This window comes from Juglans regia, chromosome 4 (assembly GCF_001411555.2).
Source record: "Juglans regia cultivar Chandler chromosome 4, Walnut 2.0, whole genome shotgun sequence".
In the NCBI taxonomy this organism is placed as follows: Eukaryota; Viridiplantae; Streptophyta; class Magnoliopsida; order Fagales; family Juglandaceae; genus Juglans; species Juglans regia.
This window is the reverse complement of record NC_049904.1, coordinates 6,120,971-6,193,059: the sequence shown is the minus strand read 5'-3', so window position 1 is coordinate 6,193,059 and position 72,089 is coordinate 6,120,971. Positions and strand designations below refer to the sequence as shown.

The 72,089-nt window shown below is 33.8% G+C and overlaps 3 protein-coding genes across 4 annotated transcripts; 1 reads left to right on the top strand and 2 right to left on the bottom strand.

Annotated features, from left to right (window-relative positions):
• Positions 1-18,353: 18,353 nt before the first annotated feature.
• Positions 18,354-20,731, bottom strand: LOC108981562 (putative serine/threonine-protein kinase). The gene is made up of 6 exons (XM_035689064.1): positions 20,435-20,731; positions 20,184-20,299; positions 19,876-20,092; positions 19,503-19,740; positions 19,226-19,376; positions 18,354-19,096 (listed from the first exon to the last, which is right to left on the bottom strand). Exons 1-6 carry the CDS (start codon positions 20,493-20,495, stop codon positions 18,779-18,781), a joined length of 1,101 nt encoding a protein of 366 aa, XP_035544957.1. The 5' UTR covers positions 20,496-20,731; the 3' UTR covers positions 18,354-18,778.
• Positions 20,732-39,149: 18,418 nt separating this feature from the next.
• Positions 39,150-46,592, top strand: LOC108980563 (probable E3 ubiquitin-protein ligase LOG2). Of its 2 annotated transcripts, XM_035689909.1 has the most exons (4): positions 39,150-40,127; positions 40,389-40,442; positions 45,177-45,672; positions 46,268-46,592. In XM_035689909.1, exons 1-4 carry the CDS (start codon positions 39,634-39,636, stop codon positions 46,382-46,384), a joined length of 1,161 nt encoding a protein of 386 aa, XP_035545802.1. In that variant the 5' UTR covers positions 39,150-39,633; the 3' UTR covers positions 46,385-46,592. The 2 variants fall into 2 exon arrangements, with proteins under 2 accessions (XP_035545802.1, XP_035545803.1); XM_035689910.1 differs by lacking the exon at positions 40,389-40,442.
• Positions 46,593-48,088: 1,496 nt separating this feature from the next.
• LOC108981561 lies at positions 48,089-50,253 on the bottom strand. The gene is made up of 2 exons (XM_018952778.2): positions 49,957-50,253; positions 48,089-49,744 (listed from the first exon to the last, which is right to left on the bottom strand). Exons 1-2 carry the CDS (start codon positions 50,079-50,081, stop codon positions 48,388-48,390), a joined length of 1,482 nt encoding a protein of 493 aa, XP_018808323.2. The 5' UTR covers positions 50,082-50,253; the 3' UTR covers positions 48,089-48,387.
• Between the last annotated feature and the right edge of the window lie 21,836 nt (positions 50,254-72,089).

Below are 72,089 nucleotides of genomic sequence, written 5' to 3'. Positions count from 1 at the left end.
GAAGGCGTATCATTTTTTAACCAGGAGATTGAGTTTGGGTTCACATGCGCAAAGAAAGATTCACAGCTCATAGAATGACTAAGTTGCATCCTCGAGGAGATGGATCTTTTCAAATTCTTGAGAAAATTAATGACAATGCATATAAAGTGGACCTTCCAGGTGAGTATAATGTTTCTACTACTTTCAATGTTTCTGATCTTTCTCCTTTTGATGTAGGTGAAGATTCGAGATCGAATCCTTTTGAGGAGACAGAGAATGATGGGAACCAAAGTGGGCCTAGTTTTATAGATCCTTAGCAAGTTTTATATGGGCTAATCACAAGATCAAGAGTGAACAAGATCAATGAAGCAATGCAATGATTGATGCAATTCACTTGAGATGAAGCTAGTAAGAGCTTAACACCCAAGATGGGTTTGAAAGAATGATAACTAGTTTTGATCCACTTGATACAAGTTGTGAAAGACGTGACTCAAAGTTAATGTTTGGGCCTATTGTTATTGAAGGCTTTCAATTTGTTAAAGGATTTATTTTATTAGTTTAGAATAAGTAGGCTTGAGGATGTTTGGCCCACATATATCTTATTTCTTATGAACTAGGGCTTTTGGGAAGGCCTTGTATTTTGGCCAAGAGCTTATTTGAAAAGTTACTTTTTGGAAACTAAGGTTTCAAGAAGTTACTGTAGCTGTGTTACTGTAGCCGCGATACTATTCATCCAGGGGCATTTTGGGTAAAAGGGCCTTGTTTTGACCTAGGATTAATTGGGTTTAGATATTTAAATACTTGCAGTTGTCCAACACAAGACTTAGACAATATTGAATTTTCATTGTGAATTGAGTTTACTCATCTTATTCTTAATTGAACTTTTGAACTTATCAAAGGTAAATCACAACTTTTATGGCGTTTCTCCTTGTAATCTGGGTTCTTGAAATAGGTTCTTCAACGGGCCTAGATTTTAATATAATATAGGTTCTTAAAACAAGTTCTCAACAAGTCTAGATTCTCCATCCATTGACTTAATTTTTGACTTTTTTCAGTGAGTTTTGAATTTGATTGTTGGTTCAAGGGATTCCATTTCCACGGGTTCACATCATTAGCTAACATAACGAGTATATATATATATGTATATATACATAGGTGTATGTATATATTTATCAATATATGAATGAGCTTTAATCGAGTCAACATAACGAGTCGACTCGGGTATAAACAAGCAGGCCTGAAAGAGCTTTAACCGAGTCAAGTCGAGTTTTGTCGAATATATATCATTTACTAATCAAGTGGGTATCTACTTTCACGGGCGAACTTTTTTTTTCATGATTCGAGTTCAATTCAAGTTTAACCGAATGAGTACCGAGTGGGCTATCGAACAAACTGATTCATTTACACTCCTAATTTTCCCCACAGAAATAGTATGCATCCAAGAGAGATGGAGGCTAATATTGGAGAAGATTTCTTCAGTGACTTTTGCATCTTTGACTAAGTGGACCTGAATGCTTTTTTTTTTTAAGAGAAACTGTCATCATTCATTCATCAGAAAAACTTACATCCATGACGAGATTCATTCTTAGATATCCCCATATCAAATATGGCATCATAAATCAAATAATGCATTTGAAGCTCCACCAGTAAATTATTTTCTTTTGTGACTAGTCTGGTCTAAACTATTACTGATACTCTCTATAGACAAACATCCAAAAGACAACACTCTGTCTAAACAGAGACTCAACCTCATCCTTTATAGAAAAAGATGACTCAATCTTTACAGATAAATATTCGAGAGACGAATTCTTTTTTTATTTTAATTAACAATAAAAAAAAAAACAAAAAGGAAAGTAGTAAGATAGATGGAAAAGTGATGAATTACAGTTTTGACCAATTATGGTAGACTTCGGAATCTATGACGGCCCATGAAGGTAACACACTTGTCTCTTTTCAGCTACAAAGATCAAGTCTGAAAGGTCTGGAGATGGCAAGTCTGGTGATCTGGCGCGTGTGTCGAGAAGAGCTGCCGAAAGGAGTGGGGCACAAGGACCATGCATAGATGGGAGCGGCGCGTTAGAACCACAAGCGGTGATTTTCGTAAAACCACCACTTCCTTTTAACGGTTTTCGACTAGTGAATCTGTTTGTGTCGCATGTGTCTCTTGGGAGTGGTCAGAAAACTATAGATCTGTCATTTTGGTCCTTGAAGAATGTAAAATAAAACTAAACAAAAGAAGTCTTGATAGACAAAGTAGGTGAATGGAAGAAAGAGGGATAAAGAGGGAGGAGAAAGAGAAAGCCAAAGCCTCCTCCCCCTCTGACGAAAATCAGATCTGGAGCCCTTGACTTTTTACAAGAGAGAGAGAGGGTGGGGGGAAGGAGGCGCCTAGGGTTTCACCAAGGCTTTCAAAACCATGTAGCTATAGTACGTGTGATTTAGATCTTCTAAATTTCTATCCAAATACAAAAAGATGGATACATTTCCACAACGTGCATTAATCTTATTAGAACCCACTTTTAAGGGAAGAATGCAACTATAAATTGAGAAATATTTTTTCTGCACACAAGTTTTATACAAGAAAGTTTACACGGTAATGTGACTTAGTATAATTTATTAGATTATAAAGTTCTTTTTATTATAAAGTAGATCTAACGTATTATATTAAGTCACATTAATGTATAAACTTTCCTGTGCAAAATTTATGTGTAGACCAAATAATTCTCCTGGAAAAAAAATGATGTTAGATAAAGAGCCATTTTTATGGCAAACATGTGTGCTTGTAAGTAAAAAAATTGCAAGTTTAAAGCCTGCATTAAAACATAAACAATGAACATAGGAGGACGGAATATAAAGACAACAGAAATGCTAAACCCACATATGGAGCTCCCGACAGTGGTTTATTTTTTTATTTTTTATTTTTATTTAGTAATTAAGAAAATATTTTTTAATGATATTGTGATTTTTTTAAAAAATATATCTGCCTATTACTTAAAAGCGCCTATAACATTACTGTTCATCATGAACAGTAAATCTAAATCAGCCGTTTCTTTTTTTTACTGTTCATCGACAGTATGATGAACAGTAAATATTTTTAATACTAATTTTTTATCATTAAATAAATGATGAAATTTTACTGTACATTTTTAAGAGAAAAAAACTATCTAATTAAGTTGAATTTTTAATATAATTTAAATTTCATAATAAATGATGAACATAAATAAATAATAATTTTATTCTTATACATTAGACTATTTTAATATTTGAAATTACACTTTATTTTTTTCTTCAATTTGACAGATGTGGCAAACGTGCTTTTTTTTATCAATTAGAAAATTTTACGATATATAGGATTTTACACAAGTACCACTAATTTCAAAATAACCAAGCCATTTATAAAATACTAATATTTCATCATTAAATAAATAATGAAATTTTGTTAAATATTTTTAAAAAATTATAACTATATAAATAATTAGAGTTTTAACATAATTTAAATATGATAATATTCTTAATTAACTAAAGAGAACTGCTACAACTAATAAAAAAGTAACCTGAAAATATGTCATGAATGTGTATTTCATTTTTTTATTTTTCTTTTCTTTTTTTCATGTATTTTTTTAATCATCATAAACATTTTTAAAAAAATAAAAAATTTACAATATCATTGGGTCAGGAGTGAATTGACAATCTATCTCTTCCCCAACAAAATTATTGAGTTCGAGAAAGAGATTAATAGATTCATAGGTTTTCAGAAACTTTTATATATTTTTTAAAATATTATTTAAATATAAAATATTTTTTAATTTGTTAATCTAATCATTACAATTTTCTTAAATATAAATTTTTTAAATTTTAAAACAAAAACTACATTAAAAAATTATATTCCAATAATATTTTAACTTTTATAATATTTTTATTTTAACTTTTTTTCTCTCATTTTCTAAAATCAAATAAAACATCTTAATCCAAATAATTTTATATATTACTATTCACAAACCATGTCACTACTATTAATACATCGATCCAAATCATATCTAAGGATATGATGTCTACGTGTGTTATTTTTTGAAGGACGAAGCTGCTGCTGGTACATTAAAATTTTTAAGATTTAAATTCAACCCTTCATTTTACCACTTCTCATTTTTTTTCTTCGGTTAGATTGCTTTGATTTATGCAGTGAAGTACTATTACTATCATGAAAATTCTCCACATCTCTTTTCACTTGTTAGGTGCAGAAATTGAGTTCATAAAAAATTCTCTATATACTACTTATTTTACTTATGATTACATTTTTTTTTAATCCAAAACATATTTATATTTTACAAAATAAGTTATTTTTCAACCGGGCAAATGTGCCTCGCACATTGCCCAACCGCTAGTATTTATAAATGTATGTATGGTGAAGAAATAGATAGGATTTTTTTTATAGAGTAATACTACATATAATCGTGAAGTGTATAAGTACCGTACAATCGCTTTGAAAAAAAGTGAAATCTATTATTAAAAAATTAATTTCTTTTCATGTGAGTCTCGTATTTATTTATTTTTTTTAAAATGATTGTACGGTACTTACACACTCATGACTGTAAATATCTTTCCTATTTTTTATAAGATTAGGATTAGTTTGGATAAGAAATCACTTCACTTCATTTTATTTTATTTGATTTTATCTTATTTTTTTATTATAATTTTTAAAATTTTTACATAAAATTTAATAAATAATTTAATTTTTTTAAAATTTAAAATAATAATAATATTAAAAAATAATATTTTATTTAATTTATTTAAAAATATCTAATTTTATTTCACTATTCAAACAGAGCATAATCCTATAAACGACACGCATGGTAATGGAGAGTGGGGAAGAAAAAGCGAAGGAAAAGGCAATAAAATCTTATCTCGAAAAAAAATTCATGTCCGCATCCCAAAAGCAGCGGAACACACGGCACTCCCACGCTGTGGTCGTTCGTGGTGGTGTGCCCTCGTACGTGTTTCCGTACTATGTACTTTTGCTAAACGACAAATCATCGATTGACTGATATTACCGGCAGTATGTGTGCGTGGGCCTCCTTCCCATGGGAACCCTACCTCCCTCCCTCTGGGCGTGGGAGCCAGCTTGATTAGTTTGATTAACTTGAAGCACACTCATTTAATTAGTTGATTAGTTTGTCTCCAGGGAGGAGGTCGAAACAGAATCATGGCCCATTAATAGTGAAGCCCTAAATAAGCAATTGAAAATAATATGGCCCAGATTAGCTGTATTGGACATGGGCACATACCGATACTCCCTCCAATCAATGGAGAGAGAGAGAGAGAGAGAAGAGAGAGAGAGATTTGGATGGCTATTGTTTTTTTTTCCTCCTCTCAAGAAAAACATAGATTAAAATACGTGATTACAAAGATACAAAATTCTATGAGGGTAGAGTCCTCAACAATCGTCCTAAAACAAATAAAAATAACACCAGCAAATAAAAATAAAAATAAAAAGCGGGTTATCGAATCAAAAGATTGATTATAACTCATGTTCCGCAAATAGAATGACATGTAAAAACGATTACAATGTTTGATAAACAGACTAAAAAATTACAACTAAAAGTCGCAGTCGAAAGGAGCGTGCTGCATTTTGCTGATTTGGTCTGGCTGAGGAAGACTATCATCGACATTTTATCTTGATCAGTGGTTAGGGAAAATAGAAACATAGGGGAATAACAACCTGTAGATAAACTGATACATTGGTATAGGACCGCCACTGGCTGTGGTGGCGAGTGCAGATCACGCTACACGTGCCACACTAGGAAAAAGAAGAACAATCGGATCTGAGAGAGCTTAAGCCACTAACCCCGTCACTACCGCTCATGGTGGCTACGGACTCCACCTGGCAAGGCGGCGCCTAGAACCCATGCGCACTGTAGGTTGCACGTGAGACACGCGCCACTCGTTTGAACGATATTCTCTTACCGTCCGATAGATCAGCGACTTGGGAGTCCAATTGTAGAGCGCGTGGTAGCCTTGGAAGGCCGAAAAGCAACAAAGTAGGGTATCTAGGTGCTATCACTCATTCATTAATTAATGAGTGATCCGAGAGAAAATTTTCACATGGATATTAAAATTCCTGTAGTGCCATGTGAGTCTTGAGAGATTTATAGAGCTCTCTGTTTTCTTCCCCCTATTTTCACCCATTTATAAATTATATACCTCTAGATGCCTATCAAATGAAATAGCCAGCATCCTCAAATTATAGCATAGACTATTATAAGACTATGGAGCACTTTCAATAAACATGTGAAAGATTATTAATTATTTAAGGAAAAGCTTTTCGTGCGTGCACTTTTTTTTATTTGACTTCACATGCATCATGAACTTTTTAACCTTTTAATTTTATTGGAAATATAACCATAAATCTTGATCTTTTTTGTTTTTCCTTAGCATAATATAAGAAATTACTTGCATCCACTCGATATTATTAAACTTATGGAACATAGGGTGAGGCTTGCCAAATTTATACTAGGCCAGCAGACATAGGTCTGCTGAATTCATTAGCGGAGAAAACTTATAATATTTATACAATACCGATGAATTAAAAAGAATAAAAAAATTATTTAAAAATAATAATAAAAAAGAGCAAAGCAAGTAGTCCTCTATGATATTAGTTCTAGCTGCTGATAATCGGACAAACAATTATATAAAACAAATTCAAAGAATGTGTGCCAAATGTCCAAATAATACCATCATAATTCCACCCTCCTTTCTACATTTATTGAATAATATTGCGAAGATTAAGGGTGAAAAGTTAATTAAATCGATAAAAATGATCAATTGAATTTTTAATTTTTTAATTTTAATTTTAATTTTTTTTATTTAATGATTAAAGAAATGAATATTAGTGAATTCATATATTTTAAAAAAAATATTTAAAATTGTGTAAAAAATGATTTAAAATAAAAAGAAAAAAAATAAAAAGTGGATTTACACTCATCGATATACTTCATTTGGTTAAATATCGGTCCTAGTATATATATATATATATATATATATATATATGAAAAAAATAAAAAATAAATAAAAATTGCACTGTCAGGACTCAGAGTCAGAATCCCCCGTCGGGATCCCCATGCGTGGCTGTAGAGCCACTCTAAAGTAGGGGTGCTACCCGCATGGTGCGGGGCGGGGGCACCCCCTCCCCGCCCCCCGCCCCGCACCATGCGGGTGATGGGGGTTTTTCCCCCGCCCCCCGCCCAACTCATTAGAGTTAGATTTTTTATTGATTTGGCCTCCTAAGCCAATCTTTATATAGGAGGCCAAGGCAATATAATAGTCATCTTTAAGACGGTATCACTACCGACCCTTTTGGTCAGAAAGTAAAATTTCATTTTGCTTCTCGTTTTGAAATTGATACGGATAAAGGAAAGAAATCTTTGTTTTTAACAAAACAAAAACATTTGAATTTCCTCCAACAGGAAATCAAGTACAAAAGAATTTCTGAACAATTATCCTCTTCTCTTTTAATTTCAAAGATTGAAGATTTTAACAAACGTTTGATTTCAGATGTTTGTTCTGATTTACCCAATACTTTTTGGTATAGTAAGAAACATATAGTTTCTCTCCCATACATTAAAGGGTTTAATGAAGCCAATATTTCGACAAAAGCTAATTCTGTTCAGATGAATAGAAAGACGCTGGAATATTGTCAAAAGGAGATACTTGATCTTCAGAATAAAGGCATTATCAGGAATAACAAGTCACCTTGGTCTTGTTCTGCCTTTTATGTCCAGAAAAATGCAGAACTAGAACGTGGTACCCCTCGTCTAGTTATCAATTACAAACCCCTGAATAAAGTCTTAGAGTGGATCAGGTACCCTATTCCCAATAAACAAGACTTAATTCATAGGTTGAGTGATGCTGTGGTCTTCTCCAAATTTGACCTTAAATCCAGTTTTTGGCAAATCCAAATAGCCGAGTCAGATAGGTATAAGACTGCTTTTGTTACCCCTTTTGGTCATTTCGAGTGGAACGTCATGTCATTCGGCCTAAAAAACGCTCCCAGTGAATTCCAAAATATCATAAACGACATATTTTATTCGTTCTCTACTTTCACCATCGTTTATATCGACGATGTTCTTGTTTTTTCTAAATCTATTGATGAACACTGGAAACATTTAAATTCGTTCCTTGACATCATTAGATGCAATGGTCTTGTTGTTTCGGCAACAAAAATCAAATTGTTTCAAATCAAGATTAGATTCCTGGGCTATGACATCTCCGAAGGCAAAATCAGGCCAATCCAAAGAGCCATTGAATTTGCTGACAAATTCCCTGATGTCATTCTTGATAAAAAATAATTGCAGAGGTTCTTAGGATCTCTCAACTGTATTGCTGATTTCTACAAGGATATGAGGAAACAATGTCGTCCTTTGTTCAAACGACTTCTTTCCAATCCTCCTCCTTGGACAGAAATCCATACAAATTTAGTAAGGAAAATCAAAGCACATGTTAAAACTCTCCCGTGCCTTGGTATCCCTACTTCTGATTCTTTCAAAATCGTGCAAACAGATGCCTCATACATTGGTTATGGTGGTATTCTGAAACAATGTGTTTCACCAGGTTCATCCGAACAAATTGTTCGCTTCCATTCTGGAACCTGGAACCCTGCACAAGAAAAATATAGTACTATCAAAAAAGAAATTTTGGCTATAGTACTATGTATATCAAAATTTCAATCTGACCTTTTAAATCAAAAGTTTTTGGTCAGAATTGACTGCATGTCTGCAAAATTTGTTTTAGAAAAAGATGTTAAAAACATTGCATCAAAACATATTTTTGCACGATGGCAAGCTATTTTAAGTGTTTTTTATTTTGACATTGAATACATCAAAGGCACACAAAATTCAATTCCTGACTTTCTCACCCATGAATTTTGCAGAAAACCCATCATGGCCAGCAAAAAGAAAACTCAAGAGAGAGAGAAAAAGGTGAATCCACCACCACCAATGCCCAGTATAAACCTCATCAAGAATGAGGCTGGATCTGCTACCACTAGTGCCGTATCTACAGCACTAGACATTGCTAACAGGTTCCCACCACTTGGAAAACCTGTTTAACCGCAGACCTTCTCGTCTGCAGTAACTACTACTTTTGACCCATATGCGAAAGCAATTGAGTCAAAACCCATCCCTATTACTCCCCAGTTTTTCCTCCCAAAAGGAAAATCTGAATATTTGAGAAAGAACTTTGCTTCATATCTGTTTCATATCGAGCCTAACAGCACGATATATACAGATGTTTTCCAAATTTCTTCTTTCTATTTTCCCACTCTTTTTCACTGGATTCCTGAAGATTTCTCAAAAAATCTCCAATTCTATTCCAGTATTTTGATTCAAACAAATTCATTGGTTATCAAACCTATTTATGACAAGGTTGATACCAATAAATTAATTTTTCACATTGCCTATATTCACCGAGTTATCACCCAAGCAGAATGGGGATCCACCCCATCTACTTCCAAAAAACTCGCCCAAACAGACACTGCTTTTTCTTATTTTGATTATATTGATGCTTGGAAGCGCTTCATGTTCTTCCAAACTCCTGATATGAGCCACTCCTGGTTCATAAAATTTGATCAAAAATTTAAGGGAAATTTTCCTCTTTGGTTTACCCAATGGTGGAACCAATATGGATTAATTCCTGAAAATCTTCCTGGTGAGCTCTTCAAAGCTTACCAACATTTTTCAAAAATCGTTGATCCAACTTTGGATCAACACTCCAAAAAATTTCACCATACTCTACATTTCTGTAAAAGATATCACCTCCCGTGGATCTTCAAATGGAACTATGAGAGAAATGGTGATGTGATGACAAGAGTTTATTTCACCAAATGGTGGGATAAATTTGAACATAATCAAAAGATTGTTGATTTATTGATCAAAGATTTTCCTCAGACTGCACCTAACCTACAAAACAAAAAGGAATTTCCAAAGATCATGGCTGGACCATCCAAGGCTCCTGAATATCCATTAATTCAGGCCCCTGCTTCTCCAACAAAATCCGGGGGAGGAAAGGACAATTCATCCTCAAAATCCTCTAAGTCTAAAAAGAAAACTGATATCTTTGATGGACTTAATAAAAATGATTTAATCAACATCTTAAAAGAATTATTATCAAAGTCTCAAAGCAAATCTGAAGACGAAAATTCAGACACTGCATCAGAGGCTTCTTACAGCAATATCTTCGGTAATTCTGGGTTTTACACAGATGAAGAATAATTGCTATTTGCTACCAAACAGAAGATCCACTTCTGGCAAAACTACTACTTGAGTTCAAAGAAGACCTATGGACAGATCTACTGACCAGTCTCCTTTAAAGCATTGTCGTTTTGTGCCGAAAGCAGCATCCAGCCGCCAGACACAATGATGACACCCGTGGTTAAACAGTACTAACACTGTTCACCCACGGACTTACCTTTTGCTTTTCTTTTACCCGTGCCTAAACAGTAATGACAGCTGTTATTCACGGATTCTTCTTGTAACCAGGAACTCCTTCATCTATAAAAGGAGAACCTCATTTTCATTTTAGGCAGAGACAATTTTAGGAGAAACAACCTTGTAAGCTTTCTGCCTTCCTACTACTCTCAAATACCAAGAGCAAATCTGCTCTACCTTGTGCCATAAACTTTGTAATCTTTGTAAAGTTTATGAATATGTTTAATTTCATACTATCTAATTTATGTTCTTTATTTTGCATCGCATCCATGCATATGGTCGGTTATACCGCCTGCCTTTAATTGTGCATACTTATCTGCTTTGCTTTATTCTCTTCTTCTCCAATCTCCTTCTGCTTCATTCCGCTGTTTTGGTATCAGAGCCATTTGGTATATGATTGTTGCATATTATTCTTCTTTATTCTATCTTGTTTTGATCATCTTCTACCGGGTGCGGGAGTTTCTGCACTAGGTGGTCCAGTATCGTGTATGTGTTACTTTAGAACCTTTATAAGTCCCATTTTCTGCCGGGGTAGGCGTCCAGGGCATACTGGGTTAATAAGCAACCAGCCAAGGTAAAGTTCGCAGCCTCTTTGAGATGCAACCTTCCCTGTAGATTAGGATCAAAACCTGCTAGGATGAGGAGGAGTAATTCCTCAATTAGTTCCAAATCGACTTTGCCTCCTGATATAGTCAATGAAGAAGATTGCTCTTATGGAGAAGAGCTATCTCCTAATCTAGGATCGTGGAAGATCCCGGATATTAAACCATCTTCTATTTATAAAACCACTTGGTTGAAAAATACTTTTTTAAATACTTTGAATGTTCGAACAGTCGAACAAACCTATAGTATATCTAAATCCCAAGAAAAATGCTATCTCCTTAATGGTAAGGATATAGAAAAATACAAAAATGAGGGATTTAAATATATCCATATAGGTTCTGTGCAGATTGCTGCTAAGCCTTTAACAAGGTTAGGCATCAATGCTTCTGTTCTTTTTTGTTTAAGAGATGGCAGATTCCTCGGTTTTGAGGATAGCATTCTCGGAATGGTCCAGTCTTCTTTATCAGAAGGACCAGTCCATTTTGATTGTTTTCCAAACATTACTTTGTCCTTAACAGACAAACATATTTTGAAATGTTTAATTTTAAACATTTTAACTTCTGGATATCATATGATTGAAGGAAGTAAACCTCTTGCTTTAATTTTTAGGATTTATTATCGTCTTTTAAAAACGAATTTAGATCCAAAAGCCATTGCAAAACCTTCTGGAAAGCATACTCTTCTGATCCAGAGTAGCTCTTCAGATGTGGATATTAAAATTCCAAAAAGAATTTATTGGGATGACATTACTCTTCCTAATGAATGGATTTTGGAACAAGAAATGCCCATGCCTCCAAGAAATATTGCTACGGGTGCTGATGTTGACATCATCCAGCAATACCTTAATGGAGATGTTAAAATTTCATTTGATAAATCTGAAACCTCAAGCGGTAAAAGAAGAAATTCTTTTGCTGGTTCCAGATCTAGTTTTGTTGACCCTGTTCAGAATAATCCCAGAAAGGATATTAATTTCCATCAATTTCTGGAGGATTCAGTAAGAACAGCTCAACCTGTTGTTAAACCTGCTTTAAAGTTGAAAGGAATCTCTACTTCCTCTCAAGTTACTTCTGCTTTTTACACAGCACAAGGAGCAGCTGGTTCTTCCAAAGACCAGAACATAAATGAAGAAGCTAACAAAGAAGACACTTCTTCTATGTCTCCAACAGCTTCAGATATGCAAGCCCCTATTGCACCTGTTCATCACAGTTTAAATGTTTTGAACAAACCTTTTGAAATTGATTTAACTGCTTTACTAAAAGATTTTGCTACTCCTGAAAACAAATAAAGGCGAAAAGCCTATGTTGCAAAATTTTCAGATTTGGAAAAACAACGTGTTAAACGCAAATGGAAAGAAGAAATGAATAGACTTCAACAGCATATTTCTCTCCTAGATTTTGCAGAAAGCACATATGTTTCAAAAAATACTTTAAATGTTGTTAAAAACGATTTTGTCAAGGAAGAAGGAAGGACTGTAATCCAATCCAGTCATCCTCCTTTGGAGACAGTTGTTATTCCTTTTAAAGGATCGGAAGTTATTGCTTCCCCTTTCAAACTATCTGATACGGCTGTTTCAAAAGATCTAGAAAAGGATAAGATTCTGAAAGAAGCAAAAAAGATTATTTCCCAAAATAATTTTGCGAATCTTGCTCTTCGAACGATCGGAGATCAGTTAGATCGGATTGAGGAAAAGGTTGAAAAACCTATTTTTACTACTCCCCCTATTTTTAAAAATGATCATCCTTTGGTCTTCCCTAAAGATCAGCCAAAGAAAAAGATTGAAAAACCTTTGATCAGTCTTCCTGAAGAAAGGCCAAAAATAGATTTTAAAAATCCACAAGCCACAAATTTAGACAAAATTGATCAATTGTTAGCTGATTTAAAGAAAGAACAACCATCTACCAGTACTCTTAACAGTAATGGTGATGGATTTGTTCTTGAAGAACTTTCAGAAGAAACTTCTGACAAATGATCCTCTGAAGACAAAGATATTGATCTTATTGAAAAGAATTTTCAAAACCTGGAAATAGCCAGATTCTCTTCAAAAGGGCCCAAACCAATGAGTCTAACGAAGAACTGGTACTCCAGACCTACACCTCCTGATTTACAGTTTGAAGAAAAAGTTTTTCAAAGCCAATCTTCTTACTCTGCTGACAAAGTTTACGAATGGAATATTGATGGATTCTCTGAACAAGAAATCATCAATACCATAAGTAAAATGTCCATGGTGGCTAATGCTTATATCAACAATAACATTAGACAACCAGATATTGTTATGATTTTAACACAAGGTTTTACCGGTGTTTTAAGAAATTGGTGGGATAAGTATCTTACCAATGAAGCTAGGGAAACCATCCGACATGCAGTAAAATGCAATAAGGAAGGTTTACCTATTTTTGATGAAGCTATTGGGATGGCACATCCTGATGGTATTAATACTTTGATTTATACTATTTTGAAACACTTTATTGGAACACCATCTAATATAACTAGTCGTGTGAGCGATCAGTTGAATAATCTCAAATGTCATCAGATGTCAGATTACAGATGGTACCAAGATGTTTTTATTTCTCGAGTAATGCTTCGTGACGACAGTCAAAAGCCTTACTGGAAGGAAAAATTTATTGATGGATTACCTCGACTATTTGCTTATAAAGTCAAGGAAGAACTTACTAGTACTGATGGATTACTTAACTATGAGGATTACACCTACGGTGATATCTTCAGTGTTGTTAAGAAACTTGGTATTAGTATGTGTCATGATCAAAGAATGCTTCGTGAACAGATGAGAAATAGTAAGAAGGCCAAATACGAAATGGGCACTTTCTGTGAACAATTCGGTCTTCCTAGTATTGCTCCCTCTAAACGAAAGCACAAAACTACTAAACCTCATTGTGGTTTAGGGAGAAAACCCCGTGATGAATTTTATAAGAAAACTTACAAAAAACCCTCTAAACCATTTTTCAAGAAAAAGAATTTCAAAAATTCCAAAAGTAGTTCTTCTGAAAAATGTTATAAATGTGGCAAGGTTGGACATTTTGCTAATAAATGTCCCGAAAAAGTCAAAGTTTTTAAAAAGAAGCTCAGCCAGATGGTTATCAATCCCCATGATAAAGAAGAACTGTTTCGACTCCTAGAAACAGATTCATCCTCATCATCGGAGATTCTGGAGTATAGTTCTAGTGATTCAGATTATCACTCTGAACCTACAACTCCTGATCCCTCTGACTTAAAGCTAGGTTGCAATTGTAATTCCACTTGTTGTAAGCCTCCTAGTAAGACAATCAATGTCTTAACTAAGGCTGAAGAACAGGAAAATCTTTTGCTAACCTTGATTTCCCAAATTACTAATCCTGAGCTTAAAGAAGAATATCTTCTAAAGCTAAAGAAGGTAATGGTTCGTAAGGATCCAGAACCCTCTAATCAAAGGGTTAATTTTCAAGAAACCTTGGAAAGATTTTCAAAGAAAAAACCCAAGGATATTTCTGTTTCAGATTTACAATTTGAAATAAATTCTGTCAAAAAAGAAATTCTAGATCTCAGATCTGAAATAAACAACCTCAAGTCTGAGAACGAAGTTTTAAGACAAGAATTTTTATTAATCAAGATTGACAAACAACTTGATCAAGACATTCCATCTGACAATGAGCAGACCGAGGCTGGTTCTAGTCAACAGGATTTACCTGCCGACAACCAGATCTGTTTAATTCGTCATACCATCCCTCCCAAATGGTTTTCTCGAGTTAATATTATTGTTGCTCATGATTTCCAATTTTCTGTTGTTGCTATGATTGATTCCGGATCAGACTTGAATTGCATTCAAGAAGGACTCATTCCTAGCAAGTATTTTGAAAAATCAACCGAAAGGTTATTCTCAGCAAATGGCTCAAAGATGACCATTAATTATGAGCTCAATAATGCTCATGTTTGCCAGGATAATATTTGTTTTCGGATTCCCTCTGTTTTAGTCAAAAACATGTCTGACAAAGTGATTTTGGGAATCCCTTTTATCTCTTCTTTATATCCTTGTAAATCTCACATTGCTTAAAGATGACTATTGTATTGCCTTGGCCTCCTATATAAAGATTGGCCTAGGAGGCCAAAGCAATCCAATGACTTGAATATAATTTTAAGTCTTTTATAAATTGTGTATATCTATATACAATATATTTATTTAATATATATAAATAAAAAAAATTTTAATGTGGGGCGGGGGCGGGGGCGGGGGCGGGGCAGGTCCCCGCTGGGGTCATCCCGCCCCCCGCCCCCGCTATGCCCTCTCTATGCGGGGCGGGGCGGAAGCCGGGCGGGGCAGCGGGGGCGGGGCCCCGCTGCCCACCCCTACTCTAAAGACAAAAGCACACTGGATGTTTGTGAAAAAGTCTCACTCACCGACGACCATAGTTGTAAAGTTAGCATGGTTGCTTTGGTAGCCGTTGAGTGTGATTCGGTTGCATTTATGTGCAGCACTTATAATTATGCATAATGGATACAAAAATGCTACATCCACTGAATGTTGGGTCACGTCTCTACATTAATGGCGTCTCCAGAAACAAATGCTCTTCCTCTTGTTTCTCCCTCCATAGTCACAGCAGCAACACATTCCGTGACATTAAAACTTGCCATTGAAAATTACCTTCTAGGAAGGCACAAATCGTTCCCTTCTTAAGAGGTCACCAACTGTTTGGATATGTAGATGGCACCTTGCCCATACCTCCAGCTACCCTTGATGATAAAACTTTGCATTCTAACTGTTTGTGAAAACGTTTTACAGAAAACAGAGAGCAACAATTACTGGAAATCCTTCTTCATTTCATTGTATATTTACAATCAGAATATACCTTTTTTTTTTATTGACAAGTAATAACAAACTCTGAATATTCCTTCTAATCATACTATGACACCTGTCCACAAGTTGTTACAAAACAATGTCCTAGAATTCTACAGAATCATTCTGCTGAGCTGTGCTCCTCTCCACTATCGTTTGAGGAGCAAGCTGTGCAAAAGCTGTCGGCCATGTGGCAAAACAGAGATCAGCACTTTTGTGAATACGTGAGCTTTATATTAATGTCAAAAGCCTTTATTGACAAAGTCCATAATTTAGATATTTGGTACAACTACAAACTGAGATTGGCTTTGTTTTGATTACATAAAATAAAATTATCTTATCTTATTTTATATCATTATTATAATTTTTTTAAATTTTTATACAAAATATAATAAATAATTCTATATTTTCAAATTTCAAAATAAAAATTATATTAGAATAATATTTTATTCAACTTTCAATAAAATATCTTATCTCATCTCGTTTGAACTGCATAACCAAACACGTTTAATTACTTCTGAGTTCTACAGGGAAGACCAGTTCCACCATCTAAACTGGGAGAAGGGAAAGTGGTTTTAGAAATAGAGTTATTATATTCTCAAGTAGGTGTGTAGAGTTATTATATTCTCAAGTAGTTGAGTAGAGAATATAATTTTCATTATTTAAATGATAAAATTTGATTTGTAATATTCAATTTTTAAAACTTCACTTCTAAATTAAATTATATCTTATAAACACTTTATTAAATAAGTTATCTATACTGACTTATAAATAAAATTTTCATCAGATATATAGAAATTTTGGTGAGATACCCTTGTGTTATAGTCTATTTTGATATAACATTTTACGCATTTATTAGAAATAGGATTATCTGCCCATTTTCTGTTCATCACAGGTAACAGAAACTACGTAGACCAATAATAATAATAATAAAACAAGAGATGATATATAGATTGGCCTATCAAGATATTGCAAAGAAGTCATCCATTTTTGTATTCATATTAAAGGTCAAAATTGGACAATGGTGCAATGTGTAAATTTAGTGTAGTTGAAGGGTGCAATATGCTAATTTCAGTAGTTTGTGGGGTAAAAAGAAAAAAAAAAGGGGAAAATTTGAGAGGGTAATTGAAGAGGAAAGACAGTTAGTTGTATAAAATTGAAGATCTTTGACCATGGTGAAAGACACAAACATGGTACTAGATCTACCAAATCGTTAATATCTTTCCTATAAAGGAAAGGAACACTTAAAACAAGGTCCACCTACAACCTGAATTAGGTATCCAATGGCTCCTGTGGTTGGATTGATGTGCATTATATTATTGTGTGGATCCAGAAATGGTCGGGCATGCATTTTTTGACCTTTGAAGCTTGAAGGATCCTTTTGAGTAATCGATGAGGATTCAACATTAATATTATTTATAACACTCATCATTCTATAAAACCTTATAAACATGTTACACATTTTTCATATCAAATCAAAATTGTCACGACGGCTAGCCGACACAGAAACTCTTGAGTTGGCGTGAACGGCGATGGTAAAATGGCAACAGTGTGATATTGACCGTATCAATACACGTCAGTTTATAAAGGTTAATCTTCGCTAAAACATGTTTATGAACTCAATGGTTTCCTCAGTAAATTCAAACTACCCGTGCCCACAGGCTCCCAAGAGTGATGAAACTTCTTTATCTCAATTAAAATTAAAGAAATTCTCCTAATTTCATTTGAAATATACAATATTTTCTCAATATTATTATCTTATTATCTTGTTTTCATTGTTGTTATTATTATTACCGAGATAAAGGAATGTGCAGCTTATAATTTATAGAAGAATCAATAGCCCATCCTTCTTAATTAATATAAAAAGAAGAGTTACAGACTCTATCACGTTTATTCCCTGTTGCTTTCCAAATTACGAAGATCTACATATAATATATATTTATATATATATATATATATACTTGACTTTGACGGTCAAGACAATGAAATTTAGTTCAGGATTGGCCGATTGTGGTTTTTTTTTTTTTTTTTTTCAATTATGTCGGCAACCTTCCCAAGACAGTCCCTCCGAATCCACCACTGCAAAATGAATACACCCCTGCAAAATAAATCTCGATCTCTCACATCACCCTCAAAAATTTTTCTACGTAAAATTGATTAAATCGTTAACTTTTCGTAGAAAGATATGATTCCAAATGATTATTTATACTCAAAGTGTTGAATCTTGGATCAAAAGAGTAATACCCCAAGACTAAAGCCTTCACTACTTGAACCTACTCCTTATTTATATATATATATATATATATATATATAAAAAGAAATAGTACTTACAGTTATAAGTGTTCAAGATCGCTTCCAATTCTCTAAAGTAATTTAATTTGTAGCTATTGATTAATCACTATTACTAATATCAAACCCATTTAGATTATGAATAGTAATTCGTGCAGAAATCAAATTAATCTGTTCTATTTCATTCAAGAATGACTGCTCTGTACTTATCCAGAAAAAAGAAAAAAGAAAAAGGACTGCTCTGTAATCATATTAGAAGAAAAAAATTCAATCGAATATAAATGAAATGACTACTTACATAGTTCACAAGATCATTATCTCCAGAAGATCAAGGTCAAGAAAACAATTTTGCTGCAGAAATCTCAGCTCCAATTGTAAAGGCCTCTTCAAACACAGCCATTGTTGGTCTTATCTAAACAAAACAACACACGAAAACTGCTTTTGGGACAAGTTGCCTGGTGCTTGATGTGGCTAAAACCCCGGTCCCCAGTGGAAAGTGTAATCTCTGATTGGAGTTTGAACAATTAAGCTTCTAGCGCAAAAAGACACATTCCCATTTTCTTGTTCCTCATTAAATGCTCCAATTTGCAAGGATTTTGCTGCTTCATCGGCCAACATTGGCTGAGCTCCCCATGGTTGTCCCAAAAGAGGAACTTGAGCGCTCAGATAAAGGGGTTTGGCGCATTCTGATATTCATGAAATCAGCAATAAGTCCAGGTTCCGAAATCTTGACATTTTTCATGTCCATTTCATTGTTCAACATCTTAACAACCATTGACATTCGTGGCCGGTGCTTTACGGTTTCCTGAGCACAAAGTAGGCCAACCTTGAAGAATCGGACAGCTTCTTCCTCCGGGAAATTCATCTTAAGGGTCGGATCCACCAAGTTTACAAGCTCTTTAGCCTTGTAGGATTCCCATACCTGCAAATTCTCACACACAAAATAGCTTCATGTGAACCGTATGATAGCAGCCGTTTGAAAAAGGATTCTCCTGAGGATAAATATACAGTTTGAAAATGATGTATCAACAACTCTGATTTGATTTGTTACCTTCTGAACTAGGAACTGTTCCCCATAGCCCAGGCCAAAATCCACGACTGGCCGCCCGCTGACAATTTCCAAGAGCAGCACCCCGAAGCTGTAGACATCTGATTTTCGAGTCAAATGTCCGCTGATGGCATATTCTGGAGCCAGATAGCCTCTTTTGCATTTGTGAAAGCAAGAAAACCCCACATTAGTTTTCCCATTTCAACAAAGATAAATCCAAAGAGATTTCACATGAGGGTTGGTACTGCTGTGTAGAATTAGATGATCAGATTTCACTTACAATGTTCCGGCAACACGAGTACTAACATGGGTATTGCTGTCGGAAAGCAGCTTTGCGAGCCCGAAATCTGAAACTTTTGGGGTAAAATTTCTGTCAAGAAGTATGTTGCTGGCCTTGATATCTCTATGGATAATGCGGGGTTGAACCTCCTCAAGGAGAAAGGCAAGTGCACGAGCCACTCCTAAAGCAACATCCCGCCTTGCTTCCCAACTAAATCTCAACCTGTTCTGCTCTCCGCCTATCAATCAAGAACACGAAACAATAACATATACAGTTTGTCTACAAGGAATTTCTGATAACACCCAAAAAAATTCCGTCCATGATAAGAGCTGTATCAGTGGCGGATAAAGGAACAACAAAGATGTGCTCTCACCAAGAAAGGTGTGGGCAAGGCTGTTGTTTTCCATGTAATCGTAGACTACGTATCTATTAGCTCCATCAACACAACAGCCTCGAAGGGTAACAAGATTCTCGTGTCTGATGTCGGAAAGTGACGCTATTTCAGCTATAAACTCTCTCTCGCCTCGCATCGAGTCGAGTTCGATGGACAGAACTTTTACAGCCACAAGGGAGCCATCTCGCAGCCGGCCCTTTAAAGTCAAACCAAACAGCCTTAGGCTCTGTACTAAAGTTTTATGCCCATTTCTTCGGTAATTTTGAGAAGAAAACGATACTACTAACCTTGTAGACAGATCCAAAGCCGCCTTCTCCAATCTTGGTCGAGGGATGGAAGCCATTGGTGGCAGATTTAAGTTCGTTGCAATTGAACACGCGGAAATTCTCTAGACTTTGTTCATCTAGATTTGTTGGGTATGAGCAGAAAGCAATTTAGAACTCAATCAAAGAGAAAAACAAATGGATAAAAGAAAGGCAATCAAAAAACATGTTTGGTTGTTATCAAAGGAAAAGAAAACATGTCCGATTGTTCATACCGTGTCTGCTGTTGTCCGTTGCTGATACTAAAGAGAAGCAATTTATGCAAGGGATCTTCATGCTGTAGTAATTCAACAAAATTCTTCTTTTAAGTCTTGAAAGATGGTCTAATCTGCAAGCATTCGGAGCGCTCAAAAAGAATAAGCAAATTGGAGGAAAGTAAAACCCAGATTGGAGACGCCAGAACACACCATGGCTGTATATACTATATTTTAAGATCCGGATATGACCTCTCCCTGTCCCCTTCTGCCTCTCTATCTGAACAAGTTCCTGTGCATTGGACTTTGAAACTTTCTATTTTTTTTCTTTCTTTCTTTCCGAGTTTTTAATTAGCCAACTTGACTAATGATCCTTTTATTGTTATTATTGGCACCAAAAAAAGTTTAACATTAAATTACAAACATGATAGTACGGACTATGGAGTATGAATAACTTGGTGGATTTAGAATAGTACGTATGTACTGTCAATTAATTTTAACTAATCTCAATTTATTATTATAATTTTTTTAAATTTTAATATAAAATATAATAAATAATTTAATTTTTTAATCTCAATTTATCTTATTTAATTATTATAATTTTTTCATCTCAACTAACTATTCAAACCTCATCGTAAATCAACGTAATATCATTTTTCTTTCTCTTACTTCGGTCTGATTTGAATAATAAAATTATCTAAATTCATATCATTTAATTTCTAAACTTTTAAACAAAATATAATAAATAATTTAACTTTTTCAAATCTTAAAATAAAAATAATATTAAAAAATAATATTTAATTCAATTTTCATCTCATCTCAACTCACTATCCAAACTAAACTTTAACATACTCAACTCAACTAATTTCATGCGATTATTTTGATTTATTTTATAAAAAAATTAATTTTATAATATCATATATTACATCAAATTACATTAGCTTATAAATTTTATAAATTCTTTATAATCATTGTTTTAAAATAGAAGCTATCTTTTGACTAAAACATTTTTCTTTCATAAAGCCTATAAATCAATCTACCACCTATTTCCCTGAAAAGTTTATCATAAAATATTCAAAAGAAAAATTTTATTTTTCATTTTCATACACAACATATTACATTTTTTTTTTCTTTTACCAAATATATGATAGATGAATGATGAGTAGAAAAATTTAATTAGTTTAAAAAGAATAAAAATAAAAAAGTTTTTAAAAAATTAAAAATAAAAAAAATATAATATATAGTATATAGAGATGATGAATAGTAAAATTTATTATAAAATATATTTTATTGTAAAGTTAATATATAATGAATAGCAAAGCTTGTTAAAGAATATTTGTTTTATAAATAAATTTATTAAAATATTTATAAATTAATGAAATTTGATATAATATATCATTTTATAAAATATATTTTGTTATAAAGTAAATTTGGCATTTTACATTATTAGGTCAATTTGAAATACTAAAGATAAATCAAACTGACTTCTGGTCGGTCCAAAAATAATAACAAAATTCATTTTATTCCATAGAAATAAATTTACAAATTGTACGATTTCATATGATATTTTATATTTATTTTATAATAAAAGTAGTTTTATAATTTAACATATTAAATTAAATTACATCAATTTATAAATTTATTTTTATAAGATTTTATAATTAAAACATTTATTATTGAGGGGAATTATAATATTAATAGGTTGGAATTGACCAAATAAATAAATAAAAAAAGCACATATTAAAATAAGAGAATATATATTGATTTGTGTTGGCGGTGGATTCAGGCAAAAAATCAAGAGGCAAGTTGAATTAATTGGCCAAAGATTGTTTATACAACTGATCATTGCTATGTTGTTCCCGCCGCGTGAGTTCTCCAAAAGGGAAAACCACGTCAAATGTCTGATAAAATTAAATTATATTAAATTAAATTAAAAAAAGAAAAAAGGACTGTTTGCCGATGATCAAGTCAATATTTCAGACTTTCGGCTCAGGTATTCATAATAGAAGAAGTTGCGGGGATTTCCTCTGATTATGAAAGACGGCATAAGGACAAGGTCTGCTTCGTTCATACAACAAACAAAACAAATAGTCTATTTGTCTATGAATATTTTCACCATATCCTATTATATCTGTTAATCTGTATCATTAATTTTGCCTATTTAATATGACGTTATGAGGTGCATGTGAATTATTAAAAAAAAAATTAAAATCACAAACATAAAAGGGTCGGGGGAATTTAGCATCGTTTGGTTATGCAGTTCAAATAGATGAGATGAGATGAGATGTTTTGTTGAAAGTTGAATAAAATATTGTTATAATATTATTTTTATTTTAGAATTAAAAAAAATTGAATTATTTATTATATTTTGTATGCAAGTTTGAGAAAATTGTAATGATTATATGAGATGAGATAGTTTGACTTTAGGAAATGTTTGGAAAAAGTTTTTCATCTCATCCAATCTCATTGCATCTCATCTTATTTTATTCTCAAATATAATTTAAATACAAAAGTTTTCAAACTAATTATTACAACTTTTTCAAACTTTTAAATAAAAATAAAAAATAATTCAATTTTTTTAAATTTTAAAATTAAAATAATATTTTAACTTTATAATATTTTTCATTCAATTTTTTCTCTCTAATTTTCTAAAATCTAATAAATATTCAATTCAAACTATCTCATTATTATTCACAAATAATTTTATTACTATTCATAAAATTCTCATATCATTTCATCTTATTTTCTAAACTTTTCTAGTCTTTCTCTTTTTGTGTTTTTAGGTGTCATTTTGTTTGAAATATATATTTTTAAAACTCTTTAATAAGCTATGTGTAGTTTCAAGTTAAAAGAAAAAATAAATGGTATAAATTAAAGAGCATTACTCCTAGAATATATATATATATGCTTCATAAGCCCTTTGATCTTCTCTCTTATGACTTTGTAAATAGGTTACAATCTTTTATTTATGAATAATACTATTATACCGTCCTATTTTATCTATATATTTTAATTGTTTATGTAAAATATATTAAAAAAATAAAAAAATAAAATTTATATTAATGGGACGCCGGCACTACGCTTTATTTATAAGTTGGTATAAAAGAGTCAAAGACACGTCTTTTACGGAATTGATGACTCGATGAGATAGAATTTGATTTGTAACGTAGATTTAGAATTCAATTACAAATCAAATCAAATCAAATCGTGGGCCCGTGGCAATAGATTAAGGTCCTCTTTCCCTCCATTTCCGGTGCTTTTACTTTAGTCGAGGTGTGACAGTGCAATACGACTACAACTATGATTTGCTTGTTAGAAGAATTCTCTAGATTTCTTAATCCATTGTTGGCAGAAAATTTTACTATTATTTTCAAATTGAATGGTATATATTTTACACCACCGCATTTAATTACATATTATGATTCCTTTTAAAAAAAAAAATACGTTTTATGGTATAGTTCAAAATTAAAAGCCTTTTCAATATCTAAGGACCTTAGACTAAGGTTTGCAGGGGCTGTTGTTGATTGAATAGGACTGATACAATTATGATTGGCGGTCTAGATATCACAACATTAATAAATTTGATGTGGACCGTCACTTAATAGTTAATAGACTTTCAAAAGACTTTAATACATCTTTACATTTAAATTATAAGTCTTTTCCACCTTATACTCTACGATTTAGAGTGGAAATATGTAACTAGCAGTCTGCTCGGAATGTTCAAGGAGCGTAACGCCCTATCTTTGAGAATCTTTGTGGTCGTAGAAATATTTCATCCATGACTAGTTTAGAGGGTTGGGAGGCACACCCGATGTTTTCTGAAATCGTTGTCTTGTTTTTGGTTTAAATTAAATGACGTCGTTTTGAGATTAGGTTTAACCATTTAACTTAAAGCTAACCCTCCCTCCCCATCCCCTCACCCTACGCCATCTTTTTCTTTCTTTTTCCTCTCTTTTCTCACTAGCTCTCTCAATCTCTCTCCCAACCCCTCCCCCCATCAATGTCTCACTCCCTTTCACCAACGTGGGGGGACACTTGTCCTTTTCTTCTTGGTTCTTCTTCCACTTTTTCTTCTCCTCCTTCTTGAAGTACGGGTGGCCATGGATTTATAAAATGAACCCACTTGTGACTGTGAGTTTGTGTAGAGATCCACGACTATTCGTGACCATTTTTTATTTTTTAGATCTATTGTGTTTTTTTTTATTTGTTATTGATGGATGTGGATTTGTTGTTATTTTCTGAATTTTTTTTGGTATTTTTCGGTTGTCTTTCGCCATGGGTGGGTGAGGTGGAAGTGATGGTGGTGGGGGCTATTTTGCCCCTTGGCATCCAGACAAGGCTCTGGCCCACCGGGGGCGGTGTAGGGGTACGGTGGTCCTCCCCCCCATCTGGGGAGTGGGTAATGCCTTAAAGAAGAATAACACTGTTATTGGAAGAATTCTGAACTCAAATTTTATTGATGTACAAGGTAAGTATTTTATACATGAATTTTGACCATTCTATCTATGGAAGGTAGTAACATAAATCTACAGCATTTACAAGTAAATAATTGCAGAAAATTAAAGCATTACAACCAAATCAGAAATTGATGCTAGAATCATGTGCGCACAGATCTTGCTGATTGACTCTAAGTTGTTTGTGAGTTGTCTTCCTTAATACGCCCCCGCAAGAACGGGCTACCATCAGCAAGTCTGATCTTGTTTTTGAGTTGATCTTTTTTTGACGCGAGAGTGGTTTTGTTAACAAGTCTGCTAGCTGATCATTTGTATGGACATGCCGAACTTGAAGAACATTTTTTTGAACCAAATCTCTCACAAAATGAAGATCTATTTGAATATGTTTCATTCTTGAATGGTGAACCGGATTGAAGCTTAGGTGTGTTGCACCTAAATTATCACAAAGCAGTAGAGGAGACTTTTCAAGAGTAAGCTTCAGTTCTTGGAAAAGTGAAAGAATCCACATTAATTCAGATGCTGCAGTGGCCAGCGCTTGATATTCGGCTTCCGTGGATGACCTTGCAATGGCTCTTTGTTTCTTGGAGCTCCACGAAATTGGATTCGTGCCAAGTAAAATAAGATATGCTAAAGTAGAGCTTCTATTATCTAAATTTCCTGCCCAATCCGCATTAGTAAAGCATGTGAGCTCAGGACATATGTTTTTATGAATGGTTATTCCATTAAAAATGGTGTTTTTCAAGTATCGAAGCAATTTTTTTGTGGCTGTCCAGTGAGTCATTGTGGGCCGATGCATGAACTGAGATAACTTATTGACAGCAAAGCTAATGTCGGGTCTAGTTAGAGAAAGATACTGTAATGCTCCAATGACACGACGATATTCTGTAGAATCCACAGTGGGGGTTCCATCATCTAATTTCAAAGAAACCGAAGTGGAGAGGGGAGTGGTAACATCCTTAGCTCCATCCATGTTTTTGTTTTGCCAAAAGATCGCGGATGTACTTGTATTGAGTTAAGAACAAACCATGAGGAGTAGGAATAACCTCAATGCCGAGGAAGAAGTGCAGGGGTCCCATGTCCTTGATGGAGAATTGTTGTCCAAGTTGAGTGATAATGCTTTCCACAAATTTTGAATCATTCTCTATGACAACCAAGTTATCAACATATACCAAGCAGTAGACTATTATGAAACCAGCACTATATACAAACAAGGAGCATTTACAAAACCAAACGCAACCAGTGCTTGTTTAAGAGTTGAATACCAAGCACGTGGTGCTTGTTTAAGACCATATGTAGCCTTCTTAAGACAACAAACATGGTTTGATTTTTCTGGATCTCGAAATCCGGCTGGCTGTTTTAGGTAGACTGTTTCTGTAAGATATCCATGCAAAAATGCCTTATTCACGTCCAATTGTCTCATTGACCAGCCCTGCATAACAACAAGAGACAACACAGTGTGAATGGTAACAGGTTTCACTATTGGACTAAAAGTCTCTTTGTAGTCCAGACCCGGTCTTTGATTGAACCATTTCGCAACTAACCGTGCTTTATACTTATCTATAGATCCATCAACCAATCTTTTGATCCAAAAAACCTATTTGCACCCAATAATGTTACATCCTTTTGGAGTGAGTGCTAACTGTCATGTACCATGGCGCATGAGAGTTGTTAGCTCTGAGGACATAGCATCTCGCCAACACGGATCAGAGAGAGCTTCACTCACAGTGTTGGGTTCCAGGGACAGTGGAAGCGAATGCTTTGTGACAAGAAATGATTTTTTTGATCTACAGATATTATTCATTGACCAAGTCACCATAGTATGCGATCGTGGCACAAGGGAATCAGAATTTAAGGGCACATTTGGAAGAGAGACTTCATTCAAAACCGAAGAGGATGGTTGAGAAACACATACCTGGTGAGGAATCGGTGGAGGAGAAGTCTCCATCAATGGTGCCAAAGAAGAAGGAGTACCCAATGCTGGAGAGACAACTGCTGGCACGGACTGAGCTTGGGGTGTCAGCAGAGTGAGTTGCATGAGTGGTTCAATGGGAGAAGAAGAAATAGGACCTGGGATCGCACTCGGTTTAGGGCTCAATTTAGAAAAAGGAAATTTCCCTTCATCAAACAAAACATACCTTACTAGTTAAACCATGAAAATGAAAGGGTTGACAAAGAACTTTATTTTGAGAACGTGCATTGCATAAAGCATTATTGTCAGTTTTATTGGTAGGTAATGAAAAAGCATGAATTAAATGATTGACAATTTTAGAAGATGGATGACCAAGTCTTTTGTGCCATCCATCTTTGGAGATACGTTCATGAACATAAGCAACGACATTTTTGGAAGCCATAGCTAACTTCTCCGGTAAAGGGTATACACCATCTTCACATGCGCCTTTGAGGAGCGTCGCCCCCGTGATTCGATCATTCACCAAAAAATAAGATGAATGAAATTCAAGATAAATATCATTTTGCTTAGTGAAATGATGAGCAGAGATCAATTTTTTTTTTATTGTTGGAACACATAAGGTATCTTTAAGATGAAAGATACGATTAGAGGATTTAAAAGATAATAAACCAACATGAGATACAGGCAAACTTGATCCATCTCCAATTACCACTTCATCAATATCATCATATTCAGAGTGTATTGAAAGATTGGAAAGATCAATCATCATGTTATGAGATGCTGCTGAATCAACTGGCCATTTTTTATCACTATTTTTAGAGGACGCTGCACAATTGACAGTAAATTCACTGGACCCAAGTTTGAAGCAACTTTTTGCTGTGTTGCCCACCTGGTCGCATAGTTGGCATTTAGGCTTGAATTTGCAAGGCCCAGAATTGGAAGTCCACTTCTTTTTGTTGTAACGGGTTTTGCTAGAAGAGTTTGAAGAACACTGATTGTCATTGTTGTTCAGTCCCCCATGCCGATGCGAATAATTTCCAGTAGCAACTAAGTGTTGGGCAGAGTTGGTTTCCATTCTCCGAAGATAGTTTTCATGGCCAACAAGCAAATCATGTAATTCCTCAAAATTTTAATGAAGTTTCTCAAGCATGGATTGGAGCAGCTATCTCTCGAAATTCTGTTCCCAACCCATTTAAGATGTACAGGGTCAAATCGTCATCCGAGATAGAATGATCGATTAGTGCAAGTTCATCTGCAATTATCTTAATTGCATGGAGGAACTCAGTAACTGAACGGCTGCCGCGAGTTTGCAACGTGAGGTCCTCTTTGAGTTGCATTGCACGCATTCAAGATTTTCCCGCATAGAGTTAGGTGAGTGCTGTCCAAGCTTGGTGAGATGTTTTGCAGGATGCAAGAAGAGGTGTAATGGTAGTGGAAGTCGAGGCAAAGAGAGCATGAAGAATTGGGCTCTCCATTGGGGAAAGGTGGATGGAGTAAGTTTTTCGTTGATGGTAGTGGAAGCATTGATGCTGATAATCGGATGAGTAGAGGACTCAAGAATTGCAGCCATTTTTTCAAAAAAAAAAATAAATAAATAAATCTCATTAGAGACCGGCTCTTGATACCATAAAGAAGAATAACACTATTGTTGAAAGAATTTTGAACTCAAATTTTATTGATGTACAAGATAATTAGTATTTTATACATGAATTTTGAGCATTCTTTCTATGGAAGGTAGTAACGTAAATCTACAGCATTTACAAGTAAATAATTGTAGAAAATTAAAACATTACAACCAAATCAGAAACTGATGCTAGAATCATGTGCGCACAGATCTTGCTGATTGACTCTTTGTGAGTTGTCTTCCTTAATACACCCCCTACTAGGTGGTTATGGAGTAATTGGCTTGGTCCAAATGAGACTCGCACTAGCTAGTTGTAGAGCCTGCTGGTTCATTTTCAAAATATATTCGCTCTACGAAGTTATGAAGCATGCCAGCTCATTCTTAAAAGACACACGCACTAAGTAGTTGCCGAACGTACCCGGAAGCCCTTTCCTTGAGTTAACCCATTCTAGGTGGTGATTGTAGAGTCCATCAACTTGTTCTTCACGGACACCTGGACTTGGCAGTTGTAAAGACTTGATGCTCACTCTCAGAGAAAAGTTGCAGCCTTGCAGGAGGCTCTAGACTCGACACTTTTTCATGCCCCAGGCCCCCAAGGGGGGGCCTCAGGGGGCCACACCCTTGGTGAGAGTTGAGGATCCCGCGCTGCCACATCTATGCTACTGGCTTTAGCCATAAAGTATTACAAGCCCGGACAATGGGTCTCATATTAATGATGTATTTAATAATAAAAAATTGATTATTAGAGGTAATCTAAGCATCTTTCAAAGTCTCGTTTGTATTCATAATTCATCTCAACACATCTCAACGTATCTCATCTGATCATTATAATTTTTTTAAATTTTCCTATAAAATATAATAAACAATTCAACTTTTTCAAATTTTAAAATAATTTTTTTAAATTTTCATATAAAATATAATAAATAATTTAACTTTTATTCTACTATTTACAAACCATCTCAATCCATCTCAACTCATCTATGAATCCAAACGGCTCCTGTTCTTCAATACTTTATTCATGTGGTCAAAGCCCCTATTCTATTTTCAATATTCGGCAGACTTTTTGCTTACATGTAAAAAATGAATGACCAACATCAAATTAGTGGAAGTTTCTACAAACTTAATATTCCTTTTTTTTTTTTTCGATCGAGGTCTGTTTCTCTCTATAATAACTTATATATATATATATATATATATATATATATATATATATACACACACTCACACACAATACGTATTTATTTTATTTTAATTGAAGTTGTCATAAATATTGCGATTATGAGAAATTAAAAATCTTACACTATACACATCTACTTAGTTAATATATGATTTGTCATTTATATTTTTCTATCTTTATATTTAACTATGTGCGTTTAAATAGAAAAATAAAAATGACAAATTATATATTAGTAAGTGAATGTGTGTAGTGTAAGATTTGATTTGATATTTTTTTTATGATCAATATCAATATAATATATATATATATATATCTTTTTACATATATAAAGTATCTATCAAACGGATAAGAGATAGAAATTCTTATTTTAACATTTTTTTTTTTTCGTTAAAGTTAATGGTAACAATCCCGCCTTTTGTTCCTCTCTCTCTCCAACTTTTTTTGTGTGTGTGCACATAATGGCCTTGCAGGAAAAAAATAGAAAAGAATATAAAAAATATAATTTTATTAAAAAAAATGATAATCCCAAGATTTTTAATTAATACTGTTTTGAAGATCATTTGGTTAAAACACTGCAATAAAATATTTTGATATCAATATTATTTTGATATAGCTTACATATAAATAAATAAATTATATATGTATAAATTATATTTCAAAATAATGCCAATGCAAGTCTTGAAAAATTAAAACACATATTTATAAAACTCAATAATACTTCTAAATTCTCAATCAAATTATTAAAAAAAAAAAAATCAGTTATTTTCATCACGAAAATGAGAGTAGGGTTTAATTTTTAATTCTCTAGAAAATATAATTAAAAAAAAGTTAAGAAAATAGTTTTAAGATGTGAAAAATAGAGTGAAAATATAATACAGAGCCAAAATATATAGAAAAAATGAGAAATAAATCTCATTTGGCCCAAAACACGCCATTAAATACCATCAATGCAAATTCAATCATCTTATTAAAGAATTGATTGTAGTAATTAATTTGTTTGTTAAAATTCATTTGTAATATTCTATTAATTATATTATTTGTATAAAAGTTGAAACAATATCTTCTAAATTATATATGTCATCAACTATTTTTACAAATTTTATAAATAAATATATTATTTTTATAAAATAATTATTTAATCTAATTAGATAAACGTGTTTTGCACGTTACTTTGATGTACTATATATATTTATATATATATCAAGCACTAAAGTGGTGAGATTGCAGCGCAATTAAGGCCATGAATTCATGTACTCGATATTCCAGCTAGCAGCACTACACATGATGTCCATTAATATTTAGATCATATTTATAATTTATTAGCTTTATATATATATATATATATATATATATATATATAGCTCAACACCGTACAACGTCTATCCAAAATAGTTCATCGATCCCCACTATAGACGTTTCACCTTTTATTTCTTTGGCTCGGTGCATGACACCACTTACGTACGTTGCCACGATGCATGCTCGTCATGTGAATGATTTTAACATCTCTATGCAATTATAATGGATTCCGACGAGTCAGGATATCGGTTTGGTCGCTTAGTTACTATTATTCTGTCGGAAATAGAGATGTATATGACAGATCTTTTAGACTTAACTATTTAAAAATTTATCGTCTGAACTAGACCATATCAATTACGAAAGTGTACTGAGAAACTATTAACATTTGTAACTGATTTGTTTTAAGTCAAATTTATATGCCCTATATTATGAATGAAATGCGATCCTTCATTATAAAAAAATAATAATAATAATGGATTCCGACAACTAATCTATGCATCTTCGAAAATAATAAAAAAAAAATACAATGTTTGGGACAAAAAATGGTTTCGAAAACAAATGAATTTTGAAGTGATATTTTCGGAATAAAAGGGTTGATTAACTGAAATAAATCTAGAACATAATAGCTGGAAGATGTAACTCACAGCAAGCACAAAAAATCACCAAGAAAACGAGTGAAGCTCAAGGCTTTTATGGGCAAAACAGGGCACAACAAAAAAAGGTAAAACATAGCAATGAAAGACCAAACAAAAGGGAATGCAATGGGAAGAGATCTGCACGGTTTTACGAATCACAAGTATGAACCACGAAATTAAGAGAAAATACAACAATGGAGACTCACGGACAGACCTGCAAATAGAGAGAACAATAGATGAAAAATAAATGCTAAAGAGGAAGAGATTTGCACGGTTTTATAGTAAAAGAGAAACCAAAAGTTAAAGAGATGGAAATAAAACCATTACCAGTCGAAAATAGAGAAATGAGTGGTGGTGTTCGCTGACTTATAGAGGGTAAGAACCGAAAATAAGATGGAGAGGAAGAAGGAATGCAGCTGACGACATCCCAATGAAAAAAAGAGGAAAGAAACAACATAAAATGAACTAGGAGAAGCAGCAACCACACGAATTTAAGAAGGGGATGAAAACTGAAACAGAAAGGAGGTGGAGAAGCAACGGCGCATAGGAGAAGAAAAGAAGAGATGAAGAAGGGCCTAAGGGCTGGACCAAACGACACTGTTTGGGGGGATTTAGTGGGCTGGGTTGAAGGCTCACGAGTTGGGTTGCTGACCGAATGGGCTGGGCCCAAAAGAAAAATAAAACATACTCAAATAGGCCCACTCCGGAAAAAGAGGAGTCCAACAAAAGAAAAATGCACAATAAAAATAACTAAGAGCCAAATAAAAACACTATAACTCAATATTAATAAAATAAAATAAAATAATTAAAGTCCAACAATAAAATAAATTAAAGCAAAGAGCAATTTAAATGCAAACAATAATTCATATAAAAAAAGCACATCAAAATAAATTTTACAATTTAAAAATCATAAAATAAATCTAACGAGAAATCTGATAAATTTAAAACAAGACAACTAATATTTAAAATAATTAAAATAATCATTCAATTAAAATATTCTAAAAAACGAGATATCACACATACATTATGCATCAAATACCCAATTGATTAACTATCTTATATCATAATATATCGTTTATATTGCCAAGGTCCTTTACAAATAGGAGAATAAGGTTCGAACCCCTCACTCCTTATATAAAAAGATAATAATATAGTTTTTATATATTTTAAAAATTCATATACACATAGATTCATATTTACAAAAATACTAGTAAAATAAATTCTATTGATAAGAAGAAAATTTATTCTAATCATTTGAAACTCACAAGGTGTTATCATTATAAAGTTTAAAATAATTCTATAAAATTAATAAATATAAAGCTTATATATTTATAAAAACATATTCGAGTCAAACATCTTCAATAAATAAGCCAGGAAATGAAGTTTTATGTATTTTTACAAAAATTATAGGTTTCACTTGAATATGTTTAGATAGAAAATTTGTAGGTTTGGATAGTTGGGTCCTTATGTGGCCATCTCATAGTGGCTAGGCCATGGGATGGCAACCTGTTAGAATTCTCTTGTGTTGTTGATGAAATAGCCAGGGGTACAATGGTTGATGAATAGCTATGTTGTAATAAAGTGTGAATACAGGATGACAAGTGTTTGTGAAAAGGCTCATAAGAGTCACACTGTATTGATAAGGAATTTCTTCGAGAGAAATTCAACCTCCATACAATTCTAAGCTTTTCAAAAATTTCTAGATTCCTCCCCCTCTCAGTATGTTCCTCCCCTTCTGGTTGTTCCTTTTCGTAACAAACTCTCTTGAGAAATGATAAATTGACTCACAAATTGCCAAAGGAAATTAAAGTAGACCAAAACGCAGAGTTTGATGTCTTTAATCCCAACGTTGTGTATTACAAACTCACTAAACTACAGACTCATTAAAACAATATGTTCCTACACTACACTAAACTACAGACCACTTCTTCAGCAAAATGATCCGTTTTATTCAAGCTTTCATTACCCTTCAATAAGGCAAACAACACCGTTCCCAGTTTCCCTTCTTCACTTCCCTTTGCACGGTCTCATTTTAGTTCCCTTCACTTCAAACTTCATCTTCTTCCTTAGGTTTACTTCCAGCACTGACAAGTCCCTAACAATTTTCCTCCCTTCAAAGCACCTTGCTCACAAGGGTTTTGAGCCCTCAAAGAAGTTCCTAGCTGCTCTCCTCTTTTGGTTGCCCAACCCATTTTACAAATAATTCGGTAACGGCGCGATCTCCTTGCCTTTTCATATGGTGTTCTCGGATCTGTTCCAGCTTGGGTTGTGTCTCTCCTTGCTGATCTGTGGTAGGTAAAGTTGGAAACACTTGAATCTGGGTTTCCAACTTACGCTTGAGACAAGAAACGTGAAATGTCACATGGTTCCGGGAGGACTCAGGCAGCCTTAGGCGATACGCTACCGAACCTATCTTCTCTTCAATCTGGAATGACCCATAGTACCTGGAGGCCAACTTCATGTTATGCCTCAAAGCTAGGACTTTTTGTCGATAAAGTTGGAGCTTCAGGTAAACCCAATCTCCCTCATCAAACTCTCTTTATGTCCTTTGATTGTATGCGAAATGTTTCCTACGATGTTGGGCTTCTATTAGGTTCTGCTTTAACAAATTGATTACTTGATCTCTGCTACGTAATAGTAGGCCAACTGCTCCATTAGAGATGGTACCAGGAATGTAGGAAAGGAGGGTTGGGGGTGGGTAACCGTAAGTAGCTTCGAAGGGTGTCATCTTAGTAGCTATGTGGTAGGTCACGTTATACCACCACTTAGCTATAGTCAGCCACTGTGACCAAAGTTTGGGCTTAACCCCAACATAACACCTTTGATAACCTTTGATGCACTTGTTCACAGCTTCTGTTTAACCATCCATCTACGGGTGGTATGATGTATTGTAGTCTAATGAGGACTCGTGAGACTGGAATAAGGCCCTCCAAAATGAACTCAAAAAAATAGAATCCCTATCTAACACCACAAACCTAAGAAATTCATGGAGTTTGAACACCTGTTCCATAAACTTCTCAGCCACCACTTGGGCAATGTAGGGGTGAGCTAATGCCATGAAATGGGCATACTTAATGAAACGGTCCACAACCACAAAAATAACACTTAACCCTTTTGACAAAGGTAGTCCTTCAATGAAATCGAATGAAATGTCAAACCAGGGTTATTGTGGAATTTGTAGGGGTTGGAGGAGCCATGCGAGGTGTGAGATCTCATACTTCATAGATTGACAAATGTCACACTTCTTCACTAATTTTTTTATATCCCCTTTCATATCTCTCCAGTAAAAGTCCCGCTTAGCCCTATCATATGTCTTCAAATAACCTGAACGACCTGCCTGGGGATTATGGTGCACATATTGCAAAATCTTCTTTTTAAATTTCGAGTCAGGAGCCACAACAATTCTCCCCTTTTTTTATAATTAAACCCTGCTGTAATGAGAAGCCCTTAGGAACATTCTGGTTGGACTGTAGTTGTTGCAAGATTTCAATTAATTCAATGAACTCTTGGTAACTCTTTTTTTAACTCTTCAATTCATAATGGGGTGGGAAATGAAATTACGGTGTAAATGGAGGACTCCTCTAGCTCTTCTTCCCTTCTAGAAAGGGCATCGACCACCCTATTTTCCTTCCCCTTGAAGGGCATTCTTGGATGTGGCATAAGAACCTTCCTCTTAAAATGTCCATCAATATGTGGAAAGTTTGGAATATGGTCTTGAGTGTGAATCATCATCTTCGCCGTATTGGCATTCCTATTATTTCTCGTTGTGATTGTTGTGCTAAGGGTCACTATGAAGATCATAATCATGTTTTGTTTGCAGGTGATATTGCCAATGCGGTTTGGCGTTATTTTGGAGCTATCTTTGGTATTTCGATTGGCCGCAATTAGAAAGACACGGTGCAGACTTGGTTTCACTGTGCCAAAGCATTGTCTCAAGTTGGCATATTTGTGGGGATTATTCCGACTGTCCTTACTTGGAGAATCTGACATAGGTATTGTTTGGCGCGCATGGAGGGACGCTTTGAATCTGCCTCTGATAGTATTCATTTTGTTCGTCGGTGGATTAGCCTTATTTGACGTGATATGCATAATAGTTCTCACATTTCTTGTTTTGATTTACGGGTACTAGAGAGATTGAATGTCTAGCCTAAGCTCCCTCCCATATGACGATGCAAAGCTATTGCTTGGCAACGTCCACCAGCTGGTTGGGTTAAACTAAACACAGATGGTAGTAGTTTGGGTAACCCGGCACCTCAGGTGTGGGTGGGATTATTCGAAATGATCATGGTACTTTAATACATGCATTTTCTTCTTTCATTGGCACAGGTTCTAATAACCAGGCAGAGATTTTAGCTCTCTCCTTCACGGGCTCCAGGTTTGTAAATCTTTATCTATCAATTATGTGGAAATTGAACTTGATTCTATGACTGTCATTTCTTGGAGGAGAAGTAAAAGATGTGGGGTATGGTACCTAGATGATTTTTGGGAGGAAATTCTTGACATTATGAGTACCATGAATTATTCGGTTCATCATTTTTTCGTGAGGGAAATAAAGTTGCAGATCGGTTGGCGAAGCAAGAGGCTTCTGGTGTTGATTCGGTTTTTTTGCATTTGACGGAGACTCCCAGAGTGCTGCGAGGGTTTATTGGCATGGACTACTCTGGGATGCCTTCGCTTCGTTTTAGTTAGGTTCGGTTTTTTTATTTTGTTGTTTGTGTTTTATTGCTTTTGTTTTTACTTTGGTTTGGCCTTTTTTGCATGTTGGGCTTCTTTTTTGTAATTACCAAATGCTTGATTTGTAACCACGGTTTTTCTTCGTCACAAGTGAGAGTTATTAATAAAATTGAGGAAGGGTCGCTCTTGGACAGATGACCATAACTCTTTCTAAAAAATAAAAATAAATAACCCATTAATTTCGCCACCCATTTCTACTGTTTTTCTGTCTCCACCCATTGCTCAAGCAAGAATTTCAAAGCTTGTTGGTAAGTTTTAACTTCGAAAGACTGCCCAAGGAGAAAGGGTCTCCACTTTTGCACAGCCGTCACAAGAGCTAGCAACTCTTTTTCGTAGGTAGATAACAATAAGGCCTTCTCCTTAAGCACTCAACTCAAATATGCAATACGCTGTCCAGATTGCATCAACACGGCACCAAACCCTCTACCACATGCATCACACTTAATAGTGAATGGCTATCTGGCAGCCTTAACATTGGTGGTTGAGATACTGCCTTTTTTAGATCCTCAAACGCCTTTTTGGCCTCTAAATTCTATGAAAAGGAATTCTTTCTAAGCAATAAAGTGAAAGGGGCATCAATAAGACCATAGCTTCTTATGAACTTCCGATAATACCTCGTGAGCCCTAGGAATCCCCTAAGAGATTTCACATTCTTAGGCTCCAGCCATTTCAACATAGTAGCAATTTTAGAAATATCTGCCCTTATACCTTAAGCACTGATTACGTGACACAAACAATCAATTTCCCTTAATGTGAATCGACATTTGGACCTCTTAGCATACAAACAGTGTTGCTGCAGCATAGATAAAACCTGCCTTAGGTGTCCCACGTGCTCATCCCATGACCTGCTGTATACTAAAATGTCATAAAAAAATACGAGTACAAACTTTCGTAGATATGGTTTAAAAATGTCTTTCATCAACCCTTGGAAGATGGTCGGGGCATTGGTTAGGCCAAAAGGTATAACCAAAAACTCATAATGCCCTTCATGAGTCAGAAAGGTCATCTTGGGTATGTCCTTAGATACTACCTTGACTTGGTGATAATCCAACCTTAAATCAAGTTTGGAAAAAATCATTGAGCCAAATAATTCATCCAGCAATTCATTGATCACTGGAATAGGAAATTTCGCCTTCACATTTTCTTTATTTAATGCCCTGTAATCAACACAAAGCCTCCAACTTCCACCAGCCTTACAAACCAACAAAATCAAAGAAGAGAAAAGGCTGGAAGTGGGCCTTATCACTCCTGATTTCAGTAACATAGCCACTATTTTTTCAATATCTGTTTTTTGGTAATAGGAGTATCTACAGGGGTCTATTAGTGATGGGTTTGGTGCCTTCCTTAAGGGTTATTTGATGGTTGTGATTACGGGGTGGGGGCAACCCTTGTGGCTCATTAACAACTCCATGAAACTCTTCCAGCAACTATGTTACATCACCCTCTAGAATTTCTCACCCTTGCCCATCCTCTTCAACAGACATAATCTATAACAAAATTTCATTCCTCTTAGACACAGTAGCCTTGAACATCTTGTGGCTATCCTCCACCACCGATGCTTTTAACCTTAACCCTTGTAATTCAATCAACTTCCCATCATGCATAAAACTCATCAACTTAGAAAAATCCCAAGTCATGGGGCCCAATGTCTCTAACCATTGAACTCCAAGCCCAACATCACAACCAGCTAGATCAAGTAAATAAAGAGAGGGTTGAAACGAGGTACCTTTCACCATTAACTTTACATCATTGCACACTCCACCACTCCTCAAACATTGCCTATTAGTGACCTTAACTTTCAAGGTAACAGAAGGATCTACTGGCAGCTTCAGTTTTGGAACAAAAAATGAATCTATGAAGTTATTTGAGCTGCTTGAATCCACCAAAATCAACAGTTGTTCCCCCTTAACATTGCCCACTAGTCTCATTGTAATAATTTTGGTGTGCCAAAAACTGCAGTAAAAGGATATCTCGAGTTCCTCAACCTAATCTCCAATTTGTTTTCTTCAACCTTTTCCATATAATCACCTAGTTGGCCGCCGTCTTCCTCCACTAACTCTTATTCATTAGCTTGTAGAAAATAAATCCTTGGATCCTTGCAGGTATTGGCTAGGTTCCACTTCTCATTGCAATGGTAATATAGTCATTTCTTACGTTTTTCATCCATTTGGGCTGAGGATACTTGTCTAGTGGCTCCCATGGAATTACTGCTGCATCCTGAGAAAGGCCCTCAGGACATAACTCATGTTGCTTCACTAGACTTTTCTCCTATAGGTTTGCTGGATTTTTTTGCATTTAAGAGGTATTTTCTTGTATTTTTACTAACTCATATGTTGAATTCAAATTTATAGAATTGAACATTCAAATTTCGCTAACCTCATTTAGTTTTTTTTTTAAATATTATTTTAATTAAAGAAATAAAAATATGTTGGCATGAGAGATGATAAAAAAAAATTTTGAGCGAGATTTTTTGAATTTTGAGAAAGTGAGTGAAAATCACTCGAATTTGTGGTTTGCATCCTTGGAAATTAATCGAGAAAAAAACAAGGGTATGCTAGGGATCCTACTGAGGGATCCCGTTGGAGCATCCCGCTCCAATTTTATTTTATTTTTTAGTTTTTTTTATGTAATAATTACGAAAATATTGCTTAATAATATTGTGAATTTTTTTCTTTTTTTAAAAATATTTAAAAGTGTTAAAAAAATGATGTAAAAAATATATTTTTTTTCACATCATTTTTTTAACACCTTAAATATATTTTTTTAAGAAAAAATTCACAATAATATTAAACAACATTTTCTTAATCACTATATCATAAAAAAAGATAAAAAAAAAAAAAAGAAAAGAAAAAAAGGTGGCATAGCGTGATGCTCCTACGGGATCCCCAGCGGGATCACTATCATTTTCCAAAAAACAAACATCTACTCGACTGCGTCCGAACGCATGCACCGAGTCTGCGTCACTCATGAAACTGTTTTGGGTGGAGCTTTGCGCAATTCCCATCACACCAACCATCATATAAAAGTTTCTGTTCCTCGGTCCTTCGTTCCTCCCCCTCGCCTCTCCTTTACGTCTATATTCCTCTCCTGCCTCTTTCTTTAGCTTTTTCCACCTTTGCATTTTGTTTTTCTCTTTAAACCTTCAGGTGGTGTTTGATTCCTTCCTCCCTTTCATTTCTTCCGTTTGCACAAACCCCAAAGTTTTTCCCGCGACAGTCACGGACAAAGCAGAAACGAAAGCACAATTCTCAACCATTGCATGCATACGTGCATCTCGCTATGACATGTGGATCCTCTTCGTTTCCATGAGATGAAGACAGGGTGGGAAAATTTCTAGGATTTCTCTCGGCGTGTTCTGTTTGGATCCTCGGGATTTGGGAACGAAAATTCCATGGGAAACATCTGGAGTAGCGGTGTGAACGGCCGTCGAAGGCAAGAGAGCCGTCGGAGCCACCAGCCCCCTCCTCCTGTGGTACCACCGCAGCCGGAAATCCCCGTCAACCGGTACGTAATCGCCGCCGCCACGCCCTATCACTCACAATACCCTAACCCCAACAATACTCCCCATCCTTACAACCAGTACCCTGGCTATTATGTACCTCCACCGGCTATGCCGATGCCTCTACCTGCCTCCTACGACCATGGGCCTCATTCTAATCCCCATCTTCAAGTAGACCCGGCTCAGGCACACGCCAATTGGGTCGGCGGGAGGTACCCTTGTGGACCTGTCATACCTCCTCCGGCGCCCCCTATCGAGCACCAGAAGGCAGTTACTATAAGGAACGATGTTAATCTCAAGAAAGAGACTTTGAGGATCGAGCCGGACGAGGAAAACCCTGAGCATTTCCTCGTATCCTTCACATTCGATGCCACTGTTGCCGGCAGGTATATAGCTTTTTCTTGGTGATATTGAAATATTCCACCTTGCTCTTATGTGGTGTCTGAAATTTATTTTTTATTTTTAAAGGTGTCTGAAATTTATAGAAAGCTTGAGGTTGTTGCAACTTGCAATATAGATTGTGATTCGTCTCTATAATACTTTGAAATATTTTTCAAGCTTTATTATTTGTTTGTTTAATGCATTGCATTAGGATTCGCTGCTTAATTTTAATTTTTCTTTTATTGGCATCGGGTGTCCGAGAATAGCATCTTGACTAATTCCGAGGTGCACGCGCCCTTGGCAAGTGGGAAGATTATCTGGTAATAGTTTTAATCTATTACCTGGTCAATCTGTGTGGGGAGATTATACTCTGCGGTTGGGGATTGGATTTCTATTTTATAACCTATAGTCTCAATTTTATGCATAAATATATAGTTTTCTGTTTATTTAATATTTTGAAGATCTAAATTAATTGATTTGATTCTATTTGTGGAAAAAAAAAATACTAATTTGATGCTTCGATGAATTAAATAAAGTGTTCTCTTGATGAAACAGAGATGGTATGGGCCCTTGCTATGTCTCTCCATGCAGAGATTTATGGATTTGTGAGTAGTTTGGAGAACTTTGTGATTTACCAGAACTAGGTGAGTCTGAGATTTTCTTTTTTCTGAAGCACTGTTGCTGAGGTTCCATTAAGAGATTCAGGGGGTTTGTCTGTTTTTAGAATCAAATGGTACCTAGAGTATAATTTCTCTGCAGGATTTGTATTCTTTGGATACAATTGCAATGGAATTAGGCACACTGAAGAGGGAAGCTCTTTGTGCCATGTTCCCTAGGTTTGACTTAGCATGGACCAATCCTCCATATAGCTTTTCTTTTCCTGTATACTTTATACAATCTAGTGTAAGGTTAATCAACTTCTATATCAGAGGTATGCTAAGACCTTTTATCCAGTTTTCTTTAGCTTTAAACTTGTCGTATGTTTATTGGAAGATAGCTGAATGAGGAATCTGGTTTGCTGAAGGGGTTTAGTGAGGAGTGGAAAGATATTCTGTGACTATTATTGGTGGAAGAGTGGATGGGCTGCATATTCTTTTAGAAATGATAAAACGATTACAGATGTGTGGATTGGCAGTTGGCACTACGTTAGTTGCAATTTTGTGTTCTTATTTTAGTACATTGCCTGGAATGACCCTTAGTTTCTATGAGTATCCTTGGATCTAGAATGCAAAATTTTTCCATTTCCTTCAAAAACATTTAAATATGCCAATTGCAAATTTTCACTTGGACCAATTGGACAATAGAACCACTGGAAATTGGAATCTTGTAAGTGTCTCACAGGGTCCTCTAACCATTTATGACTCTATCAAACATAGTTGCATATAGAAACTAATTTTATGCGGATGAATCTGTCAATCTACATACATCAGTTATATCCTAATGTAATGTTTATGATTATGGTTGTTATAATTACTACTTACTGTTAATATTATTATTTTATAACAGGCTGCGTTTATTTCTACATAGCGAAATTAGAAGAAAACCCGTGTTTTCCAATACCAGAGTTTTCTTTCATATCATCCTCTATTAATTTTGGATTGAGATTCTTGACCAGTTTAATTTTTTAAATATAAGTAATGGAAGATTTTATTGAAAAAGAAAAGACATAGCCCAAGTAGATGGGACATACTCATTCAAGCAAAACACCTAATTATAAATAGAAAAAGTTACAAGCAAATTATGAAAACTTAGCCATTAAAGTCTATAGCTACTCAAAAGGAATAGAGTGATGAAGAAGAAAATCTTAAGATCATCCGTTGTCTGCTCGTGGTCTTCAAAATTTATGTCATTCCTTTCACTCCAAATACACCACAACGGACAGATTTGGCGCCATCTTCCACAATCTCCAATTTGCTCAGTTTGCTAGAAGGTCTATAACCCTTCTAAGCATAACCCAAACCAACCCTACTCTACCAAAGAAGTCATTCCACAAAGCTCTGGCAATCTCGAAATGGAGTAAAAGGTGGTTTACAGATTTCACATTCTTTATGCACTTACAAGACCAGTCAGCCATAATGATAGGGCATTTTCTTAGGTTTTCCGTAGTGAGGATCTTCCCTAAGAAGGTTTTCTAGGCAAAAACAAAGCTACTCTTACAGGTGCCTTAGTCGTTCAAATACCCCTTCAAGGAAAATTGTTACTATTCTGAGAAGTAAAGTCCTGATAGAAAGAACGAACAGTGAACGGCCTCTTTTTGGAAGGATCCAAAGGAAGTAAATACCTACTAGAATGAACAAACGGCAAACTTCCTCTTCTTGGCAGGATTCAAAGGGTCTTATCTACACCTCCAAGACATGATCTAGTAGAGTACTAGAGATTAAAAATTTTTTGTGACTGCATCAACTTCCTACGCTCTGAAAAAATTAATGTTACATTGAGGGGAGCCTCTGGAGAATTCCTATAGATCAACCACTAAAGCTTCCTGTACATGTGCAATACTATACACTTCTGCAAAAGTTTCCTTGAGGGCCCTATCTCAACCATAAATCATGCCAAAATTAATCCTAGAGTTATCACCTACCTCAAGTCTAACATGACTAGAAAAGACCACAAATCCTCTTCTAATGTTTTTCCCCAACCTCACCACTTATGGTCCATGTACCTCATTAGAACAACACTCACCCCAAGCACAACCAAATTTGGATTCTAGGACTACTTCTACTGTTGTCTAGGCAAAGTGAGGGTCTTTGATCTTATACACATGCAGGGATATATCAACACATCACACTACAACTTTCTACCAGGCCACCTTCTCATGTTGATTATGCCACAACCATTTCCCTAGTATGGCTCAGTTGAACAAAACAAGTTTCGAACTCCTCTCCCCCAGACATTGGAGAGCACACACTATCCCAACTTACGGGATGGAATTTAAGTCTTCACCTATTCCATTCCATAAAAGGTCTTGTTGTAGCTTCTATATTCGTTTGACCATGCTAGTGGAGAGGGGGGAAACAAGGATAGGAAATATGTGAGCAAATTGGATAGAGTATTCTTATCAAGGTAAATCTTGTTACCTTTAGACAAATAAATCCTCTTCCAACTAAGCTGTGCTTAATTTTCTCAATAGACCATCCCAAATAGACTTGTTCTAATAGTTAAGAGTAATTTCATTAAAAATAGAAGTGAAAAATAATTAAGAGAGAAAAAAATGGTTCAGAATCCCCATTCACTGGTAGCCCCTTGGCCCTTGGCAAAGGCTAGATTTGGAGAGATTTGCATAGGTTGCGGACCACCCCATTCAGGGTGGGTCATCCACCTTGTGCCATCCCATCCAAAGGGGGGAAAGAACCTCTGCGCAAGGTGGATCGACCACCTCTTATAGGTCACCCCTGTATTCCCCACCCCCATGGTTTTGCTGCACAGGGTGGGGGATCCACTTTGCATTGTGTGTATTTGGGGGCCTGGTAGGGGGGTGCCCCCGTTTGGCAGGGATTCCTCCAGTTTCAGCCTGTTCTAGCTCTTGGTGGGGTTTCTGCTCTTGTTATTCGTATTCTTATTATTGATTTTTCTTTGCGTCTTTTACAATTTTCTATTGACTCAATGGACATTCAATCAATTGTTAGTACAAGTTAGTAATTTCTGTTTAAAAATTATCAAATAAATTTACCGAGAGGGAAATCTGGTCTTGAATCTAAGACGCTTTGAAACACATCTCGAATCTGCCAAAAATAAACGGGCATTAAACAGAAACATGTGAAAGCATTGGGGAGTTAGTTCCATTTTATTTGTGCATCACAAGATGTTGGCTATAGTGGTAGAAAATAAGGATAACATTTTAAGAACTATAGTTACTGCATGTCTCAAGTTTGCATTGGGGAGTTAGTTCCATTTTATTTGTGCATCACAAGATGTTGGCTATAGTGGGTAGAAAATAAGGATAACATTTTGAGAACTATAGTTACTGCATGTCTCAAGTTTACTCTCTCATTTAATGTGTTTCCAACCCTATTCGTCTATGGTTGAAAGTAGCTCATCTGCTTTTATAATGAGGGAGGAGTTGGAGTTAAAGATTAGGTCGGTTTTCTTACAACTTTGTCCAGAGACACCTGGAGTAATGAGACTGCATTGGGTGAAGAAGGTTTAGAGAAGCTACAATAAAGTTTAAACAGGTAGAGAGCTGATTGAGATGGTTTAGTAATCTTTGATGGAAAGTTCAGGTAACACATATGGGCCATTGAATTGATGAAAAGTCCTGATAAGGCTGCAGTGGGTTTGAACACAGGGAGAGTAATGAGAAACTTTTGGAATCACTACAATCATTGATACAATCGTTTTGGAATCAATCTAATCATTGATCAAATCGTATTTCCAATTGAAATTGTCAACAACAGAGAAGTCAGGAAGGCTTGAATGATGACAATGAGGACTGAGGAGTTTGCTTCTGTAGTTATTCATTTTAAGTAGTGAAGATTTGTGGTACTCGTTTTAATTATTGAAAAGCAATTGATGTTGCTCAGTTGGATGCTAAACATGTCTAAAGCAAATACAAAATGATCATATGAAGATCTTAGGCTGTATTTTGGACTGTAGAAAGCAAAATATTGTTGTGGTGCATCAATGGTTCTATTCATCTTTCATTATTTTGTGGTTTATGTTGCTGCTTATCAAAACTGAAAGCAAAATATTGTTAGTCTATTTTATCCATCTGATATTACCAAGCAGAATATTTTGCGATATTACCAAGCGGGATATTTTGCTTGCAGTTCTGTTTTTCTATGTCCAATCTACCGTTTCATCTGCTAGGAGGCATCACTTTTGTTGTGTGTGTGTGTGTATATATATATATATATTATCTTCTTTGTTGTGGGCATTTTTTTTTATTTATAACCAGACTCTTAATTTTTGGTTTTTCAAATTTATTGGGATCTTCAAATGTTGTCTTTGTTTGTTATAGGGGTTTCCACCTTCCAGATCTTTATTAATATTATTATTTTTTTCTTTTCTTAAGAAATTGTTGTCTTGATTAAATTTTCATTGGCTTTGCTCTACAGCATTAGCATTATCTTCTTTGCAAAAGAAAGTGAGGACTGCAACCAGACACCGATGAAGGAAAACCCAATTGCACCTGTGACAGTACATTTCCAACAAGGTCTGGGTCAGAAGTTCAGGCTGCCCTCTGGAACTGGAATTAACTTCTCAATATTTGAGGAGACAGACATTCTGAAAGTGGGTGACATGAACATCTATGCTTTGGCGGTTAAAGCAGAGGCAACCTCAGTTAACAAGAATGGTACAGATGGAAACGCAATACCTCCAACTACCAACTCCCAGATAACTCACGCAGTGCTTGAAAAGGAAAAAGGTGAATACCAGGTGAGGGTGGTGAAGCAGATCCTTTGGGTCAATGGAATGAGGTATGAGCTGCAGGAGATATATGGGATTGGGAATTCTGTTGAGGGTGACTTGGATGGGAATGACCCAGGAAAAGAATGTGTAATCTGCCTGTCGGAGCTGCGGGACACAACTGTTCTACCCTGCCGCCATATGGTAATTAGCCTCTTGTTATTTCATGTGAATCTGTGATTAGATTATCGCTGCAGTAGAAGTTTAGAATCAAGCTGCCCATATTAGTTCCAACTTCCTTGTACACAGGTTGCAAATTCCAGCTAATCATGGCACCTTATATTTGGCTGCTTGTGTTTTTGGTCATTTTAAGTTTGGGGGCTGTTCTAGAAAGTCAACTATCTAAACCTTCCCTACTAAACCACCCACACCAGAAATAAATGAATAAATAAAATAACAAGGAAACAAAAATTTTGTGCTGGAATTGATTTCGATCCTTGTTTGCTGTAAGTTGTTTGCCATGTTTCGCAATTGCATGTCTTGATTCCATCTCAAACTGTTTTACTATATATGTATATATATATATATATAGATATCATGAACTGCTGATTTCTTGGTTACCAATGCAATTGCATGAATTTGGCTCATAATGTTACCAAGGTAAATATGAGTGAATGGGCTACAATACTAGGTGCATCCATTCTATCGCTGTATGTTCATTTGCAAAGCATGAACCTATAGAGTTACTTAATAGCATGGTCTTGATGTAATGTTGGTTGGGTCTCTTTCCATGTGGCAGTGTATGTGCAGTGGATGTGCAAAGGTTTTGAGGTTGCAGACAAACCGGTGCCCGATATGCAGACAACCAGTTGAGAGGCTTTTGGAAATAAAGGTCAACAATGGATTTGATGAATGAAAGGTATTCCGCCACTACAATGCTGTATATAACCTTCTTTTTTTGTCTTCTGCATATTTTCTGTGTAATAACCTGGAAAGAATGTATATTTGATTAGTTTCTGGTAGTGACATGCTGGCATTACATTTCGTCTGGCTTGGATTAGTGCTTTGTGGCAATTCCTTGGGAGGGATATAAAATACATGTTTGCTGCTCGTGTTCTATCGAACTTTTGTCTTGTGAAGTTTATTTAGTAGTCACATTGTCTGGCAGGTACGGTAGCATTTCGTGAGTCATTGGTAGGTCTGAAGTCTTTATAGAAAAAGAGAGGGAATAAATTGCATATTATGGTTTGCTATTCTAAAAAATGAAACCCCAATCCGTAGAAAACCCCTATTCGATACAATTATACAAATTGTGTCCATCCCCAATGCAAAATGGGATGAGTGGCTGCCGTTACAAACTCTAGTTGCTGTGTGATACGGCAATAAAAGCTACAAACATTTGATTTCTGGGGTACATTTTGAGATCCTTGGGGAATGTGATAAGAGATTAAGCATAGAAGTAGAAGAGCAATCCATGGCTTTAACTCAAAAAATGCATTTACACTTCATGGGCTGGTTTGGATTGAGAGGTGACTACTATTCACAAATTTTAAGTCACAAATTTTATTATTATTACAAACTATTTCAACTTATCTTTAAATTCAAACGGGGCCTAATCATGGAACTAGAGGTGATCCCGGAGCGCATCCAATCTGTAGTATTTGATATGATGTAATTGTTTATGGGAACGATATTAACACAATTATTTTTAAAAATTGGGTTATTTTTGTAAAACACCTCATAAAAATAACATCAATTTACAAAAATATCAGCCCCTACCATCCCCCATGAGAAGAAAGATAAGCTAAAATGGGAGATGAAGAGGCAGGAAGAAAGATTTTCATTTGTACTGGAGAGAAGGATGCAGGGCTAAGCTGAGCTAAACCGAGGGACAAAAGGCCCATTTCCTGTGCTGCTCGAAAATTTGTTAAACCTTCTTGATCTTTATCCTTGTGGCACTCTATTACTAACTATTTGATTTGGTGCTTTAGCCAGCCTTACTTATCTATGAGACAGATGAGAGAGTGGGAAAATGTGGTGTCATGACTTTTTCCTATATTTCCCTGAGAATGGATCTCTCATTTGGGCAAAAAGTCTGAAAAAAGATTTCAAACTGAATCAGCACAAGCAGTCGGTAGTCTCAAAAGAGTAATGAAGTTGGATCAGGAAGGCCCAAAGCCAGGCAGCAAAGCTCCATTATCAACACCTCTTGTACGTCCGCTAGTGATTTCTCGTATGTGAAATCATTACTTGTCGTGTCGCAAAAGACTCGAGGGGCCGTTGAAAATACTGTCCCTTAAACTTATTGTCGTGGCGCGGGACAGAATCAGCGACAATCTCATTTGTGAGATTAATGAGATTGAATCCTGCACGATCATGATTCATGACCTTTGCGGTACAAACCAACCGAAGGCTGCAAATCCTATCAGGCTCTTCCAGGGAAAATCCATACCTTACCAAGTCTCAACATAAAGTTGGGCTTGGACCGTATTCACGATTTATTTACATATTCAAACAAATAAAAAATTTGAAGTTGCATATTTCGCAATTGTAGCCTAGCTTCAAAGATTTTATTACTAGCGGGACACAGCATTTGCGCCTGTCAAAGCAGCTACAAGAATTATCCAAATGAGTTCAAATCGAAATAATGAAGATGAAGACACAAGGACGCACAACAAATTTCCTGATTGACTAGAAATGCATATGGTTGCCAACCACAAGGCAATTCGGATGTTCATACATCCTAATGACAGACTCGAACACTAGCATGTGTGGTTGCTTATTTAGCTTAAATGCCCAACCACAAGGCAATTGGATGTTCGTACATCCTAAACAACAAACACGAACAACATACAATAACAGCAGAACTAGAATGAAGACGGTTCAAACAAAATAAATGAAACCAAGATTTCACCATGCTTAGTCTCCCCACCACTGATGGACAAAGACACCATGGCTTCTAAGGCCCTTGAAGAGGTCCATGCAGTCTCCCTTCAATGCACCTTCACCATCTCCTCCGTCTTCACAATGAAGGAACATCTCATCTACGAAGCATATTGCTCCACTTTCAAATAACTCCAACAAGAATTTCCTTTCCACCTTACCTGAGTTCATCTTTAGAACCACAAAATCTGCATATTGCACTGTTTCTTGAAACCAGGAAAGAAAATCAAACCCTTCATTTTGCGAAGGCGGATCAACATCTTCATCAGTACTAAGATCAGCTGAAGCCCTGTTTCCAGCCAAGCCAGGATGATATACAAAGGTGATACCAGGTTTTTTGACATAGGATAACAGCACTGAAGTGTTATGGTTAACAAAATAAACATTGAATGCTTTGCTATCAATGGGATAGGAGGGCAGGAACCAATTTATAACATTAGAGTGTAGATGCACCCTTGCCCCAATATCAATATAGACTAATCGCTTCCTATAACCAATATTCATAAGCTTGGGCAAATAAGAATACCAGTTCTCAAATCCCATTGATTTTTTCTCCACAAGGGGCTCAATTTGGTCCATGAAAGGCTTATTATTTGTCAAAGACAGGCAATCAGAAGGAAGGCAATACTGCTTGAAATAACTGGCATTTTCGATTCTTTTCTTAAAGACAACCAGAGTAAAGTTGTGCACATAACCAACATGCACGACAGTGGAACTTTTCAGCAAGGATGAAATTGGGGTGGCAGACCTAATCAAGCCATTTGGGGCCGAACCACTAGCACCCACAAGCATGGCACCAATCCCACCTGGGCTAAGAACCCGCTCAATTTCGAGCACAAGCAATGCAGGGACAGAAACCAAGTCTACGTCCCTGGACAACACGAAATCAAATGAATTGTCCATGTAGTCAAGCTCATGAACAAACTGTTTCCGATTAAGCGAGAAAAAGCGGTGCCCATAAACACCACAGGCATTGGAGAACCCCAGATCTCGCAATGCCAACACGGCAAAGGCCGGTCCATCTCCAACAAAGAGAGCTTTAGCATTATATTTCAATAAGTTCTTATCCACAAGCTCTCTAACCACATTAACGGTCAAATTCACATTTTCCTTGCAGTGCACCGATTGAAATGAGCCCCAAATGGGATTCAGGAGCTGGGTACGAAACCAATATGTGCCCGGACCCATACTCGCAATTGCGAAGCCCGGACTCGTGGCACAGACACTGGAGGCCACGGAAGCAAACGTTCCCAAATCGGAACCAGATAAAACGTACAGCATGGGAATGATCGAAATAGCCGAGGCGATTGCGAGAGATCGATAAAGCACGCGCCTCGCTATAGACCCATGAAGGATCTGAAATCTCACGGCCTTCAAATCCATGAGATGCGAGGAGTTTTAGATTGTCCCGATCCTTGAGTAAATCGAAGAGCAAGTCTTGAAGATGTGACAAAACTCAAGAGTAATAGAATGCAACTTTGAGAGGTAATAAGCCGAAATGAGATCGAGAGATCAATAGAGAGAGGCAATTAACGAGTGCAAAACCTGGAGGAGGTGTGATTCCCACCCACGAGGACACCCATTGATTTTTGGAACCCTAACCAGAGCCTCCTCGGAACCCTCGGCAGCATTGGCTCGAACCAGGTCTGACCCATCTCGAAACGGAGCATTAGCAAGAGAATTCTACATTACATCTACATTTAATCAAGTTATATTCTGTGCAATGGGGATTCGGCTGTGGAGTACTTTCAGAAACCTTAAAATTAAAGAACTGTTGGATAGAACAATTGGGGATTAGGGTTCCATTCAGGGTTTCAGTTGAAGGTGAGAGTGACCCTCGGGACTATATTACCGAAGTTGCTGTCGGTGGAGAGTAGGCTGGAAAGTACGTTTGAGCTGGACTGTACACGTGTCATATTTTTGACGTAGGAGTCTCAATTATTTCTCGGCATTCCGACAGAAACGGCGTGGAGCACTGGAGCCAACTGGGACCTCAGTAAGTCAGTATCACATAACCGTAATAATAAAACACTTAGAACTCTACTACTTGTCTATAATCTTAGAATAAAATAATATATTATTTTGATTTTGATTTTGATTTTGATTTGATGCATTTAAATTATAAAAAAATATATTTTTATTAATAAGTTGTAAATGAATGGTAGATAGGCTGTCATTCTATCATTGCTCGTGGTATAATATGTCAACTTGCTGATCATTATTCGTGCACATTATATATTATATTTTTTTAAAATGTTTTTTTTTAATTTTATTTTTCTTAAATAAATTGAAATTTTCTACTCATTATTTATATAAAGATGATGAATAGAATTTGTTATAATATATATATATATTTTTTTTATACATGGGAGGAGAGATTTGATCCTTGATTTTTTTAATGAGAAACCAAGTTATTGGCAATTGATTCAAATGATCTTGACTGAATTTTTCATAATATATTATGTCAAATAGCGATGAATTGATATGTGAAAAATAGAAGTAAAATAATTTGTGAATAATAATTAAGTTATTTGAATCAAGACATTTTATAGAATTTTATAAAAGAAAAGAGAAAATTTTGAATAAAGATATTATAAAATTAAAATATTCTTAAAATATTATTTTTATTTTAAGAGTTGAAAAAATTAAATTATTTTTTTATTCATGCTACACCCACAGAGGGTGTAGCCAGACAAAATGTCCCCTGATAAGACTAAATGTATTTTTTTCATACATTTTTTTATATTCTTAAACATTTTAAAAAAATTCAAAACATCATTAAAAAAATATTTATTTAATCACTAAGTTAAAATGAAAAGAAAAGAAAAGGGTCTTAGTAGACATTTTTCTTATTTTTTGTATGTTATTTAAAAATTTGAAAAATTTATAATGATTAGATGAAAATTTTAAAATTGTGTCTTATTTAGATGTTGAAATGAGATGGAATGAGATGAGAGTATCTTGCAATCCAAACGGGGCTTAGACGATTATAATATCTCATAATTAATAATTATGGAATGATTTATGAATAATTGTAAAATGGTTTGAATTAAAATATTTTATTCAGTTTTGGTAGAAGAAAGAAAAAGTAAAATAAAAATATTAAAAATTTATTTGAACATAATTTTTTAATATTATTTTTATTTTAAAATTTAAAAAAGTTGTATTGTTTTTAATGCTTTGTTTGGAAATTTGAAAAAGATATATTGGATTTTGTGTTTGGATAAAAATTAGATGAAAAAGTTAAAAATTGAAATTGAAAAGTGTTTTATTGTTTGGATAATGACAAGCTTACTATTTCCTACCACCCGTTCACTACTCAATAGTGTATTTGAAAATTTTATTTTATTTTATTATTTTATTTTAAGTATTTTTTTAACATCCTTAATCATAAGAAAAAATTTAAAAAATATATACAATTTCACTAGTAGTCACTTCATTAATTATTAAGTAAAAAATAATAATAACAAAACATATAAAAAATAAATAAAGCGAGTAGTGAACGGGTGGTAGGAGGTAGTACGCCTATCATTTTCTTTTATCATTCGTTTTTTAGTGATGTTTGGATATAAAATTATGAGAAATTATGAGAATATATTAGAATATCTCATTACTCAAACAAGGCCTAAAAGTAGCATGAGAGTTGGAAAATTGTAACATAAAAGCAGTTCTTCCGGAGATTAATATTATTCATTTTAAATTTTTTATATTGTACAAATGATGCTCAAGACACAATGAACAATTTTCGTACTAAAGTCTCTAAACTATAATATTTATCACTATTATATATAAATAAAATTATAATTAAAAAAATCAATCATTGATGGGACCCACATCTTTTTCAATTATCTATCCAAAAGTCAACAACTCAACATACTTCATACATCCAAACAACTCAAAATACTCTCAATAGGACTCACAAACCCACTTCAATATCTACTCATAACTAGTCACAAACATTCTATAATATTTATCACTATTATATATAAATAAAAAATAAAATCAGTATAATATTTATCACTATTAAATATAAATAAAAAATAAAATCATATAATATTTATCACTATTATATATAAATAAAATCATCATTAAAAAAAATTAATCATTGATAGGACCACACCTTTTTCAATTATCTATCTAAAAGTTAATAACTCAACATATTTCATACATCCAAATAACTCATAAATGATCATCCACCAAATTCATGCATGTATTTATAACAATGTGCAATTTTTCTTTTACGACTTTTTTATAACCATGTTTTAAAATGATGGTATTTAGGTAAAATAGAATTAGTTTCATAAGCTATTTTACAAAAATGTTCATTTAAAATATAATTATATAAAGGATCGCATCATTTCTCGACACGTTTACATCATTAGGTACCATTAATACAAGTGACATCCGCCTTATTCCTAAAAACCCAATCTCCATCATTCTTCCTAACTTCCTTTGAACCATCCATATCCATTCTATTGGTTCTACGCAAAAAAGAACCAATACATGCTAATATTATTTTATTTTATTTTTTATTTTGTTCTCTCAATCTCAACCACAAGGACGAAGTTAGAATTGATGATCTTGTGGAACTGAAGTACACACAGCACACCCACATCACCCCCCCATCAGATGCATTAATATTCAGTATTTAAGTTGGGTTTTGTATGGATTTTGTTTACCTCAATTGAGACATTAAACTTGCTTTTTCTTGTTATGTTCTTATCAGTAATGCTAGATTCAGTCACTAAATGCGTAAGTGTCATGCAATCTTTTAGAAAAAAAGAGGGTTTTACTATTAAAAGATTAGTTTTTTTTTTATGAGTTTTGTATTTACTCACTTTTTTTAAAAAAAATTACTCAACGCTTGCGCAGTCTACGATTGCAAATATAATTTATCTTCTTATATAATACATCTTTTGTACATAGTCCAATAGCAATATAATGTTTTGCAAAGGATTTGGTTACGGGATTTCATATGTAATCTCCAAGACATTTTTTCGTTTTGTATACGATATTTCTCTACCAAAAGCAAGAGTATATAAATAAAATGATTTGGTACCGCTTCTTCTAAAAAATAAAAAATAAAATTTGAATATCTATTAACTATAATTTATAAAATAAGATTTGTTTCTAACTTTCCTTTGTGCAGTACTTGACCAATTATTAGTCCAATATCCAATATCCTCCTTTTTTACTATAGATATCAACATTAAACTTTATAATAAACCCAATAATTTAATCTTTCCACCTTATAGACAAGCCCTCTTTTTATCCGTTTGCATTCTTATATTAGAATCAAAATGACGATTTTATGGCTGATTTCTTATGGAAATAATTCCTAATTCAATCCCTCCCTCGTCCTTTTTCTCAAACCAACTTATGACTTGTGAAAACTAATTCATCTATCATTTTTTTGTGACTTTCAATATTTATAAAAAGTCATTTAAATTATGTTAAATCACTTGATGTGAATATAGTATTAATACATTGAGGACTCGTCTGGACACTTAAAAGTATCTCATAGTATCTATAAATAGTAGTGAATAATAGTGAAATGATTTGAATTAAGATGTTTTATTGAATTTTGAGAAATGAGAGAGAAAAAGCTGAATAAAAATAATATAAAATTAAAAAAATGTTTGAATGTAATTTTTATTTTGAAAGTTGAAAGTTGAATTATTTCGTGTGTTATGCTTAGAAGTTTGGGAAAGTTGTAATAACTAAATAAAAATAAAATTGTAATAACTAGGTAAAAATGTTAAATATTTAAAATTAATTTTTTTTTTTTTTTTTGTATTTGAGTATTGTTTAGAAAGAGAATATATGATAATATCACTACAATAGTTAGACTTGTTTGGGATGAAAATTTTCATCTAAAAAAGTTACTATTTCTTCCCGAAACAATTTTTGGGACAAAATAAAAATGTAGCAAATTTGTCCCAATATCACTATCCCGAAAGGTTTTTTGGGAAGAAATTTGAGAAAACCATTGGAACGAAATTTTGCTTTTGGGACGATTTTATTTCATCCCAAAAAGGCGGTCGAACGGTCAAATTTAGACGTGTGAATAATCAAAAAGTTAAAACGGCTTGGATTATTTGTTCGATTGAATAACTTCGATTCGAATAATATTTCGTTCAAACGTCATAATTTAAATTCAAACGTTATATAATGTTCGAATGTATATAGTTGAATGTTCAAACTAAAGATATTAATATATGAACATATGTAGTTGATAGTTCGAACTTCAATTTTGACTTTCAAACATTTTACTATTCAATTTTGTTCAAACGTTTAGTGTACTATTCTAACGGTTATGTAATGTTTGATTTGCTCGATGGTTTTTCGAACGCAATTTACGCATTACGTTCGAATATCTTTATTACACCATTCAAATGGTTGGTACTTATTAACTATTTGAACAGTTTTTTTTGCATTCGAGCAGTATAATATTTTTTTTTTCAACCCATTAACAGTAAACATAATACACATAAATAGCATCTTAAAATACATTAGTACATGTTTAACAAATATAAAAGTAGTCTCATAAATTCAAACCAACTAAATGAAACAGTACTTTTCAAAATACAAAAGACAGTTAAAAATCTTATTTATAAATTAAATTAGTTACTTGGTGGCCTGAATTGTTGCATTAGCATATGCATTTGGAGTTGCATTCCTCTCTTGAAATTCGCTTGTTGCTCTTCTTGTTGTTTTATTCGCATCTTCAAGTCAACTCGTTCGGCCACTAACTCATGTTGGTTTGTCCTCAATTTTTCGATCTCTGACCTCGCTTCCTCTAATGCTTTAGAAGTGTTGGAGACATTATTGGATTATGAGTACGAGCTAGAAGGCTTGACGCAACAACCCAAATCACTCAAATAGCCTGAACATGGACCCAAAACTTTCGTAAAAATTTCCACATCACTTATTGTGAAATTTTGATTAGTTGTAGATTCAGCAAGCAAGCTGGCAACCATATTTTCTTACACATAAGAGAAATAATTAATATTGCCACAAATATATAAATAAGTTTAATTAACACAGATAATAATACTTACATAATTTTTACGGATATCAGAATGAGTACACTCTTCATTACAATTAATAAGTGATGTAGCATATAATTTTGTCAGATCATAATTGTTATTTGAGTCTTGCTACACGACAAATATTTTATAGATATAAAGTCATTAGAAATCAACAAACAGTAAACTTGAGTAAAAAATAAACATACCAACTTCTTCAAGAGGCAATGGAAAGATCTTGAGCCTGCATGGTGATGAATCTTCAAGTTCAATCTTTTTTTGCATAGACATTAAATAATTTGATAAATGAATTAAGTAATTACTAAACAACACTTCTTAATAAGCTATTTGACATCTTGGAAAATTTTATGCCATGAACTCATAGCCAAAAGTGAATAGGTTCGTGTAAGAGCACCCGCATGAAAAGGTTCTCATTTAACCTTAATATTTCCAACTTTAAGATATTTTTCCAATGTCACGTCTCTAATAATGCCTCATCCTTGACTAGATTGTACGTTTAACTCTAAAAAAATTATATTTATAGTACACATGAAAGAAATAATAGTTAGAATTTAGTATGCTTATGTGTGATTTATCTTAGTTGAAACAACATTATATCCAATTTTTACCTTGGTCTGGAGAGTAATCTCAGTGGTAAGTCAGTCGGATAGCTAGACATGGGTGGAGATGGGAAGGGAACCTCCGTCCTCTTGGGTGGCATGATTTCAAAATATTGATACATGCATCACATAAAAGATTCGTCATAAAAGTGTCATGTGAACACAAAATACATCAATTATCTGTATCAGTGTCAGTAGACCATTCGCTCTTCTAAATTTATTAATATAAATTTTATTTTTTCAGATGTACTAGGATCCTAATTAATTATTATTTCTTATATATATGAAAAGTTCTATAATTTTTAGATCTTTGCCCATTTCATGATATGCAATGAATTAATAGTTATTAATCATCGTATACAATATTGTTAGTTATTTTAAATTTAAGAAATATATTTGTTTCTAAGTTTTTCATTAATTTTTCTAAATGTATTAATGTAAATTTTGTTTTTTCAACTAATATATGGAAAATAATTATTATTTCTTATATATGTGAAAAGTTTATAGTTTTTAGATCTTTACTCATTTCATGATATGGTAATGGATTAAGAGTTAGTAATTAACGTATTGTTATATTGTTAGTTACTTTAAATTTAAGAAATATATATGTTTCTAAGTTTAAATTTATCTTTCTAAATTTATTGATACTGGTACGTTTGAATATATGTTCGTTATTCGAACGGTAACAAGTATCATTCAAACGGTTACCATATAGCCTTCGAACAGTATATGCCCAATTTCCAAAATTCAACACGGGTTCGTGTTTTCCATCAAAAACCATTTTGGGAGCATGCAAAAGTGATAGATTTTTCATAATATGCATCACAAATCCAAACAACAATATATATTTCCATATTTCCACATCAAACAAAACAAATAATTCATAAATATTTACCTTAATAGCATATCCAAACAGCAATATTCACCACAACTCACCTACACCACAATTAGTAAATACTATAATTTTTTTTGGATGGCAAACAAAATATTACAAGAACAAATAATCAAGTGGAGGATAACACTTCAAAAATCTTACCAAATAGAAGAGAAAAAAAACTTCAAGAACCCTCTCAATAGCACCCTATCTTGCTCACCTTCTCTCTCTCTCTCTCTCTCTCTCTCTCTCTCTCTCTCTCTCTCTGGTTTTGAAATTATGCTGCATGAGAGAGGTTTATGTGGTTCTAGACGTCTTATTTTCTATTTTTTCATTCGAGCGTATTTAAATAACCATTCGAACACAAAAATAATATGGGCGGAAAATAATTCTGCCACTGCTTCTCATTGGCGCCAACATAGTTTGAGGGGATCAAACGATATATATGTCCATTTGAACACATAATTATACCATTTGAACATATATAATCTATATAATTTCTCATATATAGTGTATTATATACTTATATATAGTACTAGCAGTGAGGCTATGTGCGATGCATGTTTGCCCTGCATTACATTAAAATAAATTGATCTAAAATATAAACATCTAGTGTAGAAGAATAAAACTTAATGATAAGGTCTACGAGAATAATATAACTCATTACAATTAGAAACTACTAATTCAAATAGCAATAAGTTTAAACAAACCATAGGTCCAAACAAGTTTGGAAAATAAAGGATCATGTTTCGAATTCATATTACAGTTTTTTTTTTAAACGACTAAATATCATAGAATTGTTTTCTTCGTTATTGAAATGACGGTTAAAATGTTTTGAGGGTTATGCATCTAGAGGTGGTGTGTTCTCCTCTTTCACAGAATTTATAGAGAGAACACTGAAATTTTTGTGGTGCTACTTTTGAAGTTGATCTACATCTGCACCAAGTTGTATGATCCATTTTTTACTTGAACATAATGTTGTAATGTTTTGAATATATAGTAAATGTTCCTGCATGAAATGAATTTGGAGTTGAAGCATGGTTATCAAAGATTTAGAAGCATGTTAATATAGCAGATATAAAGTATGGTGAACAACTATAAATGCAGTGCTTGGGTTTAATAATAATCCTAGCAATACATAAAGTGGAGCAATCTATAATTTGAAGGGTCATAAAAGAATTATGTAACCTAGACAAGGTCCCTCACAGTAGAAAATAATTTAATTTAGAAGATTTGTTTTATCCGCAAAGAGGAGAAGACGGATGAAAAATTTAGAAAAAAAAAATGGAGATACATTATAAGATCAATGGGGTTTAAACAAGATCTGCAGCAACAAAAACATGAATCACTAAAAGGTTTTACCTTCTATTTTCTCTTCACTTATCCTCTAATTTTCTTTAGTTTGATGGCTAATATTGAAATATTAAGATGTTCACATTCTTATAACTTGAATCATAATAAGAACCATTCAAAAGCTCCAAAACAGAAGACACAAAGCAGACACACAATAGAAAATTCAACACAGTTTAAACTCACAACATGTGCATGCATTGTCTTGTTGTTTCCTTAAAGTCATATCTTCATTTCTTCTTATGTAATACTCCATCATTCAGACCTATCATATGCTCATTATTAAACATTTTCAGTAGGTAAACTTTTTAGTGAAATTCAACCAGTATAGAAACAAAAAATATTCTGTAGCAGTAAAATTAACCAATATTTCTTGGACATAACATAATAAATTCTTTAAAAATTTGAAGTGATTCAACTCCCAATTATAAGTAACAAACAACAAATCACGACATGAAAAGTTAAAATACATATGAAAATAAGAAAGAAAGAAAAAACACATATCAAATAACACAGCTTAGAAGGTTTAAAAACTATGTTCTTCTCATTTTGTCGAGTTTCTCTGGAACCAAATAGGGAAAGCCAAATTAATTAATTTTAAAAACAAAGTTAGACCATCGAAGATCTAAAATACAAGCTAAAAAAGACCTATGCAAAATACCTTATTATGAGTAAACAATTCTAAATTTTTAACTGACCAGACAAATGTAATATCAAAATTAGACATCACTACCATATCGAAATTAACAACCTAATAAGAAAATCCAACGAATATATAAGTCATTACATCTCCAATCTCACAAATCCAAATTTCTAAACAATGAATCCGAACACAAACATGAGTAGTTCTTCAAACTAGGCACGCTGAGCCTTGAATTGAATAAATTTTAGAATTTCAACTATTTCCTTCAAGTTAAGTATGGGTATGATGTGAAGTATGATGGGAAGTGAATATGTGTGGATGTGCCATGTAGTATGAGTATGATTGGCGTAAAGGTTGTTTTTTGTGTCTATTAGAGAACATGTGTCATGATTTAAGAGGTCTAATTCCAAGGCAAGTTACTTTTAGAAGGGTATGGTGGAGTTGAATCTATTTGATAAAGAAAAAATGTCCTCCATCTATCCTTTTTAAATTCTATAAGCTTTAAAATAAATAAATAAATAAATATGATATAGATCACCAATTAAATACAAAAATGTAGATGAAAATTAGGAACATGCTAGTTTTTCATTATTTAATTATCAACCAGTTTTGGAATTCAAATATATCACCACTTTTATGTTATGATTTTATATAATGTAAAGATGATGGATCATTATTTTCCCAAACATATGTAACCATGATTTGCAATTTGAGATCACCTAATAATGAATCATTTGAACTTCAATTACTAAGATAGCTCAAAACAAAAAATTCAAATAAGTGGGAAAATAATGTATTTTAAAACCATTAATTTAATAAATAGAAATTTTGAAAATAGACGATGACTTCATTTGAATAGAAAGTATACTCAATGAATAGGATTTACTTTAAGAATGTAATTAGAATGAATGCATTTTGTAATGACAAAATATATTTATTTTGGACATATTATGTAAAAGAATACAATATAAATATTAAGTATGTTTTCTAAATATGATAATGATGTCAATGTATTAACTCGGGGTCTATCAATGTTAGATTTTGATATTTTGCTAGTGAATGTTGTGTAGTATATTTGGGAGATTTGTCTGATACAAACATCTTGATTTTTCAATTTTTTGTATTTGGAGTAATGCCTTTGATTGATGTATGGACGATCCGCATGTTGAAGGCTATCCATGTATGAAGAAAAAGAGATATTAGCCTAAACATTTGAATTTAGATGAAACAATTTTAATACATTAAAAAATAGGAAGTTGAGAAAGATACACAATGGAAAAACAAATTGTATTCAATCAGAGGCATATATTGGAATTAGATTACTCATGGAAGATCATGATGCATATGCTAGTGTTAGTAATTCTCTATAAACAATATTATTTGTTTGAGTTTCTTCACAGTTATTAGTTGATACTAGCCTTATAAGAACTTTTACTGAAGCCGAAGTCTTGGCTCTTGACAATGCCACATAAAATTTCTCATGACATAATACAGGTTGAGGCAAGTAGACACCAACATGTGTTCTTTTGAATGGAGAACCAATATTTTCGTTTGTATTTGGCAAGAAATGAATCATTGGTATGAAAACTCTTTTCTCACCATGGTGATCAACTGCAATTTCAGCATCAATGACATTTCATTCAAAGTTGTGGCAAATAAGGCGTGTTCCATTGCACAGGCCTTATAAAGGATTCACATTTCTGAGTAACATGATAAGGGAAATTTTTTTTAGTAACAATTTATGGGGTGGAAGTCCATTTGGTGTTAATGTGTTTAAAAAATTCTCCATAATGCCTTATTTTTAGCATAAATTGATGAGTATTTTATAATGCAGTTTTTCATTTGGAACCAATGTGGGAAGCATAAGTTTGTGGGAAGTTAGTTCTAGGAAGAAGTTGGTTTCAAGAAATTTTCAGGTATGGAATATCGGAGTAAGTTCAATGATATTAAAAGTACGTTCATTCTCCATCAATATAACTAAAAGCAAATTAGCAATTCATTTTAGCAAAGAATTATGAATTCTAAATATCATTAAATATAAGAAAATCTAATCAAAGATCTGTGTGTCTTAGTTAGGCATATAATATGGAGCTCTGATGATACTGAATCTGATGATTTTGAGTGAACCTGAAGTTTAAACATTCTGTGAAATACTGAATCATTTGGAGTGATTTTCACACATTTATGGTGAACAAAAGAATAAGCGCATAATAAGTACTGATAAAGGGAGTGGGAAATGAGAATGCTCCCTAGAATCTGGTGTTTTGGACAATTTGAACTGTATAATCTTGTTTGTTTTGGGTGAGTTCTGTACAAACTAATTTTGAAATTACACTTCAGTTTACACTAATGCCTTGTCTGGAGGCTCTATTTTGTTATTCAAACAATTATGCTCATTTTGAACTTTTCCTATTTCTTATAGTAAAAACATAATTGGAGATGAATTGATGAATGTTCCATAATGTGCATAGAAATCTGTCTAAAATGAAATAATTTGTTATGTTCTAAGCTATTAAACTTTAATACCAATACATTTATGTTGTATGTAAGGAATACTTTTTTTTTTACCATTTTATACTATTATCTTCTTCAATGGAGAACTTTTATATTTTGAGTATTATTAATTAGAAAGTCGGCCCTAGCTTATAATGTATTGACTCCATTACTACCAACCTATTAGGACCAAATTATTTCTACACTAAACTCAAGCTAGATTTTCGAGTCTTTGAACAAGAATCTGTCATTTTTCAATAACCCAGATTGGGGGAAATTACTGATGAAATTAATACACAATACGAGAACCTTACAGATGAAATTACTTTTCCAAATGTGTTGGGCAATAGGGAAATACCTGTACTTTTCCAATTGAAATTCAAAGAGGAAGAGATAAAGCTTCTACGCAAGACCTTCTGGCTTATGGAATAAACACATTCAAGCCTACCCTCTACTACCATAAACTGTAAAATGGGTCTATAATGGGGGAATGTCCAACGAAATATATTAATACATAAATATTGAATAGGAAACATACTCAATGAATATGATTTAATTGGAGATTATAGTTAGAATGAATACATTTTGTAAGGATAAAACATATTTATTTTGGACATATCATATAAAAGAATACAATATAAACATTAAATGTGTTTTTTCAAATATGATAATGATGTCGATGTATTACCTCGAGGTCTATCAATGTTAGATTTTGATATTTTGCCAGTGAATATTGTGTAGTACGTTTGAGAGATTTGTCTGACACAATCATCTTTATTTTCAAATTTCTTCTACTTGGAGTAATGTCCTTGATTGATGTATGAACAGTTTGCATGTTGAAAGCTACCCATGCATGAAGAAAGAAAGATATTAGTATAAATAATTGAATTTAGATGAAACAATTTTAATAAATTAAAAAATAGGAAGTTGAAAAAGATATGGAAAAACAAATTGTATTTAATCAGAAGCATATATTGGAATTAGATTACTTATGGAAGTTCATGACACATATGCTAGTGTTAATAATTCTCTATTAATAATATTATTTGTTTGAGTTTCTTTACAGTCATTAGATGATACTGGTCTTATAAGAATTTTTACTGAAGCAGAAGTTTTGGCTCTTGATAATGCCACATAAACTTGCCCACAACAAAATATAGGTTGAGGCAAGTATACACCAACAAAATCTAATTTCTGCCCTTGTGCCTTATTTATTGTCATCGCAAAGCTTAGTCTGATAGGAAATTGTGTTCTTTTGAATGGAAAAATCCTATTTTCATCTGTATTTGGCAAGAAATGAATCTTTGGTATGAAAATTCTTTTCTCACAGTGGTGACCAACTACAATTTCAGTATCAATGACATTTCGTTAAAAGTTGTAGCAAATGAGGCGTGTTCCATTGTACAAGCTTTCTGAATGATTCACATTTCTGAGTAACATGATAGGGCAGTGTTTTTTAGTAACAATTCTTTGGGTGGAAGTTCATTTGATGTCAATGTATTTAAAAAATCTTCCATAATGCTTTATTCTGATGCATCAATTATTTTGTCGAAACTATAGTATTGTGTAACTTCATCAGGAAATCTTTGAATGAATATTACATTTATCTCAACGACAATATTATTCTTTGGTGTCAAGATAGCTTGATTTGTTATTTTGGATAAGTTTTCTGAATAACTACCAATATCCTAAAAGACCGCATCGATTAGGTTATCTAAGAACTCTGCATCATTTTTGTAAGGAATAAACATTTCATTGTAAATTTTAATCTTGTTCTCAATTGTGCATGGTGTTGTTCCATTCTCGAGTTGAAGTAAATAATTTAAGAAATTCAGGTCAAATCGTGCTCTCATATTTTCACTCAACCTAATTTTATTTAGAGTGGACCATAAGTATGATGGTGCTAAACTGGCATCAACCTGTTGTTGTCTTGTGCCTTTACAAATTACAGGTAAGACTTGACGAAAATCCCCACCAAATACAATAACTTTTCAACCAAATGGCAATCTTGAATCAGTTATATCCCATAACATTTTATCCAATGCTTCCATACATTCTTTTTTAGACGTAGGTGTTTCGTCTTATATGATTAACCTCGCAAGACGCAACAATTTGGCAAGAGCACATTGTTTGCTTACACTACAAGTGTTATTTTTGTCAAGATCTAATGGAATTTTGAAAGGTGAATGTGTTGTTCGACTCTAGGTATAATAGATGTAGCAATACCAGATGATACAATTGCAAGTGCAATTAGATAGGAATGTCACTGTAGCGAGGATTGCTTTATAGTTTATATAGGAATGTATTCCCTATTCCTCCAGGACCTTCAATAAAAAATGCAGTAGACTCATTTGGAAGAACTTTCTGCAAATTGATTCGTATGCATGTTGTTGTTCAAGAATAAGAGTCATTGAAGCCAAAAGATCTTCCTCTGGTATCAAGACTGCAAATTCATTGTTTGTTTCCCTATATTCAATTTCGTTCTCATCAAAAGAAACATCATGTTCTATTAAATGAAACATATTTATGTCTTTTTCCTTCGATTCAAGTGTAGAAGAAATGCTTTGTAAGATCTTTGTCCTAATATCTGATGATGTAGCATCACTTGTCTTTGTCTCTCAATCTCTTATGTCAAAGCAAGAGAATTAACATGAATTTAAAAAAAGCATGTCTTTGAAAGAGTTGTTTCCTTGAGACAGAAATGAACCATCATTATTATCATCAATAATCATTTGGCACAAAATTACAATTGCTTTCCAACCGGGTCTCTTTGCTCTTTTGCGCAAATGATGAAATATTTTAATTTTAATTTGAAGTTGACTAATCTAGGTTCATCCTAATGATTCAATAAAACACATTTTGTCTACTTAAATTTTGAAACTAAGTCCATTGTGTGTGTATAGAAACTAAACCCATTATTTACCTACTAACCTCACATTTTGTCTACTTAAATTGGAATCTCATGTCATCACTCACGACCAAACAAATAAGATGATGTAATTTGTGAGATTGTGAGCCTTGGATCCCAAATTTTCTTTAGTTTTGTTAGGTTTTTTGGTTTCTAACTTTATACAAGATAGATGTTATTTTTTTAATAAAATAGTTTCAAATACAACAGTATTGGCAAAACAATACTATTTAGGATGTTGTCGAAGCACTACTACAACCACATAATGAAAGGGTAATCTCTTGCACTCTTAAATTTATAATACACTATCATTATATTTTTCTTTTACTTTATAAAAAAAAAAAACAACAATAGCAAAATAGGAACAAACACCCTAAAATAAAAAGCCTTGAAAAAAAGGCCTAATAATTTTTTTTTTTATAACTATCCAAGAAAAGAGGTGATCATAAAGTATTTACTTTTTGGTAGTTTTTATATCATAACTTTTCAATAGATTAAGTTACCCCATGAAAAAAAAAGAAGTTAGGATCCAAAATTTTGAATCAACTTTCATTAGCAAAACAAGAAGAAACACCCTAAAGTAAAAGGTCTTGAAAAAAAGAAGGCTTGATAATTTTTTTTTTTTTTATAAATATCCAAACAAAGAGGTGATCATAAAGTTTTTACTTTTTGGCAGTTTTTATATTATAAATTTTCAATAGATTAAGTTAACCCATGGAAAAAAATAGTGGAAGGATCCTAACCCGATTAAACAAGGATTTAAAAAGAAATCCCTAACCAAATTGTTGGGTATTTATTTTTCATCATCTTCCAGATTTTGTTGATGGGATTCCCAGAAGGCCAAGAAACTTAAGGCTATTTATAACCTGAATCTCAAAACAATTTGCAACCAACGAAAATAACCCACAAGAAGGAAAAAAATGAAAATAAACAACCAGAAAAAAGACTACAACTGACGACCAAAATTAAAGAAACTCGCTCAAAGAGTCGAAATCACCACTGGTCAAAAGAAGGTGCAGAAATATTTATATAAAAAAAGAAGAAGTAGAAGATGCAGAAACAAAATGAAGATGCAGAAATATTAAAAAAAATGCAGAAATAAAACTACAACAAGATCTAGAAAAGCATACCAGTAACCAAGACAAAGAAGAACAACCCTCAAACACCATGCACATCAGAAATTCTTTGTTCCTCTTTGGCACCGGAGTCTTAAAGCTCCGCAATCGATGCTCAAAAACCATTACACACGACTTTGCCCTCCATCCCTATTATCAACATGCCAAAACATCCATTCGGTTGACAACGTCACACCACAAAACAATAGGACCAACCGGATCCGTGAGACCCAACGAACAAGAACCAAAATTGTCACGGAAAGAACAAAAGAAATCATGGAAACGAACGAAGGACACCAAAAATACAGAGTAATATTCGGTCATATAGGGATGAGACGACACTGTGCGAAGAAGAAATGAATAAAATTGGGGACATAAACATAATAGATGGGAGAAGTTGATCAGGCATTACACACTAATAAGGGACAAAAGTGTAATAATACTCAATCAAACAAGGTAACAGCTGAAGAAATAAATCATATAACACATGAACCAGGGGTAAAAATGTAATTACTGTAGCTGACAAAAGTGCACATGCAGAAAGTAAAACATAAAAGTAAGGACAAAACCATAATATGACCCAACCACCAGGGGCATTGATGGAAAAAAAAAGTGTCAACCATAAATCACTATTCATTCTTGTTCATTCAGATAGAAAACGTAATTATTGTAGCTGACAAAAGTGCACATGCGGAAAGTAAAACATAAAAGTAAGGACAAAACTGTAATAAGACCCAACCACCAGGGGCATTGATGGAAAAAAAATTGTCAAACATAAATCACTATTCATTCTTGTTCATTCAGATAGCTGCTTTTAATATATAAGAGATATAGTATATTTATAGTATATAGTATTTATATATAACACTATCATTAGTATACATAAGTATAATCTATATAGTATGTATATATATATATAAAAAAGATAAAGTTTATAGTATACTTATATAAGTATAGTATATAATAATATAATTATTATATATGTATATAAGTATATATAAGTAGTATTAATATTAGTATTACTATTAGTATTAGTATATTAGTATAGTATAGTATAGTATAGTATAATATAATATTAATATTAATATTACTATTATTGTTAGTATTAGTATTAGTATACTATATAAGTATTAGTATAATATAGTATTAGTATAGTATTAGTATAGTATAGTGTATATCAATATAGTATAGTATAGTATAGTATAGTATGGTATTAGTATTAGTGTTAGTGTTAGTGTTAGTATTAGTATTAGTATTAGTATTAGTATAGTATAGTATATAGTATATTAGTATATATGCTATGTATACTATAGTAGTATATATGCTAAACTATATATATAATACCCAATTTATAGTATACTTATATATAAGTATAGTATATCATAATATAATTATGAACTTCATATAGGTATATATAGTATATTTATACAAGTATATTTATATATATTAAATGTTTGGTATATAATATATAAATATTTATAGTATATTTATATAAGTATATTCACAAATATAAATGATATAGATAGTATATTCATATAATATATAAGAATAACTAATTAAATGTTTTTGGCCCGTTTGAACATGATAAGTGTATGTTCGAATGGGTCAATTATTTTTAGAAGATGTTCGAACATAATAATACTCGTTCAAACGCTATTGAAGGTATAACAGGTTGGGGGGGTCAAACCTAGCACCGTTTGAACATTTCCAATTTCCTCTCCACTGCACCCAACAAGAGAACTACCACACACCATCGTCAACGTCACCTTCAACCACCAATCTCAAACCCGCAACAGGTATGTCATATAGCCTTCAATTTGATATTATTTTACATGTAAATAGATTGGTATTTCGGTATAAATGGGGTTGAAAATAGGTTTTGATTTTTTTTCAAAACGTCGTTTGGCCATTGTAGGTGGCCGGAAAAACAAGGTCGGGATGCCTCTATGCTCATTCTAGCCTTGCATTGTTGTGATTTGTAGAAGAACGAAATGAATCCATAAATTCCTTTCATTTTTAACAATGGCTGAGTCGACCCAGCCATTGCTGAGCTCGACCCAGTTACCGTTTGAACGTCCTTGAAAGCGTTCAATCTGTTTAGTTTACCATTCGAACCCAAATGCGTATACCGTTCGAACGGTAAATTTTAAGTTCGAGCGGGTAGCAATATTCGTTTGAATGAGTAATGAACCGTTCGAACGGTACACAACATATTTTTAATTTTTGCAATAGAGGAAAATAGATAATTTAATATATAGTGTTTTAGTCAGATATAATTATTTATATAATTATTTTATCTAAGTTTCATTTATTATATTTTATAATCGTTGTTCTTAATTTTATTTTTTAAATTTCAGCGCCATTACACGGCTTTTCGAGGAAGGAAGTGGGGTAGTTCAAGGGCAACACTCTAGTGAAGAAGTCCAAGAGAGGACTATTTTGTTGGAGCGTCAGATGAAGATCGAGGACTTTCAAGATCTTAGGGCAGGGTCATTCTCTGGCATCTATCTTCCTCGCAGTTCACTGGTTGGACACCAATCATTAATCAGAAGGACGAAGGGAGGGACATGATCATTGCTCACATTGACATCGTATTTGAGTTCTATAGAGAATTTGGTGGTGACAGCTAGGATGATGACGCATACACCTTCTCTGTTTGGGGCAAATTAGTTATATTCTCATTGGATGCAATCACCAATTTTCTTCGTATCCTTCAACTGCCCACTGCATATAAGAATGTGGTATCTAGAGAGTCTACATGGAACACATGCAGGTGACGGGGAGACTATTGAGGACGAGGACATTGAAGTAGTAGATAAGTTCGATGGCCTCGCTAATCATGAGGTTCGTCAGTTGGTTATTGGTCCAGATGTTCCTCCCTATGATGGGACCAAGAGTATCAAACATGCCAACTTATCCAGTGTTTTCAAGATCATGAACATAATAATAGCCAACAATATTGATCCGTGGCTGCGCAAAACTGAGGTTAGCATGAATTGGGCACGGTTTATGACACAGGTCGCTTGTGGGGTGCCTATTGACCTAGCGATATATATTTTCGCTAAGATTTGATTAGAGGCCACCTATATTACAACAGATATATTGCCTTTTCGGGGTCTTGCTCACACGTTTAGCGACGGGGGTCCAGCCAGATGCATATGAGCGTGTTCGGGAGCCGATTGGTAGGGGTGTAAATTTAGGACCGAACTAGTATGCATCAGTTTTGCATTTTCAAAAACTAATTACGCACTGGTTACCCTCCTAAACTGGTACCTCCGTATTTACCAGTTCCAGTCCGGTTCGGTCCGATTTTTTTATTTTAATAGAATTTGTATTAAGACATAAAATGTAATTAATATAATAATTTATATTAGTATTACTAATGTATTATGTATTTATCAAAAAGAATATGTTGAGAATTTATTAGGCCATAAAATGTTATTAATATATATATTTTATGTTCAAAGTATATGATCAAAGAAATTTTCATATTTAAGATTAAAATTTTATGTTATAAATTATAATAACATTATCTTATATATAATTATAATTTATATTATTTTATATATTATGTATAAAAATTATATATAATATTAAAAAAAGTAATTTAAAATATATAATATAGTGAACCGGTCCAGTCCTAAAAAGCATAGAACCGGAACCAGACTGGTACCGGCCGGTTTTGAAACTAAGGGAACCTGTTCTGGACCGGTTCCACCAGTTCGGGCTAATTTTTTAGTTTTTCGATTAATTTTTACACCCCTACTGATTGGACCGATCAACTCTTCGACCTTGCCATGCAGCACGGGGCATTCAAGATTTCGTATTCTTGCACCCACTATAGAGACGGTCGGTACTGAGGGAGATGCACACTTGAGAAATCATGGCGTATCGGGTGAGACATCTACACAAGGTGCATCACATACTGTTATTCATGAGGAGATTGCAGATATCGTGCATGTAGAGATCCACACACAGATAGTAAAGCTGATTGATGTAGTGCATATGAAGTTCAGATCACCCTCTCAGAGATTGAGTCAATGATCATGTCCCGATCGACAGATATGGAGACACTCCTTGGTGGAGTCAAGATAGTGCTATGAGATTTGGGTCAGTAGTGTATATATTTTATTTGCATTTTTTTTATTTTCTGTATGGACACTAACTATTTGTGTTTTGTATAATTAATTTAAATATGAATCGTATTTTTATTTTCTAAATTAGTTATTGAATTACTTTATGTACTTATATTATTTAAATGCCATATTTTTTTTATATAAATTAAATATTTACTTATAACTAATTAATAAGAAAAATTTTTGCAATTAAAATTTGTTAAAATTCTACTATTGTTCGAACGTATAGTAGAAGCCTTCGAACATATTTTCTACTCCCATCAAATATTTATTCATCTATCCTATCAAAATTTCCGTTCAAACCATTCACTTTAGATGTTTGAACGTTAAAATCATTTTAGTGTCCCAATTGGGATACTATTATAGTTTACCTCAATTAGTTCCAGGACAACTTTGCCTCCTGATATTGTTAATGAAGAAGATTGCTCTTATAGAGAAGAGCTATCTACTAATCTAGGATCGTGGAAGATCCCGGATATTAAACCATCTTCCATTTATAAAACCACTTGGTTAAAAAATACTTTTTTAAATACTTTGAATGTTCGAACAGTCGAACAAACCTATAGTATATCTAAATCCCATGAAAAATGTCATCTCCTTAATGGAAAAGACATTGAAAAATACATAAATGAGGGATTTAAATATATTCACATAGGTTCTGTACAAATTGCTGCTAAACCTTTAACTAGGTTAGGCATCAATGCTTATGTTCTTTTTTGTTTGAGAGATGGCAGATTCCTCGGTTTTGAGGATAGCATTCTCGGAATGATCCAGTCTTCTTTATCAGAAGGACCAGTCCATTTTGATTGTTTTCCAAACATTACTTTGTCTCTGACGGACAAACATATTTTGAAATGTTTAATTTTAAACATTTTGACTTCTGGATATCATATGATCAAAGGAAGTAAACCTCTTACTTTAATTTTCAGGATTTATTATCGTCTTTTAAAAACGAATTTAGATCCAAAAGCCATTGCAAAACCTTCTGGAAAGCATACTCTTCTGATCCAGAGTAGCTCTTCAGATGTGGATATTAAAATTTCAAAAAGAATTTATTGGGATGAAATTACTCTTCCTAATGAATGGATTTTGGAACAAGAAATGCCCATGCCTCCAAGAAATATTGCTACGGGTGCTGATGTTGACATCATCCAGCAATATCTAAATGGAGATGTTAAAATTTCTTTTGATAAATCTGAAACCTCAAACAGTAGAAGAAGAAACTCTCTTGCTGGTTCCAGATCTAGTTTTGTTGACCCTGTTCAAAACAATCCCAGAAAGGATATTAATTTCCATCAATTTCTTGAGGATTCAGTACGAACAGCTCAACCTATTGTTAAACCTGCTTTAAAAATGAAAGGAATCTCTACTTCCTCTCAAGTTACTTCTGCTTTTTACTCAGCACAAGGAGCAACTGGTTCTTCAAAAAACCAGAACATAAATGATGAAGCAGACAAAGAAGATACTTATTCTATGTCTCCAACAGCTTCAGATATGCAAGCCCCTGTTGTACCTGTTCATCACAGTTTAAACGTTTTGAACAAACCTTTTGAAATAGATTTACCTGCTTTACTAAAAGATTTTTCTTCCCTTGAAAACAAACAAAGGCGAAAAGCCTATGTTGCAAAATTTTCAGATTTGGAAAAATAACGTGTTAAACACAAATGGAAGGAAGAAATGGATAGGCTTCAACAGCATATTTCTCTTCTAGATTTTGCAGAAAACACTTATGTTTCAAAAAATACTTTAAATGTTGTTAAAAATGATTTTGTCAAGGAAGAAAGTAGGACTGTAATTCAATCCAGTCATCCTCCTTTGGAGACAATTGTTATTCCTTTTAAAGGATCGGAAGTAATTGCTTCTCCTTTTAAACTATCTGATACTGCTGTTTCAAAAGATCCAGAAAAGGACAAGATTCTGAAAGAAGCAAAAAAGATTATTTCCCAAAACAATTTTGCGAATCTTGCTCTTCGAACGATCGGAGATCAGTTAGATCGGATTGAAGAAAAGGTCGAGAAACCTGTTTTTACTTCTCCTCCTATTTTTAAAAATGATCATCCTTTGGTCTTCCCTAAAGATCAGCCAAAGAAAAAGATTGAAAAACCTTTGATCAGTCTTCCTGAAGAAAGGCCAAAAATTGATTTTAAAAATCCTCAGGCCAAGACTTTAGACAAAATTGATCAATTGCTAGCTGGTCTAAAGAAAGAACAACCTTCTACCAGTACCCTTAACAGTAATGGTGATGGATTTGTTCTTGAAGAAACTTCAGGAGAAACTTCTAACGAAGAGTCCTCTGAAGACAAAGATATTGATCTTATTGAAAAGAATTTTCAAAACCTGGAAATTGCCAGATTCTCTTCAAAAGGACCCAAGCCAATGAGTCTAACGAAGAACTGGTACTCCAGACCCACACCTCCTGATTTACAGTTTGAAGAAAAAGTTTTTCAAAGCCAATCTTCTTACTCTGCTGACAAAGTTTACGAATGGAATATTGATGGATTCTCTGAACAA

Excerpts from the sequence above, each read along its gene's own strand:
- LOC108981561 (XM_018952778.2), bottom strand. The coding sequence starts at position 50,081 with ATGCTCCGTTTCGAGATGGGTCAGACCTGGTTCGAGCCAATGCTGCCG. Across the intron at positions 49,745-49,956 it reads GGGAATCACACCTCCTCCAG|GCGCGTGCTTTATCGATCTC; the intron begins GTTTTGCACTCG and ends GTCTATAGCGAG.
- LOC108981562 (XM_035689064.1), bottom strand. The coding sequence starts at position 20,495 with ATGAAGATCCCTTGCATAAATTGCTTCTCTTTAGTATCAGCAACGGAC. Across the intron at positions 20,300-20,434 it reads AACGGACAACAGCAGACACG|ATGAACAAAGTCTAGAGAAT; the intron begins GTATGAACAATC and ends CAACAAATCTAG. Across the intron at positions 19,741-19,875 it reads CCTTGCCCACACCTTTCTTG|GCGGAGAGCAGAACAGGTTG; the intron begins GTGAGAGCACAT and ends CTTGATTGATAG.
- LOC108980563 (XM_035689909.1), top strand. The coding sequence starts at position 39,634 with ATGGGAAACATCTGGAGTAGCGGTGTGAACGGCCGTCGAAGGCAAGAG. Across the intron at positions 40,128-40,388 it reads GATGCCACTGTTGCCGGCAG|CATCTTGACTAATTCCGAGG; the intron begins GTATATAGCTTT and ends GTCCGAGAATAG. Across the intron at positions 45,673-46,267 it reads TTCTACCCTGCCGCCATATG|TGTATGTGCAGTGGATGTGC; the intron begins GTAATTAGCCTC and ends TCCATGTGGCAG.